Here is a 72,089-nt window from a genome sequence, read left to right as displayed (position 1 = left end):
TCAATATTTTAAAAAACTATCAAGATTATCCCAATCTATGATTCTGATCCACCCTGAAAGTTTTTCATCCACAAAATGAATATGGATTTCTATAGAGATTATCAAGGGTCATGCATGTCATTTTATGCAGCATATTATATTCTAAAATGTAAATTAATCTTTGCTAGATCTTCTTCATTGTATTCCTCATTTCCTCTAGCATAGGGAGAATGATGGCTAATGTTAAGAGTGTCTCTAAATTACTCAATATTTCAAGTAGCTCACCATATTTGCATTGGCCACCTTTGAATTGACTCCATTATACCAAGAAACAATAGATATTTAGAGAAAAATCGATGAGATAGTCCATCCAAAGATATCCATTTAGTATCATTATCCTTACAAAGCTTGCTACCATTAATAGTGAATAGTTGTTGACAATTCAAAAAGAGCTTTCTATGGGCATGTAGTGAATTCAAACAACATAAGGTGCATGATTTTTTTATAACTTTGTGACAAGACAATTCTTGTTGCCTTTCATTATTGAACCTCCATCTTCTCCAACACACACCAACTTTTGGGCAATCATCATTTTGTCTCTACCTCCATATTCAATTAGAGAGCTTGTTACTAGTTCAAATATGTTTTTTGTCATTGAATTATTCTTCATTTAAGATTTAGTACATTGGGTTGGTGGAAAAAATTGTGTATAGCATATACATGCATACATACCCACAACGTATTGTCTATTATTATCACCTCATCTAAAGATAACACAATAAAATTCAACTCATTAATTTTTTCTTTGATATTTTCCTTTTCAACCTAAACAAGATAACTTACCCATTTTGATATGTTGTTTACTTACTAATGAGTCCTAGGATAATAAGTGTTGGAAATATTCAAGACTATGCTAAGTTACTGAGAGGGGAGGGGTGAATCAGTAAATTCAAAAAATTTCACAATTACAGATCTTAATTGCAATATCCCAATTACCATCTGCTTCATCATATTTGATCTAATTGCATGCATGACAAACTAAAAACATAAAAGCATCCATAACACTTGAACACACAGATTTGGTGACCTAGAAACCTTCCAAATAGAAAGTAAAAATGGGGTGGGAATGATATCCACAAACTTCAATACTGCAGCACAAAGTTAGCCAGTTAAGGCTTACATTGATCACTTCTAATGATCTACCCTGTTAGGAGTGATTAGTACTGCTAGATCCACCTTGTTAGTGGTTTTACAAACATACAATGAATTATGCACTCAGTAAAGAGATTTATGAAAGACTGTTAAGTTTATCTTGTTAAAGGATTTTGAATGGTTCACCTATTAGGATAAAGCAGTAGATCTCTGATCTGCAATTGAATTTTCTGAATGAGATTCCTTGAATGTATTGATCACCTTTCTGTAATGGATGTATCTTGGCCACTCCTTGTGTTGATATGGTCTTTACAATTCACTGTTCTTTTGCTTACTTGCATAATCACATTCACATGCATATCCTTTCTCTAACTATGCTTTGAAATGATACAAAAAATTACATATATGTACCAATCCAAATTACATAAGAATGAAGTTAGCCATTATATAGTTTAACACCAATATTACAAAGTTGGCCCATATGAAGACACTCAGGTTCTAAAGATTGACTCAGTGAACTTCTGATACATGACATCCATTGTGATTACTCAGCATCATCATGCACTCAGTAGATGTAGAGGCTCAATCCATACTGATCACTTCAAAGTAGTCTTGAACTCGGTCTGCATTGGTGACTTGATAGATACTAGTGCAACTTAGTATAAATTGAATTACTTGTTTACCACGATTGAACTCGATAAACACTATCACCATAAGCTTGGTTAACACTAGCTTTACATTACATGGACTATGAATTTGGTAGATATTGCAATGTTTGGTAACCACTAATAAACTTGGTGTATACTAGAATGCTTAGTTTGAACTTCTAGACTTCTCACTGACTGAGTCTATTTGGTGACCACTGATATACTTAGCAACCACTATAAACTATACAATGAGCTCAGTAGCTGTACAAAATCTAAGTGTGTTGTCACTAATAAAAAACTTGACTGATATATTAAAAATCTCCCCCTTTGGAATTAGTGACAAAAACACTTATTAGCCAAAAACTGAATACCTTGTATTCATCACCACATGATATTAGCTCGGTAGAATATACTAATTTTGTAAGGTGTACTATACATCATATCTGCAAATTTTCTTTTGCTATATACATTCTCCCCTATAGCATGTTTCTTTCTCAAAACAATAGATGTGTCTCTCCCCCTTTTTGATAGTAATACCAAATATTTATTCTGACTAATTTACATAGAGACACCAAAATGAGATAAGAAACCAAAATTTACCTTGAGAATGACTGCCAAGGTTTTATCCCAATTCTCTTGCAAAATTTTGCATGTATGAATTGTAATTTGTACCTCTGTAGATAGTTCAACCATGTGATCTGTAAAAGAGAAGTTGTTATCATGGATCAAGGTTTTTGAGTATACAATCTATTTCTGCAATGTATCCATGTTTGGAAGGATCATATTTTGAATGTCAATCAATGTTGACCGGATCCTTGCTTCTTCTCTTAACAATTTTGCCTGCATATCTGACAAAAATTTGATCTTTTTGTAATGTGTAGAGCTTGAACTAGGGTCAAGTTGGAACTATTGAGCACTGCCTTTTAGATCCTCATCGATTTTGGACAATTTTCCCTTTATTTCTTTTGTAAATTCGGTAACATCACATAACTTCCCAAAAAGTGATGTCACATTAGAACAGGATGACTCAAGATTAACCAAAATTGTTGAAAGCTCAACTTGATGAATGACAATTTGCTAAGCAATGTGCTCCAACACTTTATTATTGAATTTCTTTTTAGCCTTTTCAATTAGCTTGTCCTAACCATCTATGTTCTCTTTGAATTTTTGGACTGCATCTACTAATTGAAACAAAATAGGTTGAGAAGAATCAATCTCAACTCCTATTGCCTCTATTAAAATTTTCTTGGCATCATCTATAATCTTATACTCCTCATCTCTTTCATCTCTTAAGCTTTGCTATTTTGCCTTTTTTTGAAGAATTTCACCAAATATCCACATTTGGTCTGTAGTAAGATTGTAGATATCCTGATTTGGGAATACTATCTCCTCATCTAAATCAATATCATCCACTATTTCCTTTCCTTTTCTCAAAAATTTTGTACTCAGTTGAGCCTTAGGTTCAACTATCCTTGTACTTGATGCCTTTGTGTCTGGAATGGAAACAATAGTAGATATACTTGGATTTGTAGTAAAAATTGATTCTGTACTTATTGATGGAATACTTACAGGAATACTTGAAGAATCCAAAATTGTTGAAGTCAAAATTGTTGAATCCAAAACTAAAGTAGATAAAATTGTAGAATTTACCTCTAAAGTACTCAAAACTATAGAAGTCAAAATTGGAGAGGTGAAGACTGAAGAACTCAACTCAGTAGTTGAAGAAGGAGTTTGCAACTCAATAGATGAAGTGGAAGTTACTTCTATCATTGATGCACTGAGCTGAGTTGGGGCAAAGAGTGATTGGACATTTGATGTATTTGTAGTGGTCACAACCAAACTTGTTGGAGCTATCTCCATACTTGATGTAACTGATGGTTTGGCCAAAGAGTGAGGAAGTGAGGCAATGGCTACCGTAACTATCTTGACTGGGTCAGTTTCCTCATTATCTTCCTTATCTTCCTCAGTAGCTTCTTGGTCCTTGAATTCTTGGTAATCAGTTGTAACAAACCGAGTTGATTCTTCATCATCTTCTTCATCCTTGTCATCATCATCATCATCCTTTATTTCAACTAGATGTTCACTTGGCTTGTGAAGATGATAGATGTTTTTCCAGGTATTTGTGGTATTCCTCACAACATATTCAACATCTTTCATCAAAATTAAACAAGTATTGAATTTTAAAGTTATCGTATCTTCATTATCCTTTAATGACTTATTTACCTCAGTATCTATCATGTTTGGTAGAAGCTTCCTCAAAGTTTTCCCATAAATGTCTCTGACTTCCCTATTAAGGTACTAGTAATCTGTGATGCTAGATAATTAGATGAGTACTTCCACTTACCCATTTTGTCCATGACCAGATCTTCAATCTATTTCTTCTTTGCCTCGGTTCTGGTATCATATTTTAGTGCCTTAAAATTTTTTATACCTACACCTTCTTGTAGTTCCTTCAATCTATCTTAGAAGGTGGGTGGAGGCCTGTTGAATATGACATCTACTCCTTCTTTAGCTACCTTCTTCCTTGACTACCTTGTAAAGACTACAATGAATGGCTTGGGTGGCTTGGTGATGATCACCTTACCTTTCTTCTTTCTCAGACTCCTCCTCATCCTCTACTTCTTCACTTGGCACATCCTCACCTTTTCCATTTTTTAATAGGAGAGGTGCACTTGATTTTAGTTTGGCTATTCTTCTCTTCACTTTATTAACTGCCTAAGGGAGCTTTATTTCTAGCTCTATTCTTGCCTTCATCATAGGTTCCAAAATATGGTGCCTTGGGATAAACCAATTTGTTGGTGAAAGCTTCAATGATATCCTTCGTTTCATCAATATTCACCTCATAACCAAGAGGTTTGACCCACACCACTCTAGGCCTGACTACCTAGATATAAACCTTGTCACTATCCACCATGAAGCACACATCATTCTTGTAATCTTCAACTAACTTCTTTGGGATTCTGAACCTAATGTTCATTTTCTCTTTGAATGCATCAAAGTAGTTGTCCATGATGTTGGCATAGTTTTCACCCATATCTGTAATGTATTCATTTATCTAATAAAGGATAGGCACATCCTTTCTCCAGACTATTGTGCCTTTAGATGGGAAAAAAAATTGGACATAGAAGAATAGATAGGTTAATAATGAACCAAATTTGCATGGGTTATTCTTTGATGTCCTAATACTTTCCATATTTTTGTTGAATTACTTCAACAATAGGTCAACAAGGTCAAAAGTTAAGTTGTTTTTCATCACTTTGTAAGCCAAGTCCATAGCTTCGCACAACACACTATTAAGATAGCTTGAACTATATACCTTATGAGCAATGACATGAATTCCAAATTTTAGTTTTGCATCTGTGACACTGCTTATCTTCATACCTCTGCCATCCCATTCGGCTAGGGTTTTCTTCTCCAGTTCTGTCCAACCTAGGGTTTTCATTGCTTTGACCTTAATAAGCTTGTGAAGATCGATGATTCGATGAATCATCTTTTTGACAATCAAAATTGGCTTCTCTAACCACAGCTGACCATTATGCACCTAGCTAAGAATGAACCTAATCCATTTTATTTGAAATTCTCAGGGCAAATGGAGAATATGAGTTAATCCTTTTGCTTCCAAATGTTGATGCTCAAGTTTTAGGGTTCCATCAACTCACAATTGACCTAGGGCATTATCCATCTCTAGAGTACCAATTTCTTGAATTGCACATTTAAAATGAGTGTGAATGCATTAATAAGAAGTACCTTTGGAGGGATTTGAGATTGAGCCCTACTTAGATCTAAGGTTTCTGCAACCGCAAGGGTGAGCTTGAAATCTATTGCTTTCCATTCAACTCCTCAAACCAACATGTCGGATCCTTTCTTGACGTTGCTGCTGCTTGATGCCATCTTCACTTGGTAGCTTGAGAAAATTTTAGAAAAATTTTACATGAAATTCGCTCAAGTCGCTTGATCACACTAGAAATCACTTCTTCACAATAGCTCTAAAAATTCATAGTGCAAAATGAGTTCATCTTCATGCCTTTTGTTAAAATTTTGACATTAATGCTTGGTATGAAGGTAGATGAGTTGACATCATGCTTGATGGGTTGTCATCCACTATTCTACTTTGTTCACTCGGTGAAGGCTTCATAATTCAGTAACAACATGTGTCTTGTTACACCCAAATTTTCTTGGTAGAGTCCATGACCTAACCTTACTCAGTAGATAAGGTAACTCAGTGATAATTGATTCCAATCTTTCTCAGTGATCCCTTTGTATCTTATAATTTTTTTTGGATCTTTGTCACCTTTTAATTGGGAACTATTTTGGATGTCTTCTTTGATAGCCCAGTTCCAGTTATTCCTTGATAACATTAATTAGAAAGGGGTGGAGTCACCCAATTTTTGAGTGACTTGACCATTATAATTTGAACTATTATCCTCGATAGACTTCAAAATCCATTTCTGTCTCATCGACTTTTGGATGTTGTCAGCTTTTGCTTTCTTTTCATCTTCAATTCTACCTATATTCATGAAATTCTTGGCAAGATGACCAAGTTCTGTACAAGTGAAACATCTTTTGGTGGTATCTCTTTTCCTCATATGATTTTTAACACAATTCATGCCAATGTGTCCAAATTCTCCACAACAATGACATCTACACTAGGTATTGTAGTCCCATCCAAATATTGCTTTCACAATTTTCTCAACTAGATTGAATGTCTTAGTTTTGCATTCTGATGGCTTGTGCCCTTATTTCTTGCATTTGTGACACTTACCCTTAAATTTTGGTTTCTCTTTGCATTTATTATCCCTATGACCATGTTGACTGCAATTGTAGCATTTTCCATTGGATTTCTCTTTCCCATTACTCCAACATTTGTTTGATGTATGACCTATCTTACCATAGTGATTGCAAGTAGGTCTTTGATTCTTTTGAGCACCTTGTTTGGAGGATTCACCTTCTTCTTTGTATCCAATTCTTGCTTTACCCTTTTGTCTATAGATATTCTGCTCATTCAACTAATTCATGTCTACTTGGGATTTCATTATTCTTTCATTGAGTTGCTTTTCAGAATTTAGATAATTTTGCAATCTTTCATTTTCAAATCTTAAGCTCATGATTTCCTCATTTTCTTTGGAGAGTTGATCAATAAGGTCTACTTGCTAAAGGGATTGGTTTTGAATTTCATTGTTCCTTTCATCCATTTCTTCTTTTATCTTGTTTCTCTATTTCAAGACTTCAGATAACCTTACCGACTAAATTTCTTGTTCTCTTTTTAGTCTCCTTACTTCTTGTAGGGAACCATTCTTCTCTAGGAGTTCTTTGATTGCATCATTTGCTTCATTTGAGTTACTTGAAGGGAAAAAGTCTTCAATTCTTTCTTCAATGTATTGATGATCATTCATCTAATTTGCAAGTTCCTCCTTTTTAGGGATTGGGAGAGATGCTCCTTTGATTTCTTGAGTTGGGCAATGGCTATTTCTAGATCCATTATCCTTGATCTTTGCTCAAGTTGTCAAACTTCCTCCTGAGAACCACAAAGCTCTGATATCAATTGTTGGAAATATTCAAGACTATGCTAAGTTACTGAGAGGGGAGGGGTGAATTAGTAACTTCAAAAAATTTAACAATTATAGATCTTAATTGCAATATCCCAATTACCATCTAGTTTATCATATCTGATCTAATTGCATGCATGAGAAAATGAAAACATAAAAGCATCCATAACACTTGAACACACAAATTTGGTGACCCAAAAACCTTCCAAATAGAAAGTAAAATTGGGATGGGGACGATATCCACAAACTTCAATACTGCAACACAAAGTTGGCCGGTTAAGGGTTACATTGATCACTTTTGATGATTTTCCCTATTAGGAGAAATTAGGACTGCTAGGTCCACCTTGCTAGAGGTTTTACAAACATACAATGAAGTATGCACTTGGTAAAGAGATTTATGAAAGACTGTTAAGTCTACCTTGTTAAAGGATTTTGACTAGTTCACCTATCAAGATGAAGTAGTAGATCTCTGATCTACAACTAAATTTGCTGAATGAGATTCGTTGAATGTACTGATCACCTTTCTATGATGGATATGTCTTTTTTTCTCCTTATGCTGATATGGCCTTTACAATTTTCTCTTCTTCTACTTACTTGCACAATCACATTTACATGTATATCCTTTCTCTAACTATGCTTTGAAATGATACCACACATTACATATATACGAATCCAAATTACATAAGAACAAAGTTGGCCATTATATAGATTAACACCAATATTACAAAGTCAGCCCATATGAAGACACTCGGGTTCTGAAGACTGATTTGGTGAACTTCTGATACACGACATCCACTATCATTACTCAACATCATCATGCACTCGGTAAACATAGAGGCTCGATCCATATTGATCACTTCAATGTAGTCTTGAACTCAGTCTACACTGGTGACTTGGTAGATACTATGCAACTTGGCATAAATTGAATTACTTGTTTACCATGACTGAAATTGGTAAACACTATCACCATAAGCTCGGTTAACACTAGCTTCATATTACATGAACTGCAAATTTGGTGAATACTGCAATGCTCGGTAACTGTTGATAAATTTGGTGTATACTGAAATGCTAGGTTTGAACTACTAGACTTCTCACTAACTGAATCTATTTGGTGACCATTGATATACTTGGCAAACATTGTAAACTATACAATAAGCTCGGTAGCCATACCAAATCTAACTAAGTGTGTTGCTTGTAATAAAAAACTTGATTGATATGTCAACAAATAAAGAACTTTCAAAAAGTGTAATAAAGAACTCAATGATGGGTAGTTTGTTATGGCAAAGCCTTTTCTCAAAATATAAAATACAACACTTCACCAAAGAGCTTTACCCATTTCTTCAATTTCCATTTCTTTTCCAAGAAGAGATCCCATTGAGCCTTTTACTTTAGCAGGCTTCATTTGTATTTTCTCCTGAAAGTCAAAGATTTATTCATCCTTAACATATTAAAAATCCTCCTTGGTTTTCCATCTTATCAGAAAATTTTCTACTCTATCCATGATTTTCTTCTCATAAACTTTACCCTTATGCTTTTTTATGGTGTCAATTTTCAGCTGCAACCTCTTTTCCTTTTTATTTATCCTTGTGCATATGAAAGATCTGTGTTCTACTAGAGGCTAACCTTTATGAATGGATACTTTGAGGCCCATTCTATTTCAAAATTCTTTATCGATAGATCCCAATTTTGTTCATTTTTGGTTTTTGCATCATTTTTTGCTTTGTATTTCCTTTTTCCCTTTCTTGGTCGTGCACTATCACCATATTTGGAATTCTCATCCAAGCCGATTACATTGTTTTGGATACTCTAGATATTAACTTGAAAATCTTAGCTGCTATGGCTATTTATTTGAAGATCTTCTTCAAAATTATTATAATTAGAGTTATCAATTTTTCCAACTTCTTCAATATGTTCTAGTGGCATTGGTAGTGGCTGAGAATCACTAAAATGTACTTGTGATGTTGTAGCTTCCCAATTTTGGCTATTAAAATATGATGACAAGGTTTTGAGAGTGTATTTGTCTAGCTTTTCTGGCTTCCACCACATGTAGGACTCTTACCGTTGTTCATGTTTGACATTTGCATTTCTCCAAAGAAATATAGGCTTCCAAAAAAACCAACTTATTGAAAAAGTGATAATTGACTATTGCATATATTTATCCAAATAAGATTCATTGGTTGTACGACCCACACTATAAATTATAGATGTCTTAGGTCTACCTCATTATTAGATGACTTAATAGTCAGTGGTCCTAGGTCATAACTGACCACTGAAAGTCTAACTTGTACCTACTAAATAAGAAAAAATTAGAATTGCAGAGTCTAGACAAATAGGAGTCTGAGTGACTCATCTTTTTCTAAATTACAATCATTGCTTGCCAATGCTCTCAACAATTTGAGATATTGAGACTTTGCTATTGATTGGAATGAAGATAACCTTTAGATTTATGAATATATTATACCAATCCTTTTTTGGTAAATTTTGCAAGAATATTATAAGTTACACAAAATATTTGGTGAAGGCCACATAATAAAAATATGCCTAATGTAATTTTTGAGGTGATTATGGTATGTCTAATATATGGCCATGCATAATATAGTTGACAAAATTGAACTAGTGTGGGACACACATCTGCATATTTATGAGGTGAATGTTGTTCCTCTCTTGAAATAAAATTTTAAAACCATGAGTGAACTTAGGCCATCCAAAGTGTTCCCTTTGGAAATTATAGGAGAATGTGTTTAATTTTTTGTGTACAAAAAATAATTTTGATTGGCTATATCATGTGAAAAGGAGAGCCGATGATATAAATCCCGTGGTGATGGGACCAAGGGTGTAACCTATTTTTGGTACATTTGGGGTGAAACACCCTACCACATATGTGGAACAAATTTACCAAATTGACAGAGGACTATGTGCAAAATTTTCCAATTGGCGAATATTCACCACTAATTAAATCCTAAATATGGATTCCCTTACTCCAAGTGAATCTATGGAGTGAAAAAATGAGGATATTGAAGATGACGTGTGCAAGTTAATTAAAAATATGAGTTCTATGTTTGATAAGTAGATAACCATGTTCAAAAAAGGTGGGGGATATGATGAAACATCTGGAAAAATATATGATTACTCTCAAAGTTTTCTAGTTGAACAACCTCAAGAACATGTATGATGTTTTTCCTAATATAAAGAATTAATGAATAGTACAACCTATTTTCTCCAATTTTTTTAGTTTGAGCTTGAAAAGATAAGAACCAATCATAGAGTGAATGAATATGTTTGTTACCTTATCTCTCTCTCACCTACTAATAAAACCAACAATGAAAATATGAATGTAAAATGTAAAGTTATGATGAAATGGGATACCCTATTTATGCTTGAAAAATAGTAAAATATTTCTTTCCAACAAGCTATCATTATTGAATAAAATGGGCTTCCTCAATAAGAAATTTTAGGCCTCTAAAGGCTCAAATCTTCTCGACTATTTATAGTTGTTCTTTTTTACTTGCTTACTAGTTTTTTTTATTACTAGTTTTCTCTTGAGTTCTATTATCTTTTGTTTGGTTTTGTCTCACTCTTGATAATACTTTTCTTACTAGCATATATGATTATTTTGTAATGGGTTTAGAGCCTTTCTTATGTTTATCTTGATTAAAATAAATAATGAGATATTTTTTTGACTAAGAGAACCATTAGGACTGAAGAGATATAAACAAATAATTTTTTTATGGTATTCCAAGATATCTTAATAAAAAATAAATTAAAATAGAGGAAAAGTGCCTACACTCCAAACCAACAATATTATCACCAATGATGAAACTCTTTACGAATTCACTGAAGAGAGTGTCAAAGAGTGGCACAAAGGCCTACTTGATAGTGGCATAGACTCATCATGAAATGAGTTTATGAGGGTTTTCAAACTACATTATTAAGAAATGTGGATGAAAAATTTACAATTCAATAGTTGAAAACCAAAAATAAAGGGATGAATGAGATAACTATAGAGTTTAGGAAGTTTTTGATGATGATGCAGAAAGTACCCTTCATGTACAACCAAATGAACCTATTTGCCTTATTTTATATAATGGTGGACTTGTTGTTGGTTTGATTTCTTGATTGTGTGACAAGAACCCTTAAACATTAAGAGAGGCCCGTGTCATGGCTAGAAATATATAGAGAAACATGAGAGAATATGACAAAGGTGTCAAAAGAGATGATGCAAGACTTGATGAACTAGACACAACAATTACTAATAATCTTATCACTAGTAAGGAAAAATAGATAAATTATAGGGGCTTATGATGGATCTTTCTTAAAAGTTAAAAAAACAATCTAAACGATGTGTTCAAATATTGTTTTCACACAATTTAATAAAGGATACAAATTTCATAACAAACCTTACAAAACCAAGGATATCAAAACATCCCACAAATTTTAATTTATTAACATCCCACAAATTTTGATCTATTAACAATTCTTCTATCTTTAACTTTCACATCTTAGAATTATTTCTAGAATATTTCTTCACTTATAATCTTCTTGACAAACTTGCCATCTAAAATTTTTAAGAAGACAAAAAAGTATCTTGTCTTCAAGCTCCAACTCAAATCTATATTATTTCAAAAAAAACAATAATCAACAACTAAAACCAAATAAGACCAAGCTTTGATCTATCACTCGTAAGGAAGTTAAGGCAGTTTAAAAACTTTCTAACCTAATCTCAAGAGGAGGGTTATGCAAAATTTTGAAAGATATTTACAATAATTAGAGAAAATTGACATTAATAAAGATAAACATTGCATAGACTGCAACATAGTGAAAAATATAGCTTTCACTTGTAGGTGAGTTGGTTTATTCCTTGAGGTTTACTTCCTTGAGGTCACAAGTTTGAATCCCCTTCATATTGGAGAAAGGTTGTAGGCTAGTTTCCCTTACAAGGCTTTCATGCCAAGTACCCGCTCCACTATCCTAGGGTATAGGATTGGATTTTTCCCCCAAAGTTTACCTTCTATGAGGGTCTGTTGTTACTTATTTATGAGCACTTTAAGGCTCAAACTTGTGGAAGAGCTATAGCCCATAAGGTGGAGTCCTTAGAGGATATGGAAAGCTCTTACCTTCCTTTTGATATGGAGGATGTGTAGGATTACATTCGAATGACAAAGAGGAAGTGGCCAAAATTATGAAGGACATGGGTAGGAAAAAGAAGAAGAAGGCTAGGAAAAGCTCAAAGGAAAGGGAAATTAAGACTGAGGTTAATTTAGAGGAGGACTAAAATAAAGAAGAAGAGGGGATGGAAACATATGAGCATAATGTGAAAGAGGTGGGCACCAGTAAGGCACATAAAAGCAAGAAGAATGTTAGTCTGGCCAAAATGAGGAGAGGTGGAGATAAGGGAGTAGAGAAGGAACATGGTAAGGGAAAGGAGACCAATCTCAAAGCTTAGGAGTAGAGTAAAGAGGAGTATGGGTTGGAAAAAGCCACTTGTACTCTTGGTGCTAAGGGCAAGAAAACTGCATGGAGGAACTTTGAGACAAGCACTATGAAAATGATTTGGGTGAGAGAACATATCCAACCTAAGGTCTTGGAGGGAAGGGATGGTAGAATTTAATTGGAGGAACTCATCGACCTGACTTTGGTGAATGGGGCTGAACCTCCTAAACAATGCCTGCAACAATATGGTGTACAATTTTTGGTCTATTAAGTGGATTTTCCAAGAAATGGGACAGATAAAGATCAAGATGTTGGGGCAGGAAAGGAAGGAAGGGGGGCACAGGGCCATCACAATAAGCAAGATGGAAATGAGGGCTACTAAGATGGAAAAAAGAGTGGAAAGGATGGAGAGATCTCTTCATAGCTCTGCTAACCAAAGCCTCATCATTATCAAAGGATTAAATGATAATATCATTCATGGGTATATGCACCAAGTTGTGGTTCCAAAAACATGACACATAAAGTTTTTAAATTTTTTTTTTTTTCCAAAGCTTGTACATGCTATAGTGCATACGCACTTTGGCTTGGGCTCCACAAGCCTAAGTCTTGTGGAGCCCAAGCCAAAGCAGGTGCACAATATAGCACATATGTGCTTTGAAAAAGTAAATTTTTTAATAAATGGGCTACAAACCCATCACCCATTTTATTTTATTTGTATTTCTCCTCAACAGTGCGTACGCGGATTGAAGAAATTGAAGAATTTTGTCACTTGCCTCCTCAAAATGCTTCCTTTTCATCGAAGATCAAGATTGGGATCATGTAGTATGTTTTTTACTCTTGTTTTTTCATTGTTTTATATGTTTTTGCATTGTTTTGTGAGTTTTTACATTGTTTTGTAGGTTTTTTAAAAAAATTTTGCTTTAAATTTGTTTATTTATTTAGATTGCAATTAGTTTCTTATCATGAAATGTGAATAATGAACTACCAAATCCCCAACTAGATCAACAATATCGAAATGAAAACCCTTCACAAGATCCAAATCAAAATCCTCTAGAAGATGAAAATCAAAACCCTCCACAACAAGAGCAAGAAATTCTGCAACCTGCATTAATTGGAAGACCTCCTCCTAGCACCCGAGACAACATAATGAATGAAATAGAAAGAAGGAAAAATGAATTAGAAGCACTCATTGGTAGGTTGAAATCTTGTGGACAAACCAATCCAACGAGAGCATAATTGGCATCCTCCCTTGAGTCCATTATGACCCATGTAGCTTCTGTTAGTGGTTAGTTGGATATTTGGCATGTTAAGACAGATGAAAATAGAAGATATTATGCAAACAAATTATCATATCAAGATGTTAAAAAAAAAAAGAAATAGCAAAAGATAGCATTTGTGCATTGTTTAAAAAGCCTAGAGAACAAGATATTGTTAAACATACAACTAAAAGGTTCCCCATCCATTGGTGCATACATAATGGTATTAGAAATAACCTTTGGGATAGATGATGGATGGTCTTTGATGCCCCTCCCTATAATAATCATGAGGTTCCAATGTATTTCTTAAAGAAATTTTATTGTGAATTTTTCCTTGGAGAGATCCCCAATTATTATGATATATTAGATTCTTAGGGTAGAGGTGAGGCATCATCATTTAAGAGGCCAGGAGCACATTGTGACCCTAATGTAGTTAGGGCACCTTTTGTCAAGCCACAGGGTGATCATGTGATTATTCCTTTAGTTGTGAAAGAACCTGTGGAGACCAACACTCTAGGGACTATCAATGCTTTGATGCAGACCCTCATTCATTGTACGAGTCCATTAGTTAAGAAGGAGCCTTCTGTGTGTCACAGTCACATGTGCACATCATGTGGATCCTTATACACATTTGGCAGTCATGCTGGAGATAGTATGGATGATGGGCTAGTCACTGATGAGTTCCTGAGTGACACATTTGGCATTTACACACAAGTAAATTACAATTATAATAAACTAATTTGATCACATTTCATATATGTAGTGAATGACTAATTAATTAGCATGTATTGACATTGTTCAAAATTCAGGGTAAGAGTGTTGTTGGCCTTAGTACAGATTCCTTGGTCCCATTTTTTGGCCCATCGATGAGTTGAGAGATATGTATCAATTTAATCATTTAAATTAATACATATATTTATTAAGTAATCATATGAAGGATTGACAAATTTTTTTATGCATATGCATTAGTTCTCTATTAGACTATCGACATTCACAAGGAACTTTGAGCCTAGGCATGATACAAGCTTCATAGAGGTACATTTGTTTCATGTTAATTTAATTTATTTGATTATATTTATTTCATGTTTCATGTTACATGTAAATTGTATTATATGACACGCAACTATTGATGTTTGAGACTCCTCATCTTCGCCAGTCCATCAATCATGGAGTTGCTGCAACGATGGCTAGTTCAGAGCCATTGAATGAGCTATGAAAGAATTTTATTGATTTTATTTGTTGTTTATAATAGTTAGTATCAAAATTTCTAATGTTATTTATAAGTGATTATATTGATTGAATTTTTGTAGGGCCTTATTACACCTAGTCGTCTATAAGCCTTTGAAGTGGATGTATAGAGTGACTATTTGATGGCGGTAAGAAAATAATTAATTTTGTGTATACATATATTTGATTTCAATGTATAATAATTATTGATTCATATCTACTTTGTTTGTATCAGCTCGAGTTAGAGAATAGGCTAAACAAGATGACGAGAAAGCATGTGAGAAGGACCCCATCATCCCCATTATCTCCCTCCACATAATGACCAAAGACCTCTAGGGATTTGTTTCCTTCCCCTCGTGGGAAGGAGAAGATATAGCTGATAGACACACATGTATAGGCATTAGTAGACATATATGTTGGATTTTATGTCTGTGGACATATTCGATATACATTTGATGTATATATGTCATTTTATATTTGATGTATGGCATATATTTGATGCATGACATTATTAGACTTATGGAAAAATTGGTTAATATATGATATGTTTGTTCATGTATGGCATTATTGGTTATCATAATATATTATATGTTTGTTCATGTATGACATTATTGGTTATCATAATATATTATATGTTCGTTCATGTATGACATTATTGGTTATCATAATATATTATATGTTCGTTCATATATGAAATTGTTGGTTATCATAATATATATCTTGTTTTTCTTGTTTACATCTTAAGTACATTTCATGTATTTCATTTTAATGTAAATTACATCCAAAATGATGCAGAGTGCTCACACCAAAAGCTAGTGGATTCCCAGCAAGAACACTTTTAAAGAAAACTACCTTTCCCACCTTCATAGGTGTCTTCAAAGAATCTTTCCAACCTAGTTACAGCATTGAACAAACTTCTACCCAACTTCACAAAACTACTTGATTACTTTTTCTATTCAAGACTTGGGAAGCAATAAGGGAAAAATAAGAAAATTAAGAAATGGATCATAATCCACTTCTTGCTTCAAATTAACATCTTAGACACTTTAATGAACATCTAATAACTATCTCAAAAACTTCAGTCTATCATCTATTCCATCCTTCCAAGAGATTCTTTAACATCGTATGAGTGAAAACAATCTTACAACATCCTATGACTATATTTTTTTTGCAACAACATGTAGTTTGCTGATTTTCAGACAACTCTTCACAAGGGAAGTGGTTATGTTTCAAACCCATGAAATGGTTATTAAGACAACCAAGAAGATCCTTAACATCTTCCACTAACTCCATTCAGTGATAACATGTAGCTAAAGTGGTGTTTGATTTTGACCAAGTATGAGTTTGTTGTTCCAAATAGGAAGTAATGATATTTGACAATAACTCAATCATCCTATATATACGTTTAACATCAGCAATGATTCCTTGCTATATATATATATAATCACCAACACCTTATGCCTCCTCTAAAATAATAGAGGGTATTTTCATAATTTGACATCTATTCCAACTAATTACTAGTTGGTTTGATTGGTTATAGGGTTAATTTCAAGGTTTTCAAATTTGCTAAAATTGCCAAAAAGTTGTCAGCAACTTTTATTGCAAAATTCAAATTTTGTAACTCTTCCTAGAACTTAACCAATTATTTTTTGGTAACACATAGGACCTATATAAGGTGTAATGAGTCTCAAAACACTTATTGAGTCAACTTATTAACAAAAAAAAACAAAAAAAAGAAAAATTGTTAGGACTAATGGAACTTGGGTTTATAGGTGACCTCAAGTTATTTGAACTTACAAACAAGGATTACCTCATTACCATAAAAAATAACATGTTCAAAATGAGATGTATGATCACCCCTTTACCTTCTATCATGATTCTCCATCATTGGATGAGATGACATATCTAGTTGCCACAGTCAAAGATCGCTGCCCTATGACATTTAGTGACTCTTAGGGAAGATTCAATTCGACGTGCTCGAGAAAATTTGAGTGCTCAATGGGATGAGAGGAGCTTTGGGCTAGTGTTTACCCATCCACCTGGAGCTAACATAATAGACATTTTGATCCCATGAAAGGTGAGAGAGATTTGGTAGTTGGCAACTTTGTATTGGCCAACACTACAAGTTTCAACATCACTTGAGATGGTGTCGCAAAATCAAAATAGAACAAGATCTCCAAAAAGAGAGAGATTATTGTAGGTCTCTAAAACATGGTCCTATAGCACCCAGAATTAAATCCATACCTCATATGAGCTCTAAGATATGCCTCGTCAAAGATTGTTGCCCTATGGCATTTGGTGACTTTTAGGGACATTTTGGTTCGACATGCTTGAGAACGTTTGAGCGCTCAACAAGATGGGACAAGCTTGGGGCTAGATTTTATCCAGCCACCTAGAAGTAACAAAATAGATAGTTTGATCCCATGATGGATGATGAAGGAGATTTAGCAGTTGGCAACTTTGTCCTGCCCAACACTACAAGTTTTAGCATCACCCAAGATGGCATCGTAAAATAAAAATGGAATAAGAGCTCAAAAAAGTGAGAGAGGTTATTGTATTTCTCTACAACATGGTCTTATAGAACCTAGAATCACATCCATATCTTGCACGAGCTTTGAGATATACCCCATCAAAGATCGCTGCCCTATGGCATTTAGTGAGTCTTAGGGACGTTTCGGTTTGGCATGCCCGAGAATGTTTGAGAACTTAATTGGATGGGAAAAACTTGGGGTTAGGTTTTACCTAGCCACCCAAAGCTAAAAAAATAAATAGTTTGATCCCATGATGAAAGGTGAGAGAGATTTTTTAGTTGGCAACTTTGTACTAGCCAACACTACAAGTTTTAGCATCACCCAAGATGGTGTCACAAAATCAAAATAGAAAAAGATATTCAAAAAGAGAGAGAGGTTATTGTAGGTCTCCATAACATGGTCCTATAACACCTAGAATCATATACATATGTCACACGAGCTACGATATATGCCCTGTCAAAGATCACTGCATTATGGCATTTAGTGACTCTTAGGGACATTTTGGTTCAGTGTGCCTAAGAATTTTTGAGCACCCAACGAGATAGTACAAGCTTGGGGCTAGGATTTACCTAGCCACCTAGAGCTAATGGAACAAATAATTTGACCCCTCAATGAACGATGATGAAGATTTGGCAGTTGGCAACTTTGTATTGGCTAACACTACAAGTTTCAACATCACCCAAGATGGCATCACAAAATCAAAATAGACTAAGATCTCCAAAAAGTGAGAGGTTATTGTAGGTCTCTACAACATGGTCCTATGCCACCTAGAATTACATCCATACCTTGTACGAGCTCTGAGATATGTCCCATCAAAGTTCATTTCCCTATGGCATTTAGTGACTCTTAGGGATGTTTTGGTTCAGCATGCTTGGGAATGTTCGAGTGCTCAATAAGATGGGACAAGATTGGGCTAGGGTTTACTTGACCACCTAGAGCTAATGTAATAGATAGTTCGATCCCATGACAAATATTGAGGGAGATTTGACAGTTGGAAACTTTGTACTGACCAACATTAGAAGTTTTAGCATCACCCGAGATGACATTGCAAAATCAAAAAAAATTAAAATCTCCAAAAAGAGAGAGAATTTATCGTAGGTCCCTACAACATGATCCTATAGCACTCAAAATCACATCCATAACTCACACAAGCTTTGAGATATGCCCTGTCAAAGATCCTCGCCCTATGGCATTTAGTGACTCTTAAGGATGTTTTGGTTTGGCATGCTTGAGAACATTCAAGCACTCAACATGAAAAGATGAGCTTGGGGCTATGGTTTATCTAGCCACCTGGAGCTAATAAAATAGATAGTTTGGTCCCATGATGAATGGTGAGAGAGATTTGGTAGTTGACAACTTTGTACTAGCCAACACTACAAGTTTTAGCATCACCTCAGATGGCATCACAAAATAAAAATAGAATAAGATCTCTAAAAAGAGAGAGGTTATTGTAGGTATTTAAAACATGGTCCTATAGCACCTAGAATTGCATCCATACCTTGCACATGCTTTGAGAAATGGCCCATCAAAGATCACTGCCCTATGGCATTTAGTGACTCTTATGGACGTTTTAGTTTGGCATGCCTGAGAACATTCAATCACTCAATAGGATGAGATGAGCTTGGGGTTAAGGTTTACCCAACCACTTAGAGCTAATAGAATAGATAGTTTGATTTCATGATTAAAGATGAGGGAGATTCGACAGTTGGCAACTTTGTACTGGCCAACATTACAAGTTCTAGCATCACCCAAGATGGCATCACAAAATCAAAATGGAATAAGATCTCACAAAAGTGAGAGAGGTTATTGTAGGTCTCTGCAACATGGTCCTATAGCACCTAGAATCGCATCTAAACCTCTCACAAGCTCTGAGATATGCCCCGCCAAAGATCATTTCCCTATAGCATTTAGTGACTCCTAGGGATGTTTTGGTTCGACATGCCTAAGAATGTTCGAGTGCTCAACAGGATGGGATGAGATTGGGGCCACGGTTTACTTAGCTGCCCAGAGCTAACATAATTGATAGTTTGATCTCATGATGAATGATGAGGGATATTTGGTAGTTAGCAACTTTGTACTGGCCAACACTACAAGTTTCAGCATCACTTGAGATGGCATCGCAAAATCAAAACATAATAAGATCTCCAAAAAGAGAGAGACAATATTGTAGTTCTCTAGAACATAGTCCTATAGCATGTAGAATCACATCCATACCTTGCATGAGCTTTGAGATATGCATTGTCAAAGATCGCTACCCTATGGCATTTAGTGACTCTTAGGGATGTTTCGGTTTGACATTCTCGAGAATATTTGAGTGCTCAACTATATAGGATGAGCTTGTAGCTAGGGTTTTCCTGGCCACATAGAGTTAATGGAATAGACAATTTGATCCCATGACAAATGGTGAGGGAGATTCGACAGTTGGCAACTTTGTATTGGCCAATACTACAAGTTTTAGCATGACCCAAGATGGTGTTGCAAAATCAAAATAGTATAAGATCTCTAAAAAGAGAGATAGATTATTGTAGGTCTCTACAACATAGTCCTATAAAATCTAGAATTGCATCCATACCTTGCATGAGCTCTGAGATATGCCTAGTCAAAGATTGCTTCCCTATGGCATTTAGTAACTCTTAGGGACATTTTGGTTTGAGTGACCGAGAATGTTTGAGCACTCAAAAAGATAGGACGAGCTTGGGGCTAGAGTTTTCCTAGCCACCCAGAGCTAATAGAATAGACAGTTTGATCCCATGATGAATGATGAGAGAGATGTGAGCAAGATATGTATGCCTAGGCCATTTTATGCAAGATATGAGCAACAATTGCTAATTAGGAAAAATAGAGTCTTTTTGAGTTTTTAGTCAAGATAGCCCAAGATTACGTGTTTATAATAGTTTTTTAATAGTTTGGAACCTTTTCCAAGTCCTAGAAGTGAAATCTGGTTAACTTTGCAAAAGTTGCACTTTTTGTGCAAAATTGCAAAAGTTGTAAAAGTTGCTGAAAAATGCAAATTTAAGTAGAAACCTTCTAACCTTTAGAAATTTTTTTGCCATGCTTATATACCCGAGTATGGATAGTTACAACTTCCCAAACTTTCATTTGCAACTTTTTTGTGCAAAAGTTGCTCAAGCAACTTTTTGAGCAGCATTGCAACTTTTGAGCAATTTTTTCTCTTTACATATTTAGGTCAAATAGGTCCATCTAAGACTATTCTAGGACCCTAGTTAAGATTCCTAGGACCTATTAGGTAACCAAATACATTAGTTTCCAATGAATAGTTAAAGGCAATGAATAAGCAATTGGCTACCAACTACAGATATTTCAAAGACATTGAAAACACTATATATTATTCTTTCAAGAAAAATGAGGTACCAATTTTGAAAATAAGATTGAAATGATCCCCATTAGTGGCATGGCCAAGGACTACCTTTTCAATATAGTGACCAATAGTTGGCCTCACTCCCCATGTCTTCTCATTCCTATGGAGGAAAGCTTAATATACAAAGGAATATATACAGAGGAATTGCAGCTACATCTATTAAATATACAAAAGAAGATATAGAAAACCTGCTTAATGGAGAGATTAATCTAAGAGAAAAGGACATTTCAGAAGAATTTTTTTATCTTAGTTCCATCCAGGGTATGAAAATTACTTAAGATGAAGATAAAAAACCTACAACTATTGGGAAAGAGTGCACATATACACAAACAAAAAAATTTCAAATAGAGAAGTAACAAGTGCTATAGAACTATCCACGGAGCAATGTGAAATGAAGCCTCAAATTGGCTCATTAGTAGGCAAAGAATCTAGTCATGCACTTCATTCTAGCACCACAAATGTTTTAGTTAGAAATGCCTATTCATTAGTGGCCTTGCATTTACATGACTTGGGAAGCTAGGATACTCAAGCTGGGAATGATCCCTCAAAGTTGTCATTGAAATATATTAATGATCTTAACAGAACAACAAAAAGCTCATTTCCACCTTTAAATGGAAATTTTTAGTTCCCAAACATGTCCTAGTCAAGTAGATGACTGGTGCAGGAGTGCCCATTCTAGACTCATTAAAGAAGGCACCTAAGGATCCTAGATAGTTCACTTAGGATAGGTTGTGATGCAACAATGCACGGTGGAAGCTTCAAAAAGGCAAGCCACTAGGTAATTAGACAAGGTTGGAATCCTTCAAATTTCCCAAAAAGAGGGTTTAGTGCTAGGACCCTTATCAAAAGCATCAATAATGAACTTATCATAGGTTATCACAACCCAAACAAGGCAGGGAACCCAATCACTAGGTTTTCCTAAGTTCAAAGCACCAAAACATAAGGATTCTCCAAAAGCCTAATAAGGGAACACACCCCCAAACATGAATGAGAAGAGAACAAAGAGCACATAATGGAATACAAATACACCTTAGACCTATTAAAGTCTATATACAGTAGATAAAGTGATTCTTTTGTGTCCAAACAACACTGATATACAGTTACAATAGTTTGTCATTGAAAAGACTAGTAGCCCTTCAAACTGTAAATTGAACATAATATGGAAAAACCCCACATGAAGACATAGTTTAAAGTGATATTCAAACAATATTTTAGGACATATAAAACATATGTAAACCTCACAAACTAGAAGAGACTAGAAGCCACTACTGTAACAACATTTGGAAAGTGTTGGTAGGCCTAATTAGGTTGCACTTACACTAAAAGTACCCTTTCACATGTGCTAGTCTGAAAAAATATTATTGGAACATCTAGGGGCATGTGAAACAAGTTCAAATCCAAAGTTATAGACCTTGGATCAATTTGGAGAAAAAGTTATAGTGACTGTGGTGAAATGCTGAATGGTGCATGTATGGAGCCATACACCTAGGGTATGGTGGTAAAATTCATTCCTTACTTGGCCATCTATAAAACCTACAAAATCATGAATTACACTGATAGGATTTTCATTTCACTAAGGGGCATCAAATTCTCATGGTGAAAAGTGCCAAAACAAGAAGGCCCTATGTGAAACCCTTGGTTTAATGCTGATTTCTAGGCACCTTCAATAAAGCTTGAATAAATTTCAAACTACAAAGGATCAAAACATGAAACCAAGTGAAAATGAAAGATAACTCACCCCTCTAACTCCTAAGTTCATTGGCATGTGTCCCAATGTCTATACTAGTCTGTACAATACTCTAAAACACATAATCTTGCAAGGAAAATAGGTTATTTTATTGATTTCTTGCCAAAATAAGTACATCATACCTATCACCCACCTTTAAGAGCTAATATAGGTTTTCTTCAATGGTTATAAGGTTTTTTTGAATCAACTAGCCCTTTGGGGAGGATTTTTTGAAAGTTTAACAACTTTTTAAGAAGTTGCTCAAAAGTTGTCAAGCAACTTTTTGAGCAACTATGAAAAGAAAGACAATCAAATCAAACTCCTAAAAAAATTTTGTTCTAAACAACCCAATCTACCATGAAAACTAGTACAATCTACAAAAACAATGTCAAAAATGCCTTAAAACTCAGAAACTCGGTAATTTTGCCTTCAAATATCATGCTATAGCATGCTGACCGTACAAAATGATATTAACTTCTCTCATTTTATGGTTTGTAAAGTATTTATATCTCCTCCTAGGTCTTTCCCCTTCATCCTTATGGTCTGCATCGGCCTCCTTCAAGTTTTAAAAGGTAAATCCACAATTTCTTACAAAATCAACATTTTGCAAAAATTGCAAAATTGCAATAGAGCAACTTTTGGAATTTTTTTTGCTTGCTCTTCTTAACACTTCTAACTTGTTATTTAGGCTACCCCTTAGAAATTCAATGCTAGGGACCCTTCCCTAAGCTAATGAATCATCCCTTAGGTTACTTATTGCACTATGGCAATGTATGCCTTGATTTTTAGGCCAAAATAGTGACTCTTCTAAGGATATTAAATGACATCCAATACCCTAACTACCACACGTAGGTCCAATGACCCTTATTCTACTTACCAGGCTCACTTGGAGCGTAACACAATTAAAATGAATAGGTGAGGACCCTATGATTCAATGTGCCTTTGCACCACTCTCCCTTTCTTTCCCTCTCTCCCTATTCAATCTAATGAACCAACTAAATTTGCTCTACTTTTTAATGTCTCAAGTATTGCCTCATGGTCTGACTCACAAACTTTTCAAAGAGTCTTATTATGTGGTATTCCACCATATTTTATCAAGTGGACATTTGATGTGACAACAAGGTTCGAATAATGAAGAATCTTCCTCTCTATTTGCCAATCCTCGAATAACCACAAGTTAGGGTTCTTCATAGAATATCATCTAAGCCATGTGCCGGTTACAACCACCACATTGATATAGTACTCTAAACCTTCACCATCTATAATTGAGTGATCCAATTTTTGTTTGGCTTGGACACAACGACACAAATAATAATCTATTCCTTCTTCATTGTCTTCAGGTGCAATAACAACAAAAACATGGCCTGTAGTGATAAATGTAAAAAATGTGGTCATTAATTTAGAAAATATTTAGGTAAAAGTTATAAAGTTTCATATTAAAATTAAAAAAATATATAGCTTCTAAAAGAGTGCAACTCACTTGATCCTATTAGTATTCCACAATCCTCATATGGTACAATGTTAGTATTATCTATCAACCAAAAAAATTTGTGAACCATAAACTCACCTTTCTTACCTGGACCCATTGTAGCGTTACACCACTGGATGATGGATTTTGCATCTGTCAATATTGCTCCATATTTTTACTTTAGTTCTTCACAAGCTAAGGCTCTTTTGATGCATATGCCTGAAACATCATGCTCTCCCTTTCCAAGACTAGCCTCTATGAAATTCCACATATATTGAATTCTAGACAACCTTTGTATCCTACTCAACCAATAGAACATCTGTGCATTCTTGAATTAAGATGCACAATTGCCTAACCAAATAATGTGTTGTCAATATGGTTAGCCCCTATTAGCCAAATCTCCATAAAATAGTTGAAAACAACCATGTACAAACTATGTAGAATGTGATCAATCATCGCCAATGTAAAAATGGTACTCCATCAAAATCTTCTTGTCATCCTCTGTACTTGTAGGTGAATGCATGAATGTTATGTGAACAAATATGGAAACCTGTTGAGAAGTATAATACTTTGCTTGCACCTCATTTTGTGGTTGTAGTGTGTAGTTCTCTACAAAGTCTACAACTAAAATAATGGTATCCAGTGGAAATGTATGCTTGCACAACTTGAATTGCAAATCCAATCATCGAGCTCTATGTGTATGCCTTGCATATTTGTAAATAATCTTTTCACAAAATATCTTCATGAGCTCATACAATGGAATCTTTTCAATGAATAAATCACATCTTTTACCTTGTTTCCCATCTTTTAGAGCATATGTCACTATCTTATATTTTTTGTAATCTACTATTTCATTTCCAATTGCATGTGTACTATCCATATGTTCTCAAGTTGATAAGAGTTGCAAAGAATCACAAAATAAGCATGTACCATCCAAGCATGACGTCTTGTAAAATTTTTGTCCATCCCCTATTTCACATAAATGTTGGATATGAATTCCCTTGAAGATCTAGGTGGCTCATTCAAATCTTTCAAAACAAACTTAGAATGCAAAAACACACACATATATGCCTAAAAACATCAAAATGGTTAGAAAATTCAATATGTATCCTACAACAACAAGTTTTCCATGTGTGATTTATCTTCACATAAAAAGGTTTAACCATCTCAAAAAATCCTTGACTTATTTGAATTTGAGGATACATACTAATAAATTTTGCAAAAAATTGTGTTCGAGTTGAGTCCAAAAAATGTTTCGAATGTGGGTCACAATTTTGGCTACCAATCCTCCTTCTTACAACATCTCTTTGATTAGGGGAAACATGTGTGTTATTTGTCTAAAAATCTTCGATCAATGATTTCAAAGCTTCACTAATTTCTTTATTCTTTTGCAGTAGCCTACTACTAAATATTCATAACTCATTTTTTGTTGGATGTTCCAATCTCTAATGCCTTAGCATGGCTCTCCTTAGAGTACTTCTACTGATTTTCAATGTTTTTATTGTCTTTCTCATGAGTCAAGCTTTCTTAATTTGGGTACTTACTATTGTTAATGTAAGTACTCATTTTGTGATATTACTATCTTTGGTGTGTGATTTAGAACCCACTTTGTCATAAGCACTCATTAGATTCTTTACAATACTTTTTTCATTTGAATCATCCATCATTCTTAGCCCAAGAATCTTCATGATAGGATTAAATTTCAAATTTCTCATCATTTCAACAAATAATTGGCACTAACCTATAATATTTAATTCTTCAAAGAATGATCTCCACATATGATTAAATTTTATTTGACAAGTACGCTTGCTAATCTTGTCTGGCATTGGTTTCAAAATGTTAGTATCAATATCAATCAAATATTTTGGTCTTCTAAAATGAATTCTAGAAGTTTTTATAATCTCTCCCATTCCCTCAACATTTTGAACATCAACATAAGATTGAGTGCTTTGCATACCTTGAACCGAAGATGGTGTGCCTTGGTAAAAAGATGCAAAAGTTGGAATATCACCTACTTGATATGTTGATGTTGTGCCTTCAACATGACATGATGGAGTGTGTACATTGTTGGATCTACAAATTAGCATCTCTTCAACATGAGATGATGATATGACTCCAACATTGGAAGATGGTGTAGCTTCACAATTCAATTATTTTTTTGAGTGTAATAGTCTCATTCATTTTCTTTGTCTTTCCAATTGTTCCTCTTTGTTTCTTTGTATTGGTGGTTCTTGTTCCTCATTGAAAATCAATTCTTTATTATTGCTTTGAAATTTTCTTTGTTCACGTAGTAGTTTCATTTTATCTCTTTAATTTCCAACTCTCTCTCCCTCTTTTCCATTGTTTGAGTTTTTGGTTTCTTCCTTGGCATGATGATAATTTCTATATGTCAAATTGTTCAAACATATGAATTTTTTACAATTTGTAAATTACAAATCATTCAAATACATATACAAATTACAATTATTTCAATGAATACACAATATATATTAAACAACTTGTCAAATTTCTAACCATTTTCAAATAAAAATTCATTCAAACATACAAATTTCAATAATTCAGTATATATTAAATAACGTGTCAAATTATAGTCAAATTTGTCTCTATATAATAAAAAAGAATATTTAAAAAGAATTGCACTAACCTTTTCTATAGAACGAATGTTCAAAAAGTCTTCAAATAGTGTATCCAATGATTGAATTTGGTGTTTGGTAGCTTCAAATAGAATAAAAAAATGTTCAAAAAGCACTCAAATAGTGTTTTCTAACTTCCAACAACATGAAACAATAGAATAAACAATAGACGAAAAGTAGAATATGGATTAGTAGGGACCTAAACTTTCGTTATAACCATTTTTTGGTGTTTTTACATAGTGCGTATGCCCTATAGCATGTATGCACTATAAAGCACATGAACTATAGTGCATATGCACTATGTGAAAAATAATCTTTCCCTATCCTAGCATCCACCATCCCCTACTCTTTCTCTCCCTACTCTCTCACTCTCTCTCTCCTCTCCCATCCCCTACACTCTCTCAAGATACTCTCTCTCTATCTATCTCCCTCTCCCACAACCTACTCTCTCTCTCTCCCATCCCCTACTCTCTCTCTCTCTCTCTCCCCTCTCCCATCACCTACTCTCTCTCTATCTATCAACCTCTCCCACTGCCTACTCTCTCTCTCACTCTCTCTATCTGCCATCCCCTACTCTCTCTCTCTCTCTCTCTCTCTCCCCTCTCCCATCCCCTACTCCCTCTCTTTCACACACACAAACACCCCCCCTCTCTCTCCCCTCTCCCATCCCCTACTCTCTCTCTCTCACACTCCCATCCTCTTCCTCTCTCTCTCACTCTCCCTCTCCCACTCCCTCTCCCACTCCCTCTCCCACTACCTACTCTCTCTCCCATCCCCTACTCCCACTCTCTCTCTCCCATCCCATACTCTCTCTCTGCCACCTCCTACTCTCTCTCACACTCTCTCCCATCCCCTACTCTCTCTCTCTCTCTTACACACACTTCCATCCACCTCTCTCTCTCTCTCTCCCATTCCCTCTCCCACTGCCTACTCTCTCTCTCTCACACATACACACACTCTCTCTCCCATCCCCTACTCTCTTTCTTTTACACACACACACAAACACACACTCCCATCCCCCCCTCTCTCTCTCTCCTCTCCCATCCCCTACTATCTCTCTCTATCTCTCTCTCTCTCTCACACACACACACACCCATCCCCCCTCTCTCTCTCCCTCTCCTACTCCCTCTCCCATTGCCTACTCTCCCACACACACTCTCTCTCTCTCCCTCTCTACTCTCTTTCTCTCTCATCCGCTACTCTTACTCTCTCTGCCATCCCCTACTCTCTCTTTGTCACCACCTACTCTCTCTCTCACACACTTCCTCTCTCTCCCATCCCCTACTCTCTTTTTCTCTCCCCTCTCCCATCCCCTACTTTCTCTATCTCTCTCTCTCTCTCTCTCACACACACACACTCCCATCTCCCCTACTCTCTCTCTCTCTCTCTCTCTCTCCCTCTCCCACCACCTACTCTCTTTGACTATCTCTCCCCTATCCCCTACTCTCCCACCCCCTACTCTCTCTCTCCCATCCCCCATTGTCTCACTCTCCCACCCCCTACTGTCTCTCTCTCTCTCCCACCCCCTATTCTCTCTCTCTCTCTCTCTCTCTCTCTCTCTCTCCCACTCTCTCTCTCTCTCTCACTCTTGATCTCCCACTCCCTCTTCCATTGCCTACTCTCTCTCTCACATCCCCTACTCTCTCTCTCTCTCTCTCACATCCCCTACTCTCTCTCTGCCACCCCCTACTCTCTCTCTTTCACACACCCTCTCTCATCCCCTACTCTCTCTCTCTCTCTCACACACACACACACACTCTCCCATCCCTCTCTCTCTATCTTCATACTCTCTATCTCTCTCTCCCATCCCATACTCTCTTTCTCTCCCATCCCCTACTCTCTCTCTCTCTCTCTCTCTCTCTCTCTCTATTTCTCCCTCCCTCCCTCTCTCCCAATCCCACCTCCTACTCTCTTCCCATCTTCTAATCTCTCTCATTCTCTACCCTTTCTACCTCTGACCTTCCCTTTCTATTGAAATTTAGGTCTTAATAGTGCGTGCACACTAAAGCGCATATGCACTAAAGTGTGCATGTTCTATTAAGGCCCAAATTAAAAAAAACTTTAAATAATGTGTGCACACTATAGCATGGATATGCTATAGTGCATACACACTACTTAAAGCTTTACATTCTACCAAGCCTAAGGCTTGGTTTTTCCTTGGAGATCCAACCCAAAGGTTTGGAGTCTCTAAACTAGTTTGAGATGTGTTTTACTGCAAACATACAAAAAATGATTGATTTTTCTTCTATGCTCTCCTTCAAGTTTCCTCCTGGTTGAGCATCGATAAAATTAGGTTACATGACATTGTAGGCCTCGATGTTAGCTATATAACCATATAATTTATTTTTTATTTAAATTATTTCAAGCCTTTCAACTATAATTTATTTAGAATGTATGTCCATTTTTTGTCAAAAACCAACATGTACTAATTGGGCTATAGATTTTAGCTTATTCATCAAATTTTGCAACAACTTAGGTTTTTAGAAACTAGACTCCATTCTACACACTTTGAAAAAAAAAAAAGTTTTGATTTTAGATTAGTTTTCAATCATTTCTAAGGGAAGTACATATATATTTCACATTTTTGGGATGTGTCCAATTAAAAAATTATAAAAAAAATGCAAATGATAAAATTACTAAAAAAATTTGGGATAAACTACATAGTGTTAGGTAACTTTTGACTAGAGCGATTAAATAATTTCAAAAAAAGAAGTTAAAATTTTAGGGGGGCCACACTTTGTATTGTGTTATATTTTTTTTGAATAAACAATACCACTTTCAGTGGCCTCCTTTTTTGAGGACCTAAAACTAAACCATTTTGAAAAAAAAATAGTAGTTTAGAAACTAGATTCAAAGGACTACTACTTTTATTTTGTCATATCTAAAAATTTTGAGCATAACTATCTTCAAATTCTTGTTAAAGTTCAGAAATTGCTGATTTCAGAAAAAAGGTGTCCACTTATACCCCCATTTTGGCACCACAACTTGGTGCACTTAACCTCATATGGACTCGATGTTGGAGGAAAGTAATAGGGGGAAGGAGGAAAAGGATAAAGAGGAAATCAGGGTCACAGATGAAGATGATTACCTGCAAGATGAGAGCTTGAGCAAAAGGAGATCAAACAAGAGAAAGAGGGAAAATGAGGAGTCTCCGGATGATATTCATTTGAAGATTGTTATGGCTGAGACCATGGGAGAACTAGAGCTCAAGATTGCAAATCTGGTCAAAGATATGATGTGCTGATTGGTGCTCCTAGTTTTTTGTCTGTCCCTTGTCTTTTGGTGGTTTTTGTTTGTTTGTTCCCCTTTGTGGCTGTTTTTATTATGTTTAGTTCTGAAGGCCTAGTTTTGTGTGATGTTTTTTTTTTTTTAATGTAGCTAGCACTAGTCTTTAAGTAGTATTTTGTTGTTAACTAGTGGATTTCAAGAACCCCTTTAAAAACCTCTTTTAATTAATAAAAAACATAGTCAAAACCATTTGTGAGAAAATCCCACACTCTCAAACCCACCTAAAATATTATTTAGAAATCAACAACATAGTAGGATATACTTGCAAATCAAGCTTCTCATAGGAGCACCAACACAAGCATGGATCAAAATGTAACCTAATATTTTAAATTTTTCATTAAACATCCATCTCATGAACCCAATATATGAGAGATAAAATACATGAAATCATCAAATTGCATTACTAAACCAAATGCTAAAACCACTAAAAAAAGTGGCACCCAACTTATCTCCAAGTGTAACTAGCTACACTAGCACTTGACAACCATTTAGAGATTCTTATTAGCCAATTCATAACTTTAGGGAAATTTTGGACCAATCTGAACTCAAATGCAATCCAACAATAATTATTAAACTTATGTAATTGTGAGGCTAAGACAACATTATTCTAATATCCTACTCCAAATTTAGGCATTGTTCAATTTTTATTTTTTCCTTTTTTATCCTTGAATGTGATGTCTTAGATATATGGATGATTATATGTTTTAATCCAAGTGAGGGAGAATGTCATTACAAAAGAGGTTATGGTTGTTCCCATGTTGTTCATTTATGTTAATATTACCTCTTAGTGATAAATGCTAAATCAATTCTTTTTTTATTGAAGAAAGCTAATAAATTACAAATAGGGAGAGGAGCAGACAAAAGGCTGCAAAAATAAAATAAAATAAAGGACTAACTCAAAACTAGAAGACTATATCAACCAGCTCACAGACTAGTAAACCAAAATACCATCTAGGAACAATGCATAACAACTAGCTCGTAGGTTGGAAAAATAATTTACAAATAACAGCCATACAAGAGAACCAAGTCACAAGCTCTAAACAACATCAAAATTATTATTAGAAGTTCAAATGCTTCTTTTGCAAAAATTAAGGCGCCCTTTCATATATAACTAAAATTCTTATCTATGATTATGAAATAATTTATGATAAAGATTTAAAATTATATTTTCAAATGAAAGAAAACAACATCAAATCTATAATATTAGAAAACAAGTGTCACATATGGTGATATTGCTTGCCTTTTAGTTTAGAAATTAATTGTAGGTATAGAAGTGAAACATTATACTAATTAATTGATATAGTGACTAAGCTATATATGCTTGTTTGTATAATAATAATTTTTAACTCATAATCTTAGTTAATAAAATAATAATAAAAAATACGTACATGTAAACAAATAATAATCTTATAATATAATATTAAACAACATACATGTAAACAAATAATAATCTTAAAATAAGTACTTACAAATACAACATTAATACTAAAGACTCAAGCTTCATTTGCAAGAGTTTCATGTGGTAAACATGTGATGCCCCATAAGATCATTTTGTAGGAATAACTTCCATTTAATTTAAAGCTACATAATTAATATAATACTTTCCCACACTTTGGAATAAGAGTTTATTTTATATGTTTTAGTTGGAAATAATGTCATTAGAAATACTTCAATAAATCTTTAAATTCTAAATATATTAAAGAATGTAAAAGTAATTATTATTGTTCTAGGAAATTCTTGTTTTTCATTCAAAAAATAAAAAGAAATAGAAAATCCCTCACTTACTAGCATTATCTATAAATTAAATATTAAATGAATAATTTTTACAAAGAAATAAGAACAAATTAGTTTTCAATTTGACTCTAGTATTTTTCTTTTTTACACTTATAAATTCTAGATTAAAATTCACAAATTTCTTTTATATTAATTTTGCATTTTAATTATTAAATAAAACTAAAATAAAGATTTTTTTTTCCTTTCTTAATAAGAATAAATCATGTTCGAAAACAATATCTTTCTTGTCACATTCCTAACATCTTTATTCTATTTTATAGATTAAATAGTTTAACATAATTAAACTAATTATATTCTCCTTTCAATTTAATTTATATATTAGAATATGCACATTTTAAAATTGATTTTCTAAAATATTGTTGAAAAATAATAATATAGAAGAAACCTAAAGTGTCATATAATACCAAACCATATATATATAGCTTTGAAGAACCCTTAATAATACATGAATAAAATGGTAACATTCAATCATAGAGCCCTCAACAAGAAATACGAGTCATTTTAATTTGATCAAACGCCTTGGCCATGCTTTAAACTCACCACACAATGATGTAATAAGCTTAATCCTTATGCTTTTAAATAGAAACTACTCAATGATGTGCAAAACACGTATTCTTAATATGTCTTATATAATCTCTTCAATACTTAATTATTATTTTTAAATTTGAACTAATTTTTATTACGTCTAATATCATATATTTACGTATAAGTTTAAATATTTGAATTTAGACATAAAAGTATTTTCAAATCTTAAAAGAAGAATTTGACACCTAGAGAATTATACAAAAAAATAATAAGACACCGATTCTTATAAATTTACTTAAAAGAGAATGACTAATAGTTACATGGTTAATTTGGTCATCATGTAACTTAAAAGAGAACGACTAATAGTTACATGGTTAATTTGGTCATCATGTAATGACAGAGAATGACTAGTAGTTACATGGTTAATTTGGTCAACATGTAGCCATTAGATGATATAATATAGGACCTCTATGTTTTTGAAAATTTGAAGTGAATATTTATTTATCTAGGACAACTGTTTAGAAGTGTGACTCATCATCCAACTCATCAAAATAACATATCTAGTGAAAAGTATCTTGACAATTATTTTTCAAAAAATCAACCAAAAGTTAATGTAAAAATTCCTCAAGTTAAATTAAAAAATATCATTTGTTGTTAGTACAATATCATAATTTAATGAAATCATAAGTTATATGCAACTTAAACAAAACATTTATTAACACAAAACTATTAAATACAGGGTATTTAACGTGCTCACACTATAACATACTCTATGTGTGTGCACATACATACATACATATTGATGCAGGAGCATCTTGCATGAGAAAATTATTTTAAAAAAAAATAAAAATTGTGGAAGAGAGAGAAAGTGACGAAAACTAAAGGAGAAATAATAAAAAAATAAAAAAGGGGGAAAAAGGAGAAAAGAAAGAAAAAGAGGATTTCTATTTTCGAGGTGCATAGGTGGCATAATAGAAAAAAAAATAAAATAAATGGTTGTCATTCCATTTATCGAGGTGTGTGGGAAGAATTCTAGAAAGTTATGAATATTGTAGAAAGTTGTGGATATTGTAGAAGGTTATGGAAGTTGTAGAAGGTTGTGGAGGAATTCTAGAAGGTTGTGGATAAGTTATGCATGGGGTGGTAAGTGCCTATTTAAGCAAGGCATATGAGCATTTCTAATCAAGCTCAAGGAGAAGCTCGAGGAGTAGAAGCTCAAGGAGTAGCTTGAGAAGTGGAAGCTCAAGGAGAAGCTTGAGGAGTAGAAGCTTGAGAAGGAGAAACTCGGGAAGTAGAAGCTTTGGATGGAAAGCTTGGAAAGATGAAAGTTGTGGAAGGTGAAGCTTGGAAAGCTTGGAAAGTTTCAAGGTGTGAAAGAGGAGGAAGTGAAGAGTGAGTTTTTCTGAGTCTGTAGACAGAGTGCCGAATGTGAGGCAGTTTACAACAGGATTGTGATGGACTTGTGAGTGTGTAGATAGAGCGCCGAATGTGAGGCAGTTTACACTTGGATCTTGGATAAAGTTGGAGAAGAGCTAGTGGTTGCGGTTTAGAAACAAAGAGGTTGCTTGGTGGCTTGCGAGCACAAGTTGAGATCTCCGAGGTTTCTACCAGACTGTGGATCTGGACTAGCTTGGGTTTGGATTGGATCTTGAGAGATCTTGTAGAAATATTATTGTAATTGCTATTGGATTTTCAAGTATAATAAAATTGTCTTCATATTGTTGCATTCTTGGTTATAAGTTGGTAGGGTGGTGTGGCCCTTTGTCAGTGGTATCGGAGTGTACCTTCATCACATATATACACATAAATATATATTTTTAAATTCAACAACTTATTATACTTTAATTGAAAATTTTATTTTATAAATGATATAGTTATAATATATAAATTATTATGTGTTCCTTTCATTTATATCAACATTTGAATTTTATTTATTTACATTTAATAAAATTATATCTAAATAATATTAATAGACTTAGGTGTACCACAATTGAACCATACATTATTCTATACAAAAATAAATGTATACTCCAATAATAAAGTCCATATAATAAACACCTAAATGAACCTTCATTCAAATCTTCCCTGATTAAAAATAATAATAATCCAATTTATTCAAACATTCAATTATAATTATAACTCATGAAACCATCTCTGTCTATATCTCTCTATATTTGAGGACCTAATCTACAATAAACAAAGTGATTTTTTTTATCATTAATATTTAATACTAAGATATCAAACTTTCAAATCTGATAAAGAAAACAAAAGAGAAGCATCCCTAAAAGGCATGCACCATAACAACTTAGGGTCAAAGCAATGCCCATTCAAAGCAAAAGTTTGAATGGTCACCAAATATATTGGCATAAGTGAAAGCATTGAAATCTTAAAACAGACAACAAACTACAAGATTCCCACTTACCGAAAAAATATTTCCTCTGTAAAAAAAACATTCATAGAACTCTCTCAAAGCATCTATTTTTCTGTTTAGAGAATTTCAAAACAGCAGACACGATCTGTGGATTCCATGGCCATGAAAACCAGCAGTGTAAAGTGATCAATTTGATGATCCATCTGTAACAATCTTCTTAAACTTCTCAAAATCCACTTTTTCAGTGAATTTTTTAAAATCTGTATTTTCTTCAATCAAACCTAAATTGAGCAAAAGCTTCTGAACATCTGACGGGGAAATCAATCCATCCTCATTCTTATCGAACAAATCGAATGCATCTCTTAAACTCACATCGTTGAATCCACTCGCTTGAAATGACAGGAAAATTCTGTACATGTTAAGAAACTCTGCAAATTCCAGGCATCCGTCTCTGTCATTATCTGTGCAATCCATCAGGAAATCGAATTCCGCTTTCGTCAATTTCACGCCCAATGTTTTCATCAGCAAATTCATCTCGTCTCTGCATAATTTTCCGTCGCCATTTTTGTCGAATTTTCTGAAGATCGTTTCAAGAAAACGTTCATCTTGATTTGCCTCTGCAGAGCCCATATTGATCCAGATCAGGAAATAGGAAAGAGAAGAGGAAACGCGGGTTTAATTATATCAGAGAAGGGGAAAGAAACAGTTGCCGGTGGGGATGGTTGTAACTAAACGGGGGCTTCGTAATGTTACGGTATTATTATTATTTTAATATTAATATTCTATCCTTGAGATTTTAGTTTTCCCTTTTTTAAATATGCTGCTTTGCGCAAAGCGTGTGGCAGGTGTCTTTTATTTATAATAAAACTAGGGCAGATGGAAAGAATAAAAAAAGAATAATTTGAAGAAACTTTAAATTACAAAGTTTACTTCTTTTGGTGAAATGAAATATAATTTCTATTGAAGTCGTTGTTAATTGCTGTCAAAGGTTGTATCTATTACATTCTAATTTATAATCAATGCACATAATTAAAATCTTTTGGAAAAAATATGTTATTATTATTATTATTATTTTTGATGAGTAGTTCTTTTCTCTTAATAAAAATATACTTAGATTACAATTTACAAAAAGGGGCTGGGGGATACTAGATCACCCCGCAAGAGTTCACACGGTTGAAGCTAGAATAAAAAACTATTCATAAAAAACATATAAGAAGCAACCTTTCAGCTAGCTAAAGCAATGCCAGTTGAGGGGGGTGGTTCATCTCGATCATGAAATCCCTAGTCATCCTTGAGATTGGCAGGCGGGCTGGGAACAGTCTAGCCGTCAGCAGCATCATCAGGGGCCTGGTTAGCATCCTTTGTATCAAGTTGCAGAGGAGAGATGGTCAATTCCAGGCAAAAATGCAATTTTCTAGAAACCACCCACTGAGGACTAGGAAAGTGGTGGCAGGAAGCCTAAGAATGCAGCATGTGCGAGTGGTGACCTGAAGAAGTGCATTTCTGACGTTGGCCTCTGGGTGTTGAGGTATCAACCGAGGCATCTGGGGGTACCTTGGCAATAGTACAAGGGGCATTGCCCCAGTGATTAAGAAGCTCTTGATGGTGGGCCACCTCCAAAGCCACCTTGTTTGCTTGAACTTGAATCTGCATCATTACATTATTACAAATGCATGCCTTAGTGTACATAACAATATTTATATCAAGAAAACTGTGAGCGAAAAGAACAACATTTCTATCTTTCCACAGAGTGAACAAAATCTCCATCCTAAAGGTATGTCGAATTTGGGTAAATTTTCTAGAGATCCTGGGGGAATCCCCCCAAAATAACCATGTGCCAAGAAAAGGGTTCAAGTCAAAGCGACTTAAAAAAAACATGAATCTAGTGCCAATAATTTTGAGCACATCTACAAAACCAGAAAATATGCAAGAAAAACTCTGGTTGGCCACAAAATAGACACCTAGGATTCAAAACCCCAATATGCTTAAGTCGTAGCCCAAGGGGAAGACCTTGAAAAGCTAGGCACCAAGAAAAATGAGCAATCTTGGGCTCTGTAATGACACTCCAAATAGTGTCAAAGCGTTTTCTCCATTGAGAAAGGGAAGATTGCAAATGCCATCTTTGATTGAGCGTATCCACCATCGCCAAATGGGGAGAAAGCCATCTATAACCCAACCATGGTTTGTAACTGTTAAAAGGAGTGGCAGGATACTACTTCCAATTAGCCCACTAAGGTCAAACAGACCAGATACCCACTTTATGAATTAAGTGACTTGGAATTGCAGAAAGCAATAAGTCAAAAGTTTGTCGATTTAAATGAGCAAGATGAAATTGGACTTGCATATCTTCCCAAGATCTGAGACTCATGGAGACCCCAGAGAAAAGATATTTAGGAGTATTGATGCCTTGTTTGAAAAAACATAGAGCACTAGCTTCAGTCTTGGCTAGGGGAATACCCTGGATGGCAAACAGGGGAGACCACCAAATGTTTTGCTAGTTCAAAGAAATCCCATCACGGAACTCATCATTAGACTAGTGAAACCAAGGGTTAATAGCTTCCCAAGCTTTCCATTTTCTCTTGATAACAAAAGAGACCTGCATGTGCACAAGATCTTGCATGATGAGAAGGGTTTGAAAGCCAATACCCTTCCATGCAGGTTTGTTAACAGGAAACCTAGAGGAAATACAATGTCGAACCAGAATCTTCCAAGCTTCATCTCTAGTGATTGTATGAATAATCCATTTGGCACATAGAGCAAGGCCTTGTGTCACGTCTTGCCCTAGAACCTTTTCTTTTCTTGCTTATGTGGCCATGTTGACTTGGCCAAATGGGTTTAAGTTTATCAGATAAAAAAATTGAGATGATTTAGTTTTCTATGGATGTGCATGTGATATTTCTTTTTGATGATGATGTCATTGATATATGTTTACATGCCATGTTTATATCAATGATTTAGTTAATGATTACTATTTAATGATGATGTAATTAAGTTGTGATGCATTGATTTCGACTGATATTGACTCTTTGTTATGGTTTCGAGTGTCTGAGTGGTTGCAAGGACCATTACGATGGAAATGTGGTTGAGGTAGAGAAGGCTAGCCTCATGGAAGGGGATGTGTCAAATGACCGTGCGACCACACACACATCACTTAGGATTCATATGTTTGTTTATTTTTACGCTGCATTACTAATGTTAACCTTGAAATATTGGAATGAATTCAAAGATAACATTTGATTTAAATATGATATTTTGTAATTTGCAAATAGAAAGGAAATATATTAACTTGTTGACATAAGAGTTTTCTTTTATGATTAATTTTGTATATATTAGAAAATCCCTAATTATGGATAATGAATACAGGACCTTATAAGAGCATTCCTTATTATTATTTCTTAAACAACTCGAATTATATATGTTATTGGAGCAAATTGTTTAAAAGGGTGTCCTTTTAAGAAAACATTTTGGCAAAATAAAATAGGATATGTATTATCCTTGAAGGCATCATGAAAACACACGAGATATTTCCATTGTTTAGAGCTGAGTGTGGAAGTTAGGTCAGTTACACGCTTCATTTGGGAAGAGCTGTTTTAAAATAGGGTTTTGGGGGAAATAGGGAACACACAACTGAGTAGATTAAAATAGTTACAACAAGAAGAAGGAAAAACATCAATAGCAATTTGGGATCATAGTAAGATTTTAGGGGCAACACTCAAGGAAGAAGGGCTGTTGGAGTAGACGCAACAATAGGAGTCTTCAAATCTCAGGTTCCTTCTTGTTCATACGTTTCCTCTGTCTACGTTTTGCATTGTGTGTAAATATCTTGGAAATGAATTGCTTAGTGAGTGAAATTTATATAAATTGTATGCTCTGTTTTCTAAGCCATGTTGGAACCAGTGGATATTGAAATGAAATATAACAACTGTACTGAAAATATTAGGAAAATCACAACTTTGCTTAGGTTTGGGCAGGGGTAAATGGTATTAAAAATGCCATGTGTTATCTTGGAACGATATTCCTGTTCTTGATGTCACTTTAAACATTAATGCTATCGCTGTTATTAGTGTTGCATTTAAACATTTTAGCTATCCCCATTATTGATGTTTCTTTAAATGAAGTGCTGAGACTGTTATTGCTTAAAAGGACATGGTTGTTACTTGTAAACGAATGTTATTGCTTTAAATGAATGTTATTGCTTTTAATGAATGTTATGGTTGATTGTAATATCACAATTGTTATTTTTAAATGTATTGCTGTGGCTATTATTTCCATTCTTTAAAACGTTGCTTCCTCAACAAACAAAAATAAGGTTTTTCCATTACCTATGAAGACCCCACCTCTTACCCTTAACTGTAGGATATATAAAACGTATTCTGGATTTATAAGCATTAAAAGGGTCTCTGTTCTAAGTTAAAATGACATTGATAAGGGTTTATGTTAAAATTCCAAGGGAGATTCAGCGATGCTATTAGAGTAATTTGAACCCTAAATGATTTACGATGATCTTCTTGTCTAAAACTGAAACAAGACCATTAGGTATAGTTGGGTTGTCTATATGAAAACATAAACATTTTAGGGATTTAAGCACAAATGGTACAGAACCCCTGCCTTATATCAATACATAATCCTTTTTACTTCATCTTTATTCGTTTAAGACATCAAACTTGATTTGATGACCATATGAATATTAGACCATGAAACAATTGGATGCTAAGTTTAAGTACATTTCCTAATCTTTAAAATGCATTGCTCTTTCTTGTGAAAGTGTTTTACTTTAAACACATATTGTACATTGATTAGAAGATTATTCAACAACTATTAGCTGTAGGTTGTGTACTCCTTATTTTCTTGGGGAAAGCCTTTTTACTTTACTATAATAGTAACTGAAACTTTCCAAGTTAACTCCAATCTTCTGAATGACTTGTTATTAGAGTAGATCCAGTGTATATAGAAAAGACTACATGCTATAGTACCTCTCTTCATTTTAGTATTTAAACAAATCTTTAAAAATTGTTAGAGGCTATTATTATTAGCATGTTTTCAAAAATGTTGTGAATTGATAATAGTTGTATAAGCTGTCCATCAGCACTGTTGGGTTAGTTCGAGTGGATATATGTTCATGTAAAAGAAAATCTTAGTCATGAAATATCTTTTAATCAACCTCTTGTTGAGAATCAACAACTCCTCCATGTTTTGGGTGTAATGTAGCGATTATTGGGACAAATAGATGGATATCTTCAAGTTTAGTTTCTCTATCTGCCAGTTCTGTAGAATGGTTACATGTTTTTATTTCTTCTACAGGTAATTTTGGATTTTAAAAGTGCTTTGCCAAGCCAATTTTTGTTTCCAAATTTTGCATATGTGTTCATGGTTATTCTTATTTGGTATTTACTACATATGTGTAGATGTGTAGTTTATTTTTATTTCCTAGCCACATTTTGTGTTTAGACTACTAGGCATATGGTTGCAATGTAGAAATGTTACATGGTTGCACCAGATACATCCGATCCATCCTGTTCTGGGAAGCTAGGCTTCTCATGCTAGGGTCCAGGAATTCTTCATGTTAGGAAGAATCCCAAGGGAGTACTTCACTCTGTGGTTGGCGAGGTTAAAGTGCCTGGGCCACACTTTCGTCTCAAGAAGTAGGTGGGAGACATCCTATAGCTTTGGAGATAGGATTCACTAAAGAACACATTAGAAAAGTCATCTCAGTTTGATTGTCTTGTTCATCATTTGAGATGTACTTATTTACGTCATTGTAACTCATGCTATGAACAACTGGAAAGTTGATGCTCAAATTGTAAATACATGTAAATGCTATATGTTGATCAACAAATTATAAATTATATGTAATTGTTGAAATGATGTAAGTTGGATCAAAAAATTTGTAATGATGTATGTCATAACATGGATGTATGTGAGAGAAATTGATGATGTATTCTTATTCTTTTGTTAATGAATAGTTTGACTTTTTCCACTCTAATGTTATTGTTTCTTTTTCGCAATTTCCAATTAATGATGATGTAGCATAGATAGCCTAGAACTGGTTCTTTACACCTTGCTTCAGAGTGGAGAGAAGGTCAAGACCTCCAAACTCTTTGGAGAGAAAAAAAAAGTCCCAAGTAACTCTATGAAAGCCACGATGATTAGAACCAAAAGCCTAAAAAAAATCACAAAGCAAGCTCTCTAATTTCTGATAAGAGACTTTTGAAGGAGCCCAACAAGTAGAATAATAGACATGCATAGCAGCAAGAACTTTAGAAAAAATCTAGAATTTTCCCATAAGAGAAAGTAGTTTTGTAAGCCAATAATTGACCTTCTTAGTAATCTTGGTAAGCACAATGTTCCACAAATCCACTGGCGATGCTTGAAAGACAAAAGGAATGCCTAAAAAGTGGAAAATCTCCCCATGAGTGACCCATTTCCATTCAAACTGGTTAAGCCAAGGAGGAGCTAGCAAAAAAGATTGGCGATAATAGAGAATTTTATGCTATTGAATAGTAGAGCTAGAGGCTTGACAAAAAGTTTCAAGGAAATTCAAGGCATTATAGATGTTTTCTTCATCCTCCAAAAGAGTGAGAAAGGAATCAGCTGCAAAATGGCCATTGACCAACTGGGAAGAGGATTCTGTAAATAGATTCCATGAACCAAACCTGAGGAAACAGAGTCAGCTAGCAAGTAGCCAAACCCTTTAGTAGCAAGAACATAAAGCGCTAGAGCTAGAGGGCAACCTTGATGGAATGGAAAAGCCCAAAGTTGTCAGATTGGGAGTTATTGATGGTAATGCAAGAATTAGCATCTCCAAAGAGCATTTCCATGGATTGTAGGAAATTGGGACCAAAACCAAGACCTTGGTGCAAAGCCAAAATGAAAGGCCATTCAATCCGGTCATAAGCTTTAGCAAAATCAATTTTCAGAAAGACAGCCGACTACTTGGACTTGTGAGCCCACTCCATACCTTCCTAGACAACAATGATGTTGTCAAGAATATATCTGGACTTGATAAAGCCAGTTTATTCGTGCTGCACAATTGAAGGAAGGAGATGGAAAATTTTGAGAGAAATTGCCTTAGCAATAATCTTATGACACATTAAGAAGGGTAATGGGCTGCCAATTGCAAATATCCTCAAGATCTCTAGCTTTAGGTATGAATTTAATGTTTCCTTTGTTGATAATAGCTCCTAGGCTCTTAGATGATAGGCTTCAAGATAAACTTTGTGTAGATCGAGACCAATATAATCCTAGAGGTGTTTGCAAAATTCACAAGGAAACCCATCACACTCGGGGGATTTATCATCTTCCATGGAGAAAATTGCCTCTTTAAGGTCTGAGAGGGTAAGAAGTTTCTTATAGAAAGCAGATTGCTCAACTACTAGGTGGTTTGGACTAACAAAAATACACTTTCTAAGAGCTTCCTCCTGAGCAACCAAATTTTCCTGGAAAGAAAACATGTTCTCATGGTGATGAACAAATGCTTGCAGGATGTCAGTGAGACTGGAGAGGACAAAAGTACCTTGTTTGATTGTTTTAATCCCAAAATTGGTATAATGTGCTTGAAGATTCTGAAAGAACTCTTTTGAAACTTTATCGCCAACCTCCAACCCGTGGAGGCAAGCTTTGATTTGAGCCCCTCAAGAAACATAATTATTTGCAACCTATTTGTCATGACAAAATTTGGCAAGTTGAATTTTCAAATCAACATCAAAAGGGTTAAGGGTGACAGCCTCAAAATATTTTTTGAGAGTAGTGGTAGTGGATTCATAAGATCGCCTTCTGAAAACTACCAACTGTCCCCCATAGATGCACAAAAAGTGAGTGGTTATGGTAATGACATCATTCCACCTCTAAATAAACCTTGTCTTGGAATGCGAACATGGCTCCAAATTCCAAACATGTAGGATATGAGCAATAGTGGAGGCATGCATGAACACTGACGTGTTGAGGAAAAATTGAGATTTGACAAGTCTTTGGACAACTGTGTGCCATGAAATAGCATAAAAAATGGGATAGTGGTCAGATACATCACATCTGTTAAGGGAGTGATAGGTAAATCTCGATCCTGTGAAAAGAAGAAAAAAGATTGTGCAGTAATCATGGCACAATTGATACACTTTAATATGCGATCAGAGCTAGCTTGAGAGTTGGACCAAGTGTGCCAAATCTGATTATGTTGGTGGCAGTTAGTATTGGGATCAAAAAGGCCCAATTTATTGCGCATGTAGTACCAAGCTTCCCTTTCCCTAGTTGTCTAGCAAAAAGGAAAAATGCCATCTTTGTTAGAGGCCAACTCAACCATATTGAAGTCATCACAAATAACCCAAGTAGTTGGAGGCAAGTTGTCAACCATCCAACCCCACAATTGAGATCTTTCCACAGCATCATTGGGAGCATAAACATTAACAACTCTAAAAGAATGATTGTTAATGGAAAACAAAAGCCAAATGATTCTATGTATGGGGTCAGAAATGTGTGAAATAATAGTAGAATGAAGATGAGGTGACAAGAGAGTAACTACACCACCCCTACTAGAATCGTGTTGAGAGAAAAACATAATGCGATTTGGCCAAATGACGCGACACACAAAAGAAAGCATGAAACCAAAGATCTTAACTTCTTGCATATAGAGAAAATCTGAATTTCCAAGTCTATGATGGGTATCCATGACATAGTACTTTTTGAAGAGATCTATAAATCTTCAAACATTCTATGATAAAAAATTCATGAAAATTCTTTCATATCTTCCTCATCCTCAAGAGATGAGTAGCTATTCTGCAAGGAAGTTGAAATTGGGTTAAAGCCAGAAGCAAGTTTCTCTAGACTGATGGCCTGACATTTCACCTTTGGTTTCTTAGCACGTCTGGGAGGATTGCAAGAATGTCTCACATTCTTAATTGCTATGGAAGAAGTAGCAAGAGGGGTGTGAATCACAACAGAGGTGTTGGCCCTATCAGCCGTCTTAATCCCATGTGAACTAGGGTTTGAAACCTGTGAAACACTAGGGTTTGGTTCCAAAAAAACTTCTTATGTCCCTACACTGGCTAGGGTTTGTGCTCTTGTTGAGATAGGAGGAACCAAAAAATGACACCTACATATGACTATTTAGGAGCCGAGGGAGCCTCGTCCTTGCACCCAATAGTAGTCTATTCTTCTATTTTCCCTTCTGCAAGTTTGGCAGGAGCCTCTTTAGGTAAGGGTTTAACCCTGGGCATAGCCAAAGGGAAGTCCCTAATCTTGTGTTCTGCTGACTGAAACCTATAGCAGGTGTTGGGTAGGTTCAAATAAAGCACCTTCTAGGAGAAGGTTTGGGAACCAATCTATATTTCCACAAAGTACTGAAGATCCTTGGAAAGATCAACCTCAACGCAAACACATTTTTGAGGATGAGCACTGAAATTTTTTTCATGTTCCTTTGTAATAACTTTGCCAAGAGTATTGGCAATGGACTCAATAAAAGGCCAACATGGTAAGGGTAAACCCGAGAACTCTACCCACACAGGAACCCTAATATTTTTATCATCAAAGATGGTGAAATCTCTCGACTATCTTTAAAAAACAAGTAGAGAAGAATGCACAGACCAAGGACCATTATTAAACACTGTGTCTTCTTGCCACGAGTTAGTAAAGTGAAATAGAAAAAACCTTTGGTAAGGCATTGTACAGTGTCAAGGCAGACTCCATGAGGAGTCCAACTCTTGTTAACCCATTCTTGGAGCATATCTTTAGGAGGAGTCCTACCCACAAAATAGCCTATTAAGGTATGTTGTTCTAACCAATCACAAGCAGTATAAAATTCTTGCAAAGGAAGGATAATATTAGGATTATCTCGTGAAAAATCTTCAGGATGAACTTGCGAGGATGTTTGTTCAATGGAGGGCCCATAGCTTTTTGAAGTAGTAGCACGAATACCAGTATCAACAATTGGGTCACCACTAGTTGGAGCCATTATAAACTAGCCTAAAAACTCATGCAATAAATATGGTTTGACAAGTGGAAGACATAGAATGAAAGCTTAAACAAAGAGCCGTACCTTCAATTTTAAAACTATGACTTTTCTATTTTATCTTTCACAATAAAAATTAACATTTATTCAAACTATTAATCAATGGATTTGATAAAACATGCAAATTCAATTTTGCCCACTAAATTTTAGGAAAGTACCAAATTACCCATAGACAACTCACAAAGTGCATGAATTTATTAATGATTAATATTGAGCACTTTCCACAGTGTAAGGGTCATTTTTGCATGTCCTATTTGGAGGATTGAAATATTATTTGTTTTAAATATTTCTCCACACAAGAGCAGAAGGTGCTCTAAATTCTTAACATAAAATAAATGAGTTTAAATATTTAAAATTTGTAGGAACACCTTTTTATAATTGACTTCTACAATATTCCAACAAACTAGGGAGTGGCAATTTTTTAAGACTTAATGTTATAAAAAAATTAAATTAATAATTTTTATTAAGAAAAATAAAATATTTTAACCTTTACTTTTTCTAAATACTACTTTTATTAAAATCAATAAAAATAATTTTCAATATTGGGTATTTGTAAAAATAGTTTCTTTTTGTTTATTTTTTAATTTAAATTTTGGTTAAGTTTTGTGGATCTTTGATAGATAAAACAATTACAAATAGATATTTTTAGAAAGTATCTTATTTGTACAATGCAGAATGACTTTGCTTTACTTTGGCAGTGATCTCAGTAATATGAATTTTATTATCTTCTTCCTTTTGCAAAAAAAATACTAAAATGCTATGTAATTGATAAGATGCTAATGATAACAAAGAGAAATATATATTATGTTTGTCACTGACTGCAGGTACTTGATTGCCGTGGGATTGATACTTTCGCTGTGGTAGAAAATTCCTATATAAACATTGTAGACAGGCATGACTCCGAAGAGTCATGTCTCTACGTGGCTCATAGAGACATTCCTCTTCAGAGGCATGTTAATTAATCCAAACAAACAAATAATAAATGTATCATAAGTGCTCATTACAACACAAGGCACGATAGGGAATATTTGCCCAATAACAAGGCATGATAATATAAGTGCCGAACCACAATGAAGTCTGTCAATAATATGATCTTAGTGATGCCAATAATAGATATTATAATTCATGAATGTAAGCACACATATATGTGTACGTAGATCCTTGTAATATATATGGCATCAGAGTATTGTCAATATATTAAGTAATTCATGTTTTGCTTCTTCTGACACTAAACATTAACAATTTTAATTTTTTTTTTTCACAAAAATGACTCCTTTTTAGTTTTTACTATTTTTATAATTATATATATGTTTAACATAAAAATCTAAAATTATACACTTTTTTTTCTAATAAAGTTTATTATTTAATACTATACAAACTAATATTTCTCATTTAGTAAAAGCTATTCAATATTTCATTAAAAAATCTAATTAAAAATTTTAATATTTGATTAAATAAATAAGATTTAATAAAAATTTAATGTTATTAAGTTGTTCAAAATATAATATATATTTTTATGTGGACTAGAATATGTAGTTAAAGAACAATACATTTTACATTATTATTAATACAAAATCATTTTATCGAACTCTATTAAAAGTTTACTTAAATCTATATAATATTATAATACATTGCCAACCACCTATAAAGGGATGCATAAGATAACAAGAAGCCAAAAAAATCATCTTAAGGGCAATGGACAAGACTAGGAAAACAATCCACACATTCCCACATTTTAAACTTGTACATCACTAAGGAGACCAAGATCTTCTAGTAGGTAAAGGAAAAACCTCAAAATAGATCCACCTAAATAGGAGAGAGACCAACCTTAATAGGAGCAATAAATATGTAATCCAACTAGAAGGGGAGTACATCAGGGGAGTACATCATGAAGCCAACTATCAACCAAATAACCAAAGAAGAGAGTGGTCAATGAATTATCAATTGTCTTTTCCATGCACCAAGTCTCGGGCTCAATAAAATAAGCATCTACATCTATTGGAGTCATGAAAAAGCAACAACCCACAACTAGAACCACTTCTTAGACATTAAAGCACTAGACCCATCATTATTTTTGGGAATAGTCCCTAAACCAGCTTCAATTAACATAGAATACAAATGAAATTTTAGCTCTTGAAAACTTTCAACAATCATTCGAAAAACACCAAAAAGAAAATTATTGTCCCATCAAAGAAAAAGGGATAGTCCACCCAAAAAGAAAGAAAAAAATTGAAAGTGGAAGCCATTGTCCACCAAGCAAACAAAGGGCACCATAGGCTACAAGATCCTATCAACGTGACCAACACTTCAGACTGAAGAGACTCTATCTTCCTACAACACATTTTGAATAACATGGTCATAACCAACCATACCTCCACATCTCCAGAGGACTAAAGGGACTCGGCAATATTTCCCAACAACTAAAACATAAATAACTATGCATCTAGTCCCTGCAGATTCAACTCTAGACAACATTCTTCCAACAACAACCACATAACATATTGCCACCGAAGCAACATGATAATGTTACAAAAAAATCCAAAGCAATGAGAAAAACGAATATGATTCACATCAATAAATAAGAGGAAAAGAAAAAAACCTTGTTGGTTCCCAAAATGGCAGGTTTATGCTCTACAAGTTGCCAACAGACTTTACAACAAATTCAAAGGAGAAAGCCAAATCTAATTATCAAATTCCTTGAAGGGCTGAACCAACTAACAAGGGTCTACAATCCTTCTAAACTTTAGGCTCTACAAAATCTAGGTGGGAGCACCTTAGATTCATAAAATGAACCAATTCCAAACATAAATCTAAATCTATTACACAAATTATCTCACAAAAGGGAATCAAACATGAAGATAACTAGGTGTAGGTTAATCACCCATTGAACATCTATTTTCATAAAGCATGATATGTGGAAAGAATAACAAAAATAACATAAAATCAAATGTGGATATGGTATTTTAATTTTAAAGTTACAATAAGACCATGAAATTGATACAACAAAACATATAAAATTTTGCACAACAGAGATCAATACCTTATCTCCATTGGGTACATGGATCATGAAAGATAAGTCACTTGCACAAAAAAGTTTAGAATAACATCAAATTGATCAAAGAAATGTTTTCTTTACAACTCTCTTTAACAACATTCTAATCTAGGCTACTTATCATAATCCATGCACAAATCAACCAGTGTGTGTTCTTCATCAAGCATTTAATTGATTCCTTAATCAAAGCACAATATCTCACAATAAGACACCAAATGAAACAAATCTTTGATTTATTCACTTGAAAATTGGCTAAATGATACATTGGAGAGATCTAAACAAGGAAACATTTTTCATTGAAATCCTTGAGCTACCTCTGATATATAAAGAAAATGACTCATAATACACGAAACCTATTGCAGACTCAACATTGATTCATTAGATCTTCTCAAAGAAATAATACAATGTTCCTCATACAATAAAACTTTCTAGAAAATAGAATCACAAAGAATATAAACTTATTTGAAATATGGAACCCTAGAGAATGAGAAGAGAGAGAAAAACATAGAACAATAAGAAATCCATATATGATTTGATATTTTCATTTATCCACTTGATCCTTTTCCACCTTTTTGAAGATCTCATTTCTCTCTTCTCTCATCAAATTGAAAACATGACCTTGTAATTACAATAGTAAAGAACTCTAAACAACTTGAAATGATAAAGAAAAGCGTACAAAATAAGCACCAAACAACAACTAAAAACTCTCCAAAATGACACCAATAGAAGAAGAATAACACTAGGAGAAGCAAGGGTAAATTTGAGAAAACCCCTCCTAAGAAAGTTGATAAAATCATGACAAATCCAACATTATTTTTGGGAAAAATTTTCTATTGGATTTTTTTTAATGTAGGAAAAATTTCAATTTTATTGGCATTTTTATTTGGATCGTAGTAAAATTTCATGAAATTGAGGCAATTAATGCATTAATTTAGGAGGAAGTATATAATATATATGAGGTGATTTTTTCCATTAGACTAGAAGAAGTAGTGACAATTTTGAGAAACCCCTTCCTAAGAAAAATTATAAAATTGTGGAAAATCAACATTGTTTCTAGGGAAAAAATTAATTTATATTGACAATGGTTTTTTTGATGTATGAAAAAATTCAATTTTATTGGAAATTTTTATTTAGACCATAGTAAAATCTTATAAAATTGAGGTTAGTATGCATTAATTTGGGACAAAGTATATAATATACAAGGTAAATTTTCCCTTCTAATAGAAAAAATATATGATTTATGAGGCAATTTGTTTCCTTTTAATGGAAAATATATATGATGCTTTGGTGAATGCGTTGCCTATAAATGTACTAGAGATCAACCATTTCTTAATAACTGCTACAAGTAATGTTAGTGAATTCCAAACACTTATTGCTCATAGATGTCATAGTGGGAAATGTGCACCTAGCATGTGTCTACTATTAGATGATTATATATTAACAACTAACATTTTATTTAGGCCAAATGTCTCAAATGAAACCTTGATCTTCTTCAAGTCTTTGGATGGTGACACATCTCACTCCTCATAGTTCCACGTGTAATGCGCATTAAGTAGATGTCACGATCAGTAACATTCCCGCTTCCAATTGTCCCACACACATCACTTATTTTTTGTTACAGAAGAAATTATAGTCCTATATTTATGGGAAAGATATCCAAAGATTTTTATTTAATTCAATTGAAGTGGAAGGATAAAGGGTTAGGTAAGATTCAAGAAATTTCCATGGAAATTGAGCTTATTTATATGTAGTTGATATTTTTTCTTCCTCATTGTTCAATTTATTTGTAGTAATCACAAATCTCATAGTTATTACTAGTCTGGTGAGTAAATTCTATTCAAGCCATTATTGAGTTTGTAGAAAATTAGTGAGGTTTAGCTCACTGCTCTCAAGTTAATTTTTTTCTCTTATTTACAAAGATTTAGTTTGTCTAACATTACATCAGAGGAGGCCCAAAAGGCCTTTTTAGATCCCTTCCCTGATGAAAGACTCTAGTTAATTTGCAATGAGGGTAGGCCATTCATATTTGAGGCTATTAGAATGGTGTTGGGTTGTGTTTTTCTAGTGAATGATGAAAAACACTATGTAAACATAGATATTACATCCCATTTTATAGACTCTCTCATCAAATTCATAGGAACAAATATTGACACGATGTTGTTGTTGAGGAAGACATTCAAAGAAGAGTACCTAGTCAATAATGTTGAGGTTTCCATCTTTGTAGAAATAGGGGTGGTGATCCCTTGGGAAAGCCAAATACCCAAGCTTCTATTGTTAGAAAGTAAAACCCACCAACACAACCAAGATGAGTGGTGATATAGTGCAAGGTAGGAGAATACCCAAAGGATCTATCCTAGCCCCCAAAAATTAACCACACAGTGAAAACAAAATGCAAGATACAAGATCTGATACCAAACTCAACTTTTATTCATAAAATAATTGATTATATGCAATGTTCCAGGCTATAAGGTCTTCCTATTTATGATTAAATACAAAGAAAGTAATATTTTTGAAAGATCCCTCAAAATCTAACCCAAACCATAGCTAGTCCAAATCTTTAACACAACACTAGTTTGGTAGAAACCTCCAACAAGATCTAGACTTGTGCTCATTTGCCACCAAGCAATCTGCTTGTTTCCTAAGCCACAACTACTAGCTCTTCTCACAAATTTGTAACTCCAAATTCCCTCATAGAATCTATGTTGGCCAATGTACCCCACACTAGACTTCACACACTCTCTCCTAAGACACTACCCAATCCCTCCTTAAATACTTGCACAACCACAAGTCAACCTATTGCAAATAAAATCATCTAGAAACTAATTTTATACAAAATACCTTAGTTTACAAAACCCATTAAATGGACAAAAGAAAGATAACCAAGAACCAAATAAGTCCACACATATCTCCATGATCAAACCATGTTGAAATCATACACTACTCTCATTAAATGCATGAAGTTAGCTAAACTAATTTGCAATAACCCCATTCAGAAAACTTCACTACTAAGTGTCAGTAAAATCTCCAAGCATCCAGACATCGTCGAGTAAGCACGATGACCAATCTCCCACAAGAATTTTTAAGAAAGAAACACATGTTGAGAAACACAGTGTATGTTGAGCAACATAAGCTTCCTTGAGTTCCTTTAGTGACTGAGTGCCTTCCACGATTGAATTGATCCTTCTATGACCAAGATTTTTAGTCAAAACCACACCCAATAATGATGAAGAAACACTTCTTGAACTATGTATCACACTTCAACTAAACACCAAGCTTCTCCACCGAACCCATTTGATCAAGCCTCCAACCAAGAAATACCACAGAGATGATTGAGCACCTCTTGTCTTCGTCTAAAAATGCCAAAATATTTAAGAACCTTAGATGCCCCTAGATTAGACTCTCAGGACACAAAGAAAAGTGTGTCCCACACGTTTTTCTTTTATGAAAACCATACTTCCACTTCATCTTCACCAAAGGCTTCCAATCCATTAGGGACAAGAGAAGAAAACCAAAAATCATACACATATGTGTCATTCCCTCAAATAAAAGAATTGTAATGCTATAAAACCTATTGTGCTAAGAATATCAAAGATTAACTTAAAACTCACAACTAGATATCAACCAAAACTTTAAGATAAGACCAAGGAAGACACCATGGAGGAAAGTAGACCAAAAATGGTAATCTCCTCAAGTGTTTCCTATGATGATGTTGATGTGTCTAATGATGAGGGATGTGTGCTTTGATATGCTTCAAGCTTCAAGTGGTGAGTGATAAAGTGTGGAGGTGGGTGAAAGACTTAACAATGAAGGTGTGGATGGATTTTAGCATGGTGATGGTGTAAAATGAGTATGATGAAGTGGTTAGTAGGGAATTATAAGTTTTCATAGGTAGATGATATGGATTGTTAGAGGGAAGGGATTTATTTATAGGCCAAGGGGTAGTGAGTTGGAGGGTTAGGATGCAAGAATAGAAGAATGGTGAGGGAGGGCTAGGATGCTTTGAAAGGGGAGCACATGAATTATGCTTGTTTATAGCTAATCAAGGAGTGACAGTTTTTACAAGGAGGATGAGTGTGTGGGGATGGGAAAAATGGTTGGTCAAAGGGAGTAATGAAGTGGGGGGGAGGGGAGAGTGTGTAAGAGGGATGTAAGAGGCATTAATGGCATGTAAGATCCATTAATTCTCTAAGATAGGGATGGAAGAGGACAAGGGAGACTTATTGAATTTGGATTGGGTTAGCAAGTCTTAACCCTTGCTTAAAGTTGTGCACATGTTTAAGATGGGGATTAGACTTAGCTTATAAAGGGGGTTAGGGGGTAAGTGGCTTAGCTTTGATGTGATGTGTTAGTTAGGTGGCTAAGTGAGGTTAGTATGGGTGAATGAGTTGGTTTAGGGGTAGAGATAGGGTTTTAGGGGATTAGGATGATTTATTTAATGATATATTTAATAAAAGGGGAATGTGGGATTAAATTAAATAGATTTGAGGATTAATTTAATTTAATAGAGGAATAGGGTTTTAATTGTTAAATTGATTTTGGGTTATCATTTGATTTATTAATTGGACTATAGTTAATTAAATAAATTAACTAACTAGGGCATGAAAATTAATTAATTACATAATAAATATTTAATCAGCAATATCCTAGGAGATGACTAAATAAGATTATGTAATGGTGCAATTAGATTTAGGTGTCTACATTTTGTCCCTCTTTGACATAGTGTTGGGACAACACTAATTCAAAGAAGTTTGAATATAAATGATGTGAAGAATTTTTTTTAAAGCAACATGGTTGTCATGGTTTTGAATAGAAGAAGAGAGACTGGATTGCATGATGCCCCCTCAAGAAGGTGGTGGGGAGGGAAAATGAATCTCAATGACTTATTGAAAAGGTAGAAACAAAGAGACGGGTGGATGGGGATGTAGAAGTGCAAAATGAGTAGGAAAAATGCAAGGAATGATAAATATAAGAGGGCAGAAGGAACTGATGGGGGTGGGATGGTATAGAGAGGGATGAAAGGCACCACTAGAGGTCTATACAAGGGGTTAGGAGGGGTAGAAAGGGTTATTGGCTCTCATATGCATGTCGACATATTTCTATTTGGAGCTTTGATTTGGAAAATATGATGGCTATGCATGAACGACCATAACATTAGGTAGATGTGGTATGATGAGTATGAGTGCGACAAACACTAGACCAATTGGTAGGGTTGAAAAACCTATCTTTGTCATTTATGTCATTACATTTTTAGCATTCCTAAAATGTAGAAAACACATTCCCATGGGTAAAGGTTTGGCAGGATCGCTATAAGGATTGGCGGGATCACGATCTTGCAAAAACTATTATAGGGTAGGGGTAAAAGTAAGACTCCAGAACATTTTTTGTAAGATTGTGAATTTTGCAGGAAGTTTGGAATCTACCAAAAAATTTTTGTGGGGAAGTGATCTCACCAATGATAATGCGGCCCTGGTGGAAGGAACACGAGTTTGCGGGCATGATTTGGTTTTGAGGAGAAGGCCAATGCGAAAATGGGATAAGGTATGACCAGGAGGGGAAATGGGGTTGGTGTGTTCCTACAATATGCTGTGGCTATGAGAATGTAGGGGAAAAATTAGGATTACGAGAACGTAGGGTAGGGTTTGACCGAGAGGGGAAATGTTAAAGAGTGATCCTGTGGTAAAATGTGATGGCAGGATTATGGGGTGCTAGCATTCATAGGAACACACCAAAAGGAATGCTGGGAAAAGAGTATAGTGGAAAGTTGTGCGGGAAGAATAGGGACTTGGTTGAGGGATGAGGGGGGTTTTAGAATTAGGGTTATTATGTGTATAAAAATGAAAATTTACATGCTATTGGCTTGTATGCAGTGGTCTCTAGAAGCACTGGTGTCATGGGAGCGATGGGCAATCATACTATGTGTGAGAGAGTAGTTCATGCCTGCTGACTGGGCAAGTATTGATGGTATCAGCCTATGGTATATGGAAATATTACCACACACATGGACCTACATGGTGATGGTGATAACCCTATGTGAGTGATGACATAACAAGACTGACACTTTCACCTACTGATAGGGGAGATAACAGTGACATTATAGGATGTTTACTAGATTTTTAGGTTACTTGTGTGGGGGATGCTAGTGATGGAGACCAAGGAGATGATATGAGAGGCAACAATACAATGATTAGCGGGGTTAGGAGTACAACACCGGATTTGGAGTGGCTAGTTTCCTTTAGATGAACACCTAGAGCAAGTAGCTATGTAGAGGAGGATTTATTTTTATGTATAAGTGTTATTGTTAGGGTATATTGCCCCAGATATAGGTGGGATAGGAATTACTCTAGTCCTGATAATGACTATTATGTGGATTGTGGATGTTAGAGTTCTTGTGGCATGGGGTTCATTGATGCTAGCGCAGTTGTATCAAGATCTTCATTAGATAGTCTATTAGGGTGTAGGACACTAGGAGAGGAGTCTAGGGTTCTCAAAATTGCTATAAGTGTGGATGTGGGAGCACATTGTAGTATTCAAGTCGATTGGGAAAAGAGAGGTAGACAGAGGAGCTGGTTGTGTACAGCTGGGGGGATCTACTTATAAACCATCATACTAAGGAGGTGGACTACTAGTGAGTACAAATAGATGAGATATGGGTGGTGACATGGAGGCCATATATGGGTCTCGTTCCATGGGCAAAGGAGAGGCAACATTTTCCATATATTATTTTACCTTGTTTTGTATTTGGGTGATGGGAGTATATTATGGAGTAGTACCGGCTAGATATGGCCTTACAATAGTTTGGATGGTGACAGGTTGTGCCAGGAGAGCCAACCTAGTATCAACATGTGATGCGAGAGCCAGCCATGATGTTTGGGCATGTGCTTCAGAGGTAGGAGTTGTGATAGGCATGGTGAGACCTAGAACCACATGAGTGGGATTAGTTTAGGGGTGTCATAGATGTGGGCTCAACACAGGAGTATCGAGATAGTTTTGAGCAGTTGAGGCTACTAGGACAGGCTCAAGTTATGAGAGTAGCAGTGGTGGCAGGGGAGATTTCCTGAGAAGTGAAGTGGGGGATATACATAGCTAGGGGATTATGACAATGAGAAGAGGTGGTGGTGTGGGAGGAGGTGCCACTGAGGTAGAAACATAAAGTTATGAGGGAGGTGAGGTAAGATGATGTGAGGGAAAAACCTAAGAGGGGAGAGGAGAGGCTAAAGGAGGAGATGAGGTCACAAGAGGAGGGTGGGAAAGGGCCAAATGGGCTAGTATGAGGAGGTGGAGGTGGAGGGGGCTCATCATCAGGGAGAGGTGATGATGGACTAGCGAGCAGGTATGCATCCTTGTAGCAAACACACAAGGTGATGAGCCAGCTCCTATCGAATACATAGTAGGAGAGGGATCAACTTAGGATACAACAAGATTAGTTTAGACATGAGCATAGTAGCATAGAAATAAGAGAACAAAGAAGGGGTAGAGTTGGGGACACTGTGGGTGGATATCAAGTGCTTGGAGGGGAGATTGCAGGTGGTGACACTAGAGAGATAGATGGTGCAAGAAAGTATGGACATTGTCTAGTAGGAGAGAGATAGATTGGTGGTGGAGGTGGAAACCCTGAGGGCATAGGTGGCTATAAGTAGAGGATTGGAGGATTTGATGAGGTTTCAGGGGGGTGGAGGATATGAGGGAGAGAGTAGGATTTTATTATGGGAGATATCATGCAGTAGTACCAACTAAGCAGGTAGAGCACTATAGACAACTGACACAATTAGGTACAACTAGGACCCATACAGACATGCAGGGAGGGGGAGAGATTGGGTGGAGCACTAGGGGCTCACAAAGGACTAGTGGGTCTCAACATGCAAGGAGGATCCACAAGATAGGGCAGAGCTAGAGGCAAGATAGAGGGGTGAGTGTTAGGATAAACCACAGACAAAAATAAAAACTATATGAAAATATAACCAATAACAGAAAAAATAATAGATCACACAAAAATGAACACAAGGCACCAATATTTAATGTGGTTCACCCAATACTTGGGCTACGTCCACCAAACAACAAGTTTGAACTTATTACAATCCAGTGATTACAACCTGATTACAGTCTGTAATCCCTTACAGCTCAATACTGCTGCAAGAAGCAATTTCGCATCACAAGAAAATGAAAATACCTAACCCTAAACCCTTTTTATACAAGTATCAAACTTATTTAGGGTTATAACATGTCAGCTATAAATTAGCCATAACTTTAGTGGTGAATCTACGAATGGAAAATCTATGAATAGTACCAAATTTTTTTTTTCGAGGCGATGCCCCAAACCCCACTAATTATGGAGTATGTACAGTACTTTCCTGATTATTCACCATAATCTAACAATCTCCCACTTGGGGACTAATCAGGCTCCACACTTAAACAACAATCTCCCACTTGGAGACTGATCTGGTAGCAATACCACTAACACATGGGGCTCCTACTAGATCAAACCACCCTGGACTCCATTGTTTTTTTATTTATGGTCAGTCTAGAAGACCAACTGAAACTGAAGAGGAGTTTAGCTTCTCCCTTGTTACAACCTTTTTCAACATATCTGTTGGATTGTCATTGGTATGTATCTTCTCTAGCTTTAACTGTCCATCCTCCAAAACTGATTGAGTGAAATGGTATCGCAACTGTATGTGTTTGGTCTTAGAATGCAGAGCTGAATTCTTTGCAAGATGAATGACACTCTGACTATTTGTGAACAAATAATTATCCTTCTGAGGATGTCCCAATTCTTCCAAGAAGAACTAAAGCCATACCATCTCCTTAGCTACCTCTGTAGAAGCAACATACTCTACCTCTATAGTGGATAGAGCATTAATCTTTTGTAACCTAGAAACCCAGCTCATAGCTGCCCCACCAATAGTAAAGACATAACCTGTAGTAATCCACCTAGTATCAATATCCCCTACCAAATCTAAGTCAATATAGCCCTATAAATCAGTAGTAGACCCCCAAAGTGTAAACACTTATTGGATGTTCCTCTCAAATATCTGAGAATCCACTTAATAGCATTCTAATGCTCAAATTCTGGATGACTCATATACCTGCTAACGACTCCCACTGCATGGGCAATATCTGGCCTAGTGCATACCATAGCATACATCAAGCTTCCTATAGCTAAAGCATAGGGTACCTTGGACATCTTATCCTCCTCTTCCCGTGTCTTAGGACACATCTCCTTAGTCAACTTCAAATGACCAAGTAAAGGTGTGCTGACAGCTTTAGCATTCTCCATGGAGAAATGTTGCAACACCTTCTCAACATAATCAGCCTGAGATAGCATCAATGTTTTGTTCTTCCTATCTCTAAAAATCTTCATACCAAGGATTTATTTTGTTGCTCCCAAATCCTTCATAGCAAATGCATGTGCTAACTGGCATTTCAACCCCTTCATATGATCCATGTTAGACCCAAGTACAAGCATATCATCAACATATAGACATAAAATAATGTAGCTAGCATCGTCCAACCTCTTAAAATAAACACAATAATCTAAATGATACCTATTATAGCCATGCTCATGCATAAACCTATCAAATTTCAGATACCATTACCGAGGTACTTGCTTCAAGCCATATAAACTTTTCTTCAATTTGCACACTAAGTTCTCCTTACCTTTGACCTCAAATCCCCATGGTTGAGCCATATATATTTCTTCATCCCAATCACCATGAAGAAAGACTATTTTAATATCCAACTACTCTAAATGCAAATCTTTAGTAGCCACAAGACTTAAAATAGTATGGATAGAAGTTATTTTAACAACAGGAGAAAATATCTCATCAAAATCAATTCCCTTTTTCTGTGCAAATCCTTTTACAACTAACCTGGCCTTAAATCTTTTCTTTCCTCCTTCCTCTTCTTTCAACATGTAAACCCACTTATTCTGTAAAGCCTTTTTACTTGCAGGCAACTTGCATAGATCGCATGTCTTATTCTTTAGCAAAGAGTCCATTTCATCTTTCATTGTAGACTCCCACTGAATCTTAGTATCCACCTACACAACTTCATCATAACTTTTAGGTTCACCATCATTAGTAAGTAAAATAGAATACAAAGAGGGAGAAAATCTTTGTGGAGGTCTAATTTGCCTCGTTGACCATCTAACATTCACTGGTGTGTGTGGTTTTTGTTGTTGTGGTTGTTGCACATCATGAGGAATGGCTAGAACATCAGCTTTTGAAGTATCATCTAGCACTACATAATCATCTTCTTTCTTCTCATGTTGCTGCAACAGATCTTTGTACAACACTTTCTCATTGAATATGACATCCCAACTTCTAAGAATTTTATAATTTTCAAAATCCCAAAGCCTATAACCAAATTCATTAATGCCATATCCAACAAAAACACATTTCTTTGATTTAGCTTGTAGCTTGGTTCTATTTTCAGAGTCTATATGAGCAAAAGCTTCACAACCGAAGGTCTTGAGAAAAGAATAACTCACCTTCTTACTAGTCCATGCCTCCTCTGGAATACCATAGCCCAAAGGAGTAGAGGGACCTCTATTAATCAAATATACTGCAGTATTGATAGCCTCCACCCACATGTGTAAGGGCAACCCAACATGCAACCTCATGCTCCTTGCACACTCCATTATAGTCATGTTCATATGTTTAGCCACTGCATTTTCCTGTGGAGTCCTTGGAATAGTTTTCTGTCTATGAATACCATTAGTGGAGCAATAATCTTCAAATTCATGACTACAATACTCACCACCATTATTAGATCTGAGACATTTTAATTTCTTACTAGTCTCATTTTCAACCAAGCATTTCCATTTCTTAAAAGTTTGAAATACATCAGATTTCTATCTAAGAAATAAACCCATACTTTTCTAGTTGTGTCATCAATAAATGTAACATAATAATGAGATCCACTAAGGGAAGATACTTGAGCTAGTCCCCATACATCTATATGCACAAGCTCTAATTTCTCCTTTTTGTTTTCCTTCCCAGTCTTTACAAAACTCACTCTCTTTTGTTTTCCATACACACAACTTTCATAGAAATTCATATTAACACATTTTAAACCTGGTAAAAATTTCTTTGAATGAAGTATTTTCATACCTTTCTCACTCATGTGCCCAAGTTTGTTGTGCCACAGCGCTATATCAGAATCTATAACAGCTATTTGTTCTCCCTGCTCAACTGCAACAATTGTTCCTGAACATTCATTTTTCTCTGAAACAATCAAAGTAGAAGGGACAATATAACCTGTACAAAGATATAAGGTGCCTACTTTCACACCTTTTGCTACTACAAGGGAACCTTTTGAAACCTTCCAATTTTTATCATTAAAAGTAACTACACAACCCTCATCACCAAGTTGCCCTGCTGAAATTAAATTCCTACTCAGCCTTGGAACATGTCTTACCTCATGTAGTAGCCAATGATTCCCATTCTGCAACTTAATCTTAATTTTTTCCTTTCCAACAATTTGATAGGGTTCATTATCCCCCAAATAAAAAAGCCCAAAATCCCCTTGGACATAATCAATGAAATAAACTCTATGAGGTGTAGCATGAAATGAAGCACCATAATCTAAAACCCATGAATCATCAACACTTTCTAAAGACAGAAGCAAATCATCCTCTTCAGATTTGTTACTTACCATGTTTGCCTCCTTGTCTCCATTTGATTTATCTCCTTCATTTTTCTTTCAATTCCAGCAATCTTTCTTTTTGTGCCTTGGTTTCCCATAGTACTAGCAATCGTTTGGTCCTCTTGATTGAGACCTTTTCCCCTTTGACTTTCCTCTTGATTTCCCATGATTTCCAGAGTTACTTCCTCTCTCAGTTGTTTTGCCCCTGCTTTGTGCATTCAAAGCACTTCCTAATGTAGATCCACCTGAGCATTTCCTATGAGTTTCCTCACTCAAAACAACACCGATCACATCATCATATTTTAGGGTACTAGATCCAAGAACATAATTACTCACTGCCATTACCAAGCCATTCCAGCTTTTAGGAAAAGAACACAAAATCAAGAGAGCCCTATTTTCTTCATCAAAATTGATACCCACAAAACATAATTGACTAGTTATAGTATTAAACTCATTTAAATGATCTACAACAGATCCACCTTCTACCATTTTCATATTAAATAAACGCTTCATGAGAAATACCTTGTTTGAAGTGAAGGGCTTTTCATATAGTGTCGCTAGGGTTTTCATCAACTCTTCTGTCATCTTTGCTTTTGTAATATTAAATGCCACCGATGGTGCCAAGCATAACTGAATGCTTTCGAGTGCCTTTTTTTCCAAAAGATCCCATTCAACATCTGACATAGTTCGTTGATTCTTGGCTTTGCCTTCCAACAACTTCCATAAATCCTTCTGATATAGATAGTCTTCCATTTGCATCTTCTATAACTGGAAGTTCTACCCATTAAACCTATCAACCCTCAGCTTACCCTCATCTGCCATCACTCCCACTCAACTGCGAGACTCTCACTTAACTGTGAGACTTTCCTGCAGAGGATAACTGAAAGACAACTTCACTCTGATACCAATTGTTAGGATAAACCATGAACAGAAATAAAAACTAGATGCAAATATAACCAATAACAGAAAAAATAATAGATCACACAAAAATGAACACAAGGCACCAAGATTTAATGTGGTTCACCCAATCCCTGGGCTACATCCACCAAATAGCAAGTCCAATCTTATTACAATCTGATTACAGTCTGTAATCCCTTATAGCTCAATAATACCGCCAGAAGCAATTTTTTATCACAACATAATGAAAATACCTAACCCTAAACCCTTTTTATACAAGTATTAAACTTCTTTAGGGTTATAACATGTCGGCCATAAATTAGCCATAAATTTAGTGGTGAATCTACGAATAGTACCAATTTTTTTTTTTTTTGGGACGATGCCCTAAACCCCACTAATTATGGAGCATGTGCAATACTTTCCTGATCAGTCACCATAATCTAACAGTGAGTGGGAGGAGGGATGAGGTAGAGATCTCAAGTACTAGAGGAGGATAGATGAGGCTACCACCTCCACCAAAAATAGTGCTAGATGTAGAGAGGAACCTATGAGTCTCATAAGGAAGAAATTGTGTATGAGGGGGATTAGTGATATGATGGATTTGACACAATATTTGGGATGCACCATTGGATGCATTTTTGCAGGCACATACTCAAGGTATTAATATGGGCTTTTATATTTATAAAGATTCTAGATATCTAGACTATGATGGACTTTGGTATTTTTGCAAGGATGGGTGATTTATTCTTTTTTCTTTCTGGATGGGATATATATAGATTTGTTCATTCTTTGGGGTGGGATACATAAGTATTGATTTACAATGTCATGATTTTTTTTACTTGTATGTTTATATATGATTAGATGTAGAAGAGAGATTGATATGGTTTTATGCAGGATGTGATGTTTATGAGATATATGATGTTACTAACATGTTTATGATATAGGATATGATTGCATTTTATGATGAGTTATTGGATGATGCTGACATGTTGTGATGTAGGATATGATGTTTATGATGATTTTTTTAGATAGTGCTGATATGTTGTGATGCAAGATATGATGTGCTTTATGATGAAATTTTAAAAATTATGTTTATGAAGATGTTTATGATAACAAAAAATGAACCTAAAGTATGATGACCAATGTTATGTGTTTTGATTTTTAGGTTAAAAAAGATAAATGGAAATGAACTTTTTAAATGAGGGTAATAGTAAAAATGTAAACCAATAAATGAATGTGAATCATGATAAAAAATAGGATAAAAGAGGACACAAACTATGATGATGAATATGATAAAATAGACTTTAAAATATGATAAAAGATGATAAAAAGGAACATAAACTATGATAATGACTATGATAAAATGAACACAAACTATGATAAAATGAACAAGAGATTTATGATGATGGAACATGATGTAAAATGAACTCCATCTGTGATGATAACACATGATAAATGATATCAAAGATATGATACATGAACTAAAGATTATGATGATACAACATGTGATAAATGAACTTAATATATGATTATACAAAATGAGATAAATGAACTTAATCTATGATTACAAAAAATGTGATAAATGAACTTAATCTATGATTATACAAAATGTGATAAATGAACATAATCTATGATGGTGGGTGTGATAGATGAACTTGATCTATGATGGTGAGTATGATAAATGAACTTGATCTATGATGGTAAAACCTTAGCCTAGGCTGTATGATTTTTAAGAGTATGATAATGAAGATGAACTCAATGTTGAGGATGAGGAAAGTGAATTGAGAGATTCTAATAATGGAGGGGTCCAAAGCTATGATAGCATATGGAGGACCCTAAAATGTATCATAAAGATTAGGATGAGTAGAAAACATGAGCAACATTAAAAAAATTAAGATGAGGCAATTGATGAAGAAAAATAGGAGAAGGGATGTAAGGGAATTTAGGGGAGATGAGCGGTCATGATATGAAAGGTAAGTAGAGTGATAGGGAAACATATGTGGTGTGTAGAAGCATGGTGTAGCATATCACTGATTGATCATAACCTTGGTCTAGAGGTGGAAACAATATGCACAACTTTAAACACAATGTTTGTAAGAGACTCAGGGAGATGGAATCGGGTAGAAGATTGGGATGACATACAAAGGTGAGAACATGGTAGACAAGATCTTGTGAGGGAGTGGGGGTAGAGAGGATAGATGTGTAGGGTAGGAAGAGAACATGTAAGATGTGGCTAGTATAGATGCCTGACAAGGTGGTATGAACAAGTAATTTTTCTTATGGGACAAGATGATGAGAGTGATGGGATACACTTAAAGCTTGAGGGTAGGGTACTTCATAAAGAAGTACCACCATTTAGTGTGATCATTTTATTTGATATAGGAATATTAGGGATATTCCAAGGTTACTAGGAACATCAAATCCTTCTCCCCAATATTACATAGGACTAACTCAAGCAAGCACACAAGGATCATCCTAGCATTATACATGAGTCCCAGGGAAATCAACATGGAAACAATATTGGTTGATCCATAAGAAAATAATATTTTCAAATGACATCATGTAATCATAAATGAAAACATCTTTGGAATATGCAAGGGTGATATTTGAATGACTTACAAGTGGAAAAAGACCTTGGTCAAAACCTTTCTTTTGAGTTTCCCTAGTCACAACACACCACAATATAAAATATCATGCTGACTATGAGGAGGGAACAACTAAATCACTTGGAAAAGATCCACTTGAAGAAAAATACAAAAAACCCAATATCAGAAGAAAGAATAAATGTATGAGAAAATAAACTTTTTCCAAAGAGATCAGGATAACTGGATACTAATAGGTCAATGTTAGGTACAAGGAAGGTTGCATCTTTTAGGAACCTAATGACAAAATTTAGGATAATGACATGATTGGCAACTATAACTTTCTATAGACAACTAGCTAGTGATGCAGGGTTTTGCTAATAGGACTTTGAAAATGTATACGTAGGACTATACAACATGTAGATGACTCAGGAAATATGATAAAATATGGTAGTGGGTGTGCATATGATGGGGAAAATCTCAAGATGAGGAGGTAGCATTATACAATACAGTTATTGTTACATGGGTATGATATACATGATATTTCTATTGTTACAAGGGTATGATACATGGGCATGGTACAAAGGATAAAATACACCTAATATGATACATGTGGTAGGGTACAAAGATGTGTGAACCATGATAAAATACAAATTCTAGATAGATTTTCCAAGCCAAGGGATGTTGAAAATATGTCATGAATTATTGGAGTGCAAGGATGAAACTCTTGGAACACCTTTGGAAAAATAAGCGATGAGGTGTAATGGGGTAATGGGGGAGATGTAGGTCATTGATAGATAATGAATAGGCTAAGTGCACCCAATGCCTATTTTCTAGGTTTTCACTAGGCTACCTATCCAAGGGGCTTGAATTGCCAAGTTTTCACCATTGGATGCTTATTTTTCCTTACTATATATATATATATATATATATATATATATATATATTGAGGGAGTAGGATACACTGAGGTTTTTTAGGTATAGAATTTCTTGAAGTGAATGATGTTTGTGGGATAATTCAAGACTTCACCTTCAAGTGTGGATAGCTGATAGGCTCCTGAGCCAAAAGATGATGTGACCATGTAAGGATCAAGCCACATGGGATTGAAATTGCCTTTCTTTTCTTGGTCAGCTTGGACCTTCGTGTTTCCTTGAGGACCATGTCTCCTTCTTCAAATTGGAATTGATGGACCTTCCTATTGAAGTTGCACTTGAGGAAATTTTAGTAGATCACAAGATGGTCATAGGCCTATTGCCTTTTTTCATCAAGTAAATTTAGCTGGATAAGTCTAGCCACTTTGTAATCCTCATCTGATATCTGTCCCTGCAAAGAAATGCATAGGGATGGGAGTTTGGCCTCAATAGGTAATAATACTTCAAGACCATAAACTAGGGAGTATGGGGTTGTACTTATGGATGTATTAAATGAGGTGTTATAGGCCCATAGGGTGGAGTTGATTTGAAAATACTAATCATGGTCAAAATCATTGTCAACTTTCTTTAGGATTTTGAGTAGGGTTTTATTAGTTGCCTTTGCCTGACCATTACTTTGTGGGAAGTATGGGCTAGAAAAATGGTGATGGATATGAAGGGAAGTGCACAATTCTTCCATATTGAAATTTTCAAATTTACCTCTATGGTCAGTAAAAATGGTAGCTAGGATGTTGAAGTGACATATGATATGATGGAGTATAAATTTGGACACTTGAACTCCCATGGTAGTGATAAGTGGGATGGCTTCTACCAACTTAGTAAAATAAATAGTGGCAATGATTATTCACTTATGTCCTTCTAAAGAGAGAGGTACTATAACACCAACAAGGTCAAACCCCTAACATGCAAACGATCATGGTAGTGTAATAGGTTGAAGATCTTGAGCTGGGGATCAGACTAGATTAACATGTTGTTGACAGGGTAGAAACCTTTTTACAAAGTCACATGCTTCATGCTCTAGAGTAGTCCAATAAATCCAACCTAAAGGATTTTCTTAACTAGAACTATTCCGCTTTTGTGAGTACCACAAAGTCCAGTGTGTACCTCTTTCAGGGCCATTGTAGCCTCATTTTGGTCTAAACATCAAGAGTGAGTTTCATGATAGCCATGACGATATAGGGTTTGGGCTATGGTGGTGCAATGGGATGCTCTACAAATAAGGTTCTGGTGTTGGGTTCATGTGAGATGGGGAGATATGATACCATATAGTAGGTAAGTGTGAATTTTATGGTACCATGGGGATTGAGGACCAACTGAGATGAATACCCATGTTGATTCATCATTCTCATATGAAAACTTGTATAGATACTCAACTAAGAATTCATACTATGTAGCCTCTTAAGGGATGTCCAAAAGTGAACCATTAGTAGCCATAGCATCTGTAACCTTTTTTGCAATCTAAGTATCTATGCGAATTGAATCTAAGTAAAATGTGTCTTCAATTAATCTATCAATTCCTTGTAAAGCTGAAGCTTGTCATCCTTGGTTTGGTATTCATCTACGAATTGCTTGATAATAAGTTGTGATGTTCCATTTAACTACTATTTTGAGCCCTAAAATAAGGGCCTCATACTCTGAGACATTGTTGGTACACTGGAACTATAGTTTAAAAGATTTAGGAATGTAATCACCTTGAGAGGTGACTAAGAGTATGCTAGCTCTAGAGCCATGAGATGTGTAGGATTCATCAAAGCATATCTTTTAGGGTGGTTGTTCTTCTATTAAGCAAAGGTGCTCATCTATAAATTCCATAATGAGAGGGTGATTCAAAACTAAAGGTGTGTTGGCCAAGTAATTTGTTATAGCTTGGCATTTGATAGCCTTTTTGTTAACATATTTGATGTTGAATTCATTGAGAAGCATGACCCATTTAGGTAGATGCCCTATGAGTATTGTGTGTAACAACATATATTTCAACGGATCAATTTTGGATATGAGTTGCACAATGTGGCTTAACATATAATGGCAGAGCTTCTAAGTGGAAAAGACCATAGCTAAGCAATATGTTTCCATTGGTGTGTAATTGAGCTCATACTTGACTATAGTACGACTCACTTATTGCTGTTGGGGTAGTTGTAATATATAATATGAATGGGTATACTGCAATTGAAGGAAGCAAGATAGCTAGATTAGCCAAGTATTTCTTGATCAGTTTAAAGTTGTGTTGGAAAATAGGGCCCCACCTAAAATTTTGATCCTTTTTGAGTAAATGTGTAAATGGCTGACACTTATCAGTGAGTTGGGAGATGAATCTTTTGACTGATTGTAGTTTTCCTTGGAGAGAGAAAAGCTTCCTATGTGTGTTAGGAGGAGCCATATCCATGATGGCTTTGACCATTTTAGGGTCAATCTCAATACCATGTCATGATACAATGAATCTTAGGAGCTTTCTCCAAGTAACACCGAAGACACATTTCTTGGGGTTGAGCATGAGACAGTATTTAGGAAATCAACCAAACACTTCCTCAAGATGAGATAAGTGGTCAAGGGCATTTAGGGATTTGACTAGAATATCATCCACATAATCCTCACGAGTTTTATAGACTAGGTCATGTGAGATGACTGCCATGGTGTGCTAATATGTTTCCCTAATGTTCTTTAATCCGAATGACATCATGTTATAACAAAATGTCCCCCAAGGGGTGGTAAATGCTATCTTATGCTGATCTACCTCTACTATCTAAATTTGATTGTATTTGGAGAAACCATCCATGAGCGATAAGAGCTCATGGCTTGTAGTGAGATCAATGATCATATCTATGTTTGGTAATAGGAAGTCATCCTTTGGGCAAGCTTTTTTGAGATCTCTAAAGTTTGTGCAAATCCTAATATCACTAGAAGGCTTTGTGATAGATACCATGCTAGAGATCCATTTTGAATAGTCAATTGGGAAAATGATCTTTTCCTCTAGCAATTTTTCTAACTCCACTTTAACCAGTAAAGCAACGTTGGGATGCATCTTACGAAGATTTTTCTTGACAGGCTTAGCATTTGGATCCACAACCAAATGGTGTACTACTAACTTGGTGTCCAACCTCAACATGTCTTGATAGGACCATGCAAAGTGAACAACATTTTCATGAAGGACTTTGATGAGAAGTTTTTTCTATTTGCATGGTAGAGATGCTGCAACGTATGTGATCTTTAGTACCTTAGTTAGACTGATAATAACTAGTCGAGTTTCTTTTGTCAAGATTGATGATATGGTGGGCCTATGATCTTATAAGAGAAGGATGAAATATCCATCCTTGGGTACCTCCAAAAGGTTTTCACCATTGGATGTGTCCTTTATTTTCTTTTCATTTTTTGAGTCATTCAATGGTGCTCTAGAGGAATTTGCACCAAAGGATGGCTTTTCTTTGTTTTTTGTGCTTTTTTGTTTCATTTTTCAGTTCAATTTTGTGAATGGAGATTTCCTTCTCCCTAAAGTAACCTACTAGATCTAGTTTTTAGACATATACTGATGGTGGTGGTGGCCATTTATGTGGTGTTTCCACTCCTGCGAGTCTAAGGAGTGGATGCTTTATAAGAAATTTGTCGACATGGACAAAACTTGGTTAATCCCAATCAATGAGTTCAGGGTGAGAAAGTGGTAAGTCTATGAGATTTAGGGATAACTAGCAGAGAATAGAGGCTCCTAGGATAATTTCATCAAGGAAGATATAGTCATAGGCTTTCTTTTCAAATTCCTCAAGAATGTCTTCGATCACAAGAAGACTATTTTAGATGTTTATGAAGGTATGGCCTTCTTTCCTAGTGCCCCCAGTTACAAGGAGTGCATAGCCTAAGCCTTTATTTTTCTTTTCTTTGTATGCTTCCACCAGATACTTAATACTTGACTCTAGATGGCCTAGACCACATCCTTGATAATCCCATTCCTTAGTAGCAAGGTGATGTGACCATGGATATTTTTGTTTGAAGTAATTTAGCAGTTTTTCACTTTTTAGAGGTGGCTCTCTATATAGCCATGTACTAATGTCAGGAGAAGTTTTTCTCTCTTTTGAGGATACCTTTGGTAATAAATGTGGTAGGGCCTAGTTGTATGAGCTGAGTGGTTATATATGGATTTGGCCCCTAATATGTCAGGCACCCTTGAGTATGTGGATCAAGTGGTTAAGCACTAGAAACAAAAAAAATCTAAAATATTGTATTCTTTGCAACCTTGGTAGTTGATTTTAACCAAGGAAAGGGTGGAGGATAAAATGGTATCTAGATCATGGTAGGTGCTAGAGGAACTAGCAATAGTGTGGCCAATTTTGATTCTAGGACAATGGTTGGTGTATAAATCTTCTATTGCATTGATAATAAGAAAAGAGTTCAGGATATGCATAGATGGTTACCTCAGTGCCATTATGCAAAAACTTGATGCACTGATGATATGTGGATGGAACAAACTTCATGGAATGAATCTGCAGGAAACCAAGGAGGATGTTGTATGGAAGGTTAAGCTAAACTACATGAAAAACTATTTCTTGAGTGACTGGGCCAACTTTGAGAGGTAGCAAGATGGTTCCTTTAGTGGTGTGCTCTAAGTTGTCATATGCTTTAATGGTAATGACCTCATTAGGGATATCTACCTCAGTGTATCCTACTTGTTTGAGGAACTTTAAAGTACATATATTTAGATTCAATCCATTATCTATCATGACCCACTTGACTGCAAAGTCAAAAACCATGACAGCTATGTGAAGTGGAAGTATATGATCAGGTTTGACTGCTAAGATGTCAGAGGTTCTAAAAGATAGAGCACATGATGAAGAAAGATGGCCAACTAAACTGTGGAACTCAGTGGAATTTATGTCAATGGGGATGCATGACTGATGGAGAGTACTGTCAAGGATCGCTTAACAAAGTGGGCTTGTTCATAAGAGATTTAGAATGGAAATCTAAGCTGGCATATTTCCAAGGTGTTCCAAAATTTTATATTGTGGTCCTAATGGGGGTGTTCCCGATGAAGGTTTTCTCAATGGTGTAGAAGCTATGTTGAGTCAAGCTCGTCAAGTTGTAACTGCACATTGGGCATCTATAACTTTGATGTTTATAACATTGATATAAGACTAAACTTGTGATATGCATCAAATGAGTTTTCCATAGTCCAAGTATGCTGAGGTATAGTTTTAAGACTTATCTCAGTTATCACCTTGTTTTTTTTGAGCATTGTTGGGTTTGTTATTGATAGGAGTGTTTGTAGGTGCCTTGCCTACGTTTGTGTTATGGAGAGGGAATTTTTTTTGGTATATTAGTAATCCTACATTTGGTGAGGCTTGTGCCCCCAATGTGTTGATCAATAAGGTCTTGGATATAGTCCTTGAGTTGGATGCATTTGAGAGTGATATGCCCTTTGACACGATGGAATTTGCAAAACTCATTATCCTTATACTAGGATGCCCTAGACTGATCAAAATTTAAGGGTTGTGCCTATGGATGTCAAATAAGATTATCCTTGGCTAGTTTCTCAAAAGTTGCATCAAGAGGCTCTCCCAATGGGGTGTATACATGAATTTGTCTCTAAACACATAGCTTAAGGCCAGCCAAAAGTGTGATAATGTTAGTCTAATTTTGATGGCTTAGTATTTGGATATTTTGTCAATTGTTTTGTACAGGTAATTGCTGATAGATTAGTGGTTGTTATTGATAAGGTTGTTGTTGACAAAATGTGGTGTGAATTTTGGCTTCTACCCTAACAACCTGAATATGTCAAGTGTTAGTGATGCCATCAGCAACTATGTTCTTATTTTTATTCCAATACCATGGTCTATCATTGCTTGGACCACAATCTTGAGTGTTTTCCTTGTAAATTTTGGTGATACCATCTTTGATGAGCCCTTGTTTGAGTCCCATCCCTTTTTCCTTAATGTCTTTATAAGTTTGTAAATAGTTCATAACCATGTGATGGGTAAGACTAGGATGTGCATTGTTAATGAACATCTTGACAAGGTGACATTTGGGGATGGTGCATGAGATCTGAGTTGTGAGAGTTTTCCAATGTTGTAATTATTCTACAAGGCTTTCTCCTCCATTTTGTTTGGTATTAACTAGGTCTACTATAGATAACATAGTCTACACTAGATGAACATATTGAGCCACAAAGGCTTCAGAAAGATCAACAAAAGTCGTAATGGTATGCTGGGGTATACAAAAAAACCCTTCGAGGGAGGGGCCTCCTAAGCTTTTCAGAAAAATGTGCATGAGGAAAAAATCACTTCTTGGTAGTGCATATAGAATTCTTTGATTTGTGTGTCTGGGTCACTTTTACCTCTAAATTTATCAAACTTTGGGATTTCAAAGTGTTTAGGAAGAGGTGTCATCATAATGGTTTTGTCAAATGGGTATGGATAATCATTTTCAAATTTGAAATTTTTGGAGTCTATCCCATCCTTGAGGGCTTTGAGAGCATTTTTCATCTCTTCCCATTTAGAGTTTATAGGTAGGGTAATAGTTGCCCCCAATCTTGGTGCTCACGACGTGAGGTATGTAGTAGATGTTGAAGGCTGATATGGAAAACCTTGACTATCATATAGTGATGGTTGAAGAATAGGCTATGCTACTATTGGGATGGATGTTATTGGTTGTTGGAATGTAGTTTGGGCATACTAATGCATCTATTGGGTAGACTATTGATGGAGGACATAGGTGTGGGGTTGTTTCCCTACTAGATAAATGTACGGGGATGCCTAGGCATACTGTTGGAGTGATGATTGTAGCTGAAAAGATGGTAGCATAGATAATACTTGGGACATGCATTGGGAAAGTATACCTTGCCCAATATATGTTGGTTGTGCTCCTTCTTGAAAAAGAAACTAAGTATTGGTAGGTGCTAGACAATTGATGTTAGGAAGAGTGTTCACAACCAGGTGATGGAAGGGTGATTTGGCTATTCTCTAAGGGTGGCATAGAAAAGTGGTTGGTAATGTGTGGTAAACAATAGATTTAAGGAGGAAGAGATGGATATGACTGAGGTATGGACATGGATGTAGTGATAAAGGGAATACTAGTGGTAGGTCCTCATGCCAGACCAAAACTCCAAGGTCTTAGTGAAAATGAGACATAATTTCTTTGGATAGTGACAAATTGATTGATGGTGATGTTGAATGGGATGGCAGATAAAGTATTTGACCCTAGTTGAGGCATTCCTATAGTGTATTGGGATGTAGGTTGGACATTTATGGTACTAGTAAATGGATTGGATGTGTTTTGTGATGGAAGGGAAAATGCAGTGTTGCTAAGTGGAAAAGGAGTATATTGTGAAACGAGGATGGGGGTGGTGTAGTAGATGCAAATAGTATACTTGTGGTTGGTTGGGAGTGGTATGAACTAAGGGTTGAGTGATGATGAGTTGATTGTTTTGTGGAATAGGAGCATTGACTTGGGTTGAAGGGATATTTACATCTACCAATTCTATTTGCATTGGTTGATACCCACTGCTTGATAAAAAGAAGGGGTCATGAGGGGAAAATGGTCCTTTGGATAGTGGTTTCCATCCAAATAGAGGATGTAAAAGATTTTTAATGTTGGAAGGTGGTGGTCTTCGAAAATCAAAGCCACTAACATTATCCCTTAAGAATTTTTCCATGATGGTCTTCCTATTTTGATCTATGATGGCATTAACAATGGTTACATGTCCGGGTTGGTTGATGAAAGCATCAATGTCTAGTGTAGAACCTAATTCTTTGGGTATTTGTGGTGGTGGATTTGGTGGTGTCATGGAGACTATAGGGCATGGCTATGTTTGAGTAATGCTACTACTAAGGCCAAAATCCATGTCCTTCTTTTTCTTTTTATTCTTACCAAGACGTGTGGTAGGTGGAATGAAATGACAAATTCCTAGAGGGTGAAATGAAAGAAATGAAAATAAGTGTATGTGAGGAGGTGTTTTATCTGGATGCAACTAGAGTGAAGAGACTTTATAAGATGCAAAGGAGAGTGTGTGGAAATGTTCCTAATGATATCTAGGGAACCTAAATGAGATG

General features: G+C 35.3%; 1 protein-coding gene across 1 annotated transcript; it reads right to left on the bottom strand.

Annotated features, from left to right (window-relative positions):
* Window positions 1–35,138: 35,138 nt before the first annotated feature.
* On the bottom strand, window positions 35,139–35,582 carry LOC149557844 (calcium-binding allergen Ole e 8-like). Its single transcript, XM_089830479.1, has one exon. It carries the CDS (start codon window positions 35,580–35,582, stop codon window positions 35,139–35,141), a length of 444 nt encoding a protein of 147 aa, XP_089686605.1.
* Between the last annotated feature and the right edge of the window lie 36,507 nt (window positions 35,583–72,089).

This window comes from Cupressus sempervirens, chromosome 5 (genome assembly GCF_028749045.1).
Source record: "Cupressus sempervirens isolate cs-2001-9-10 chromosome 5, ASM2874904v1, whole genome shotgun sequence".
Classification (NCBI taxonomy): Eukaryota; Viridiplantae; Streptophyta; class Pinopsida; order Cupressales; family Cupressaceae; genus Cupressus; species Cupressus sempervirens.
Note: the sequence above shows the minus strand (reverse complement) of the source record. Positions and strands in the feature narration are given on the sequence as shown.

What these genes read in the sequence shown, in the direction of transcription:
- LOC149557844 (XM_089830479.1), bottom strand. Translation starts at nt 35,582, where the DNA reads ATGGGCTCTGCAGAGGCAAATCAAGATGAACGTTTTCTTGAAACGATC.